The sequence below is a fragment of the Quercus robur genome, chromosome 3 (assembly GCF_932294415.1).
Source record: "Quercus robur chromosome 3, dhQueRobu3.1, whole genome shotgun sequence".
Classification (NCBI taxonomy): Eukaryota; Viridiplantae; Streptophyta; class Magnoliopsida; order Fagales; family Fagaceae; genus Quercus; species Quercus robur.
The window spans coordinates 27,306,452-27,378,540 of record NC_065536.1 but is presented as its reverse complement, the minus strand read 5'-3'; the positions used below and the strand labels follow the sequence as shown (position 1 = coordinate 27,378,540).

The 72,089-nt window shown below is 35.4% G+C and overlaps 4 protein-coding genes and 1 long non-coding RNA gene across 5 annotated transcripts; 3 read left to right on the top strand and 2 right to left on the bottom strand.

Moving 5' to 3' along the window:
- The first annotated feature begins 4,868 nt into the window (after positions 1-4,868).
- On the top strand, positions 4,869-5,734 carry LOC126717665 (21 kDa protein-like). Its single transcript, XM_050419503.1, has one exon. The coding sequence runs from the start codon at positions 4,922-4,924 to the stop codon at positions 5,552-5,554; it is 633 nt and encodes a 210-aa protein (XP_050275460.1). The 5' UTR covers positions 4,869-4,921; the 3' UTR covers positions 5,555-5,734.
- Positions 5,735-13,314: 7,580 nt separating this feature from the next.
- Positions 13,315-16,347, top strand: LOC126717666 (uncharacterized). Its single transcript, XR_007652687.1, has 2 exons — positions 13,315-14,744; positions 15,711-16,347. It is a non-coding gene; the product is annotated as an uncharacterized LOC126717666 (long non-coding RNA).
- Positions 16,348-27,867: 11,520 nt separating this feature from the next.
- Positions 27,868-28,821, bottom strand: LOC126719467 (uncharacterized). Its single transcript, XM_050422014.1, has 2 exons — positions 28,517-28,821; positions 27,868-28,309 (listed from the first exon to the last, which is right to left on the bottom strand). The coding sequence occupies exons 1-2, from the start codon at positions 28,819-28,821 to the stop codon at positions 27,868-27,870; spliced, it is 747 nt and encodes a 248-aa protein (XP_050277971.1).
- Positions 28,822-46,743: 17,922 nt separating this feature from the next.
- Positions 46,744-49,543, top strand: LOC126717664 (pectinesterase). Its single transcript, XM_050419502.1, has 2 exons — positions 46,744-47,669; positions 48,464-49,543. The coding sequence occupies exons 1-2, from the start codon at positions 46,784-46,786 to the stop codon at positions 49,141-49,143; spliced, it is 1,566 nt and encodes a 521-aa protein (XP_050275459.1). The 5' UTR covers positions 46,744-46,783; the 3' UTR covers positions 49,144-49,543.
- An 8,476-nt stretch (positions 49,544-58,019) lies between these two features.
- On the bottom strand, positions 58,020-68,804 carry LOC126717663 (phosphoglucomutase, cytoplasmic). Its single transcript, XM_050419500.1, has 18 exons — positions 68,553-68,804; positions 67,357-67,438; positions 66,859-66,914; positions 65,598-65,711; positions 65,412-65,474; positions 63,391-63,510; positions 63,162-63,262; positions 62,798-62,857; positions 62,544-62,643; positions 62,289-62,446; positions 62,070-62,165; positions 60,570-60,633; positions 60,402-60,483; positions 60,121-60,296; positions 59,972-60,048; positions 58,992-59,124; positions 58,354-58,470; positions 58,020-58,273 (listed from the first exon to the last, which is right to left on the bottom strand). Exons 1-18 carry the CDS (start codon positions 68,628-68,630, stop codon positions 58,202-58,204), a joined length of 1,749 nt encoding a protein of 582 aa, XP_050275457.1. The 5' UTR covers positions 68,631-68,804; the 3' UTR covers positions 58,020-58,201.
- Between the last annotated feature and the right edge of the window lie 3,285 nt (positions 68,805-72,089).

The following is a 72,089-nucleotide window of genomic DNA, read 5'->3' as shown; positions in this document are numbered from 1 at the left end:
AGACGAGAGAGAGCTTTAGTAAGTTGAATGTAGTGGATGAGCAATGACCAAAATGTTTTTTATTTGGATTTCAAATAAAGGAAAATGTCGTTGTTGGGTTTGCTCTTTGATTCTAGGTTTGATGTCGTTGCTTGGTTTTTATGTTCTTAGATCTGTAATTTTTTGTTTTTAATTTCTTTATTTAATTTAAATTAATTTAGATGCTGACGTGGCATTTTTTAATGTCAAAATCAATTTTTTAATTATTGTTTTAATGTGCCATTAGCCACGTCAGCTATTTCGTTTGTTGTCTGACGGAAAGAACTAAAATAGCACGCGTTAATTGGTTTAGGGACTAAAAGTGGTAAAATAGAAATGTAGGGACCAAAATAGAAATGACTCTAAAATGTAAGGACGAAAAGAGCATTTTCGCCTATAATATATGATATACTTTATTCATAAATTGCAACGTTTGTTGTCTGTTAGCTTTGAAATTTTGGTGAAAGCCCAAAACTAAGACTAGTAAAAATCGTACCAGGCCCGTCTATTTTTAGAAAGAACGGTGAAGAATTTCAAAATCACGTGTACAATCACTTTGAACATTGTCGTTTACACTTTGCATTTGGTTCAAAGTTAGAAAACAGAATATATATATATATATATATATATATATATAAGAGACGAAATTGTTCATAGACAAGAAAAAGGAAAAAAGCAAAGACAATATAGATCTAGAGTTTCCCTTCATGACTATCCTAAGTTCACATGTGCTTATGATCATTATCAAAAGTACCGGTTTCAAAATTGTCTAAATTTGACCCTGTCTCGTGGTTCATTAGTACACAAAGCACCCAAAGGATCAAAGCCTTAAGCTTAGTGTTCACACTTCACACGTATATTTTGCATCAAAGAAAATAAAGTAAAAAAATATATATATGATGACAAAATGAGAGCAACGGTTTTTGGCCAAACACACTTAAGTAAAAGTTGCACGCTTCACAATAGTGGGCAAGTGCAAAAAGAGAAATAGCTAACGAATTCGTAAAAAACACCAGAAACAGCATAGAGAAAAAGTGGGCGCCTGAGGCTGAGAGGGCAAGTGGCATGGTGCCCCATTATGGCATTAGTTAATGACATCCACAGTTCACATCACACACACACACACACACACACACACACGACACACTAGCTTAGCTCTTTAAAATGCTGACCGACTTGTTTATCTATCTGGACTGACAAATTACAGTCGACATTGGAGTGGGAGCAAGCAACAGAAAAACCGTGATACCTCGAGTTCATGCACTAGCTACTGGCTAGCCGCAATTCAAAGGGGCTTGGGCCTGCTTTAATTTGTTTTTTCATCACACTTTCACATGCACTTTACCACAAATATTCTTAACGGAACGGAGAAAAAATAATGGTCCGTGATAGTAACAGTCATTCAAATACAATTTGTCTTATTAAGATAGTAGCTGTCATTATTGGGTCCGTTTGGATTGAGTTTATTGTTACTGAAACTGAAAACTGAAAACACTGTAGCAAAATAATTTTTAAATGTGTGAATAGTGTCGTGAGATCCATGAACAGTACATAAACAGTGCATGAACAGTGTGCAAATAGTATTTTTTGTTCCCTGTACAGTGATTTTACTATTCATGTGCAGAGCAAAAAAAAAAAAGGCATGAAAACGCAGGGCTGAAACGCAACTTTCAGCCCTGCCCAAATGCTCACATTATCTCACTTTATACCTTGATTAAAATCAAATGGACAAAACTTAGATACAGTTATTTATATATAGTTCTTTAGGTTTTTTTCTTAAAAATCTGTCTTGTCTAAATGAATAACTAAACAAACACCGTTCAAGTACCATAGCTTTTAGTTGTTGTATTTTTTTTTCAGTGTCTGGGAGAAAAGAAAGCTCATTCGCTTCAGATCTGATTTCTCACACACAATCGCTTGGGTCTAACCTAGGGAGAAAGATTACACGAAGGAGATTGTAGAGGTGGTTGCAGCATGTAGAGGATTGGGTTTAGGTAGAGTTGTAGCAGAGTAGGTTTTGATGGGAAGGGTAGTTTCCCCATCCCCCTCTCCCCCCCCCCCCCCCTTTTTTCTCTCTAATTTGTGTTTAGAGCATCTCCAACGGTGAAGCTAAACCCAAAATTCTCTCTATAATAGAGAATGAAACCCAAAAAAAGCTCTCTAGTGGATTCTCTAAATCCTGATTTTTTTTTTTGGCTTATGAACAATAGCGAGTTGATGAGCTACTATACATTAGCAATTAAATTTTTTTGATTAAAAATTCATACAAGCTACTATTATATCAATTCTTTCTCTCTCCTTTGGATTTCTTTTTTTCTCTCATACTCTCTCTCCGTTGCTTCTCAGTGTTCTCACATCACAAAACAAGCAAATATGAAAAAAGAAAAAAAAGAAAAAAAGAAAAAAAGAAAAAAAAAAGAAAAGAACAAGCTGATTTGACCCAGCTTGGTGGTGAGGAGGAGGACGAGCAGCGGTGGGGCGGCGGACGTGGTAGTGCTGCACTGGCTTTGTCCTTTCGACGACCTTGATCTCCACCGGCTTTGTCCTTTGTCCTCTCTCTCTCTCTCTCTTCTCTAATGTCTGGAATGTTCTTGAGGAGAAAAAGAAAATAAAAGAAGGGGGTAGAGATAGGACACTCGACAGTGGACATGTGGAGGAGAAAAACAAGAAAAAAAAAAAAGAAAAAAAGAAGAAGAAGAAATGAACGTATGGATGAAAATGAAATGAAAGAAAGAAAAATAATATAAAGAATAAAAAATCCTAATTGAGAAATATTACCACAATATTTTCATAATAAATTTTAAGTAACAGATTGTTATTAGTTAATATTGGCGAGTAAAAAAATAATTTCAGTGGTGGGTTCAAATTAGAACTAGTAACAACTTTCCACATAAATTTTGTTGTGAAAGTATTGCATGAAATATTGTGGACATAACACTTCTCATTGAAAAATATAGTTATTAAAAAAAGAATAAACGATAATAAAAAAAGAATAAAGAATGAATGAAAAAATAATATTTAAATGAGATGGAGAAAATGATAGAGAATCTGTTGGAAAATGTATTTGGAAAAGTAGGTAGGTAAAAACTAAATGTCACTGCTCATTCTTCAAACAGTACAAAAATTTGGTGAATCTGTTGGAAATGCTCTTACTGGGAATGAATGGATGGATCTACGATTACTGTTCTAATGGCTATTTGTTCCAAACTTATGAGAATTAGATTTATCTAAGTAGTGCGTTGCTATGGCGGTCTTCATCTTCTTTTTTTTTCTTTTTCATTATTTAAAAAGCCATCTGTCTAGCATACAAAGTATGAACAAATCAATAATCTTCTAATGAAAATTATGGGATTAATGGAGAAGATCATTCCAGGCTTGTCCTTCTGAAGCCAGATTTTATTTTCTGATATTGTTTGGGAGAAGTTCGAGAGATTTGCAGTTGGGTTTTCTCACACGCGCAAGTGAAAAAAAAAAAAATTTGAGAGAGAGAACGGTGTTAAAACTGTGTTAGTTTAGTTATTCAATTAGACAAGTGGCAGATTTTTAAGAGGAGAACCTAAGGAACACTATATAAGGAACTGTATATAAATTTTATCCTAAATAAATATCGGGTTCAGTTAATGAGTAATAAATGCATTAACTGAAAATTGAAGTGAGATAATAAATGCATTTAATAAATAAATACATGTAATATCTTAATATATTACTCAAAATATCGGGTCAAGTATCATGCATTTAATAAATAAATGCATGTAATATCTTAAGATACTACTCAAAATATCAGGTTAAAGTAGCAAGCATTTAATAAATAAATGCATGTAATATCTTAAGATACTACTCAAAATATCGGGTCAAAGTAGCATGCATTTTATATTGAGTAAAGCAGCCATTAAGATTTTGATTTTAGGGTCAAACCTCAAGTTGTAGATTTGTGTGTTTTGTAAAGGATGTAATTAATTGTGGGTGTTTAGAATGCGTATTTTATTTTAAAATTAAGGAGTAAGAAAAAGACACATTTTATATAAACTTTTATTCTACAATATTCCTCCAAAGTTGTTTTTATATTTCTTATTATTTGAACTGAATAATTATAATAGATGTGTGCAATTTATAATTCATTCCTAACAAAATTCAATAACAATTATACTATAATATATATATATATATATACACAATATTCTCTAAAATCATTTTACATAAAATATTATAACATTATCCGTGCATCGCACGAACAACTTACTAGTATTGATAATAATTGAGGAATCAAACAAAATAAAACACAAAACGAGATGGTTAAAGTAGATATTAAATTCTCTATAGTATTATTTGACATCTTTCGTTTTCCTTTCTATAGTTTCAAATTTTTTTTTTTTTTTTTTTTTTTTTCCATCCGAGTCTTGTAGCTTATATTTATGTTTCCAATGGAGACTTTTTTTTTGGTTGATAATTCGGTAGTTTGGGGAGAGGGGACCGAATATTTCATTTGAAAATACAAAAAAAAAAAAAAAATTCTAATTAAGTTACAAAATTTTTGACATGTTTTCAATATAACCCTTCCATTTATCTCATTCTAAACTATATCCTTATAACTCCATAAAAATAACAGAGTTTTACTATTTTTTAAAATTCATACATTAAAAAAAATCATACAATTATTTTCAAATATAAAAAGAAAAAAAATACCATATCATCGTATTTCAGGAAATTCTTAAGCTCCATATAAGATAAATAGAAATAATATTGGAGATAAAACCAGCAGTGGCAATCTTGCTATTATATGTTTAAAGAATGGGTAGAAATGTAATTGAGATAGAATACTAGAGTCTACTTAAACCCCTATGTGGCAAAACAGTCCATAACGCCCACACCAAAATACGGAAGAAAAAAAAAAGTGAAAAAAGCCATGAACACCCAACACCTCGTCTCTCTCGTCTTACCAATATTACTCTTCCAACTCCAACCAACCCCAACCTTCGGAGACCCAACTCCAGCTCCCACTCCCACACCCAAAACCAACGGCACAGAATTCATCCGCACGAGCTGCGGCACAACGTTGTACCCCGACCTCTGCTACCACTCCCTGTCCCGTTACGCCAGCGCCGTACAACAAAGCCCCGGTCAGCTCGCCAAAGTCGCCATAGGCGTGACTCTCTCCAAGGCTCGCCGCATGGCTACCTACGTCTCTACTTTGATTCGCCAGGCCGAGTATGGAACGGACCGCAGAGCCGCCGCGGCTCTGCACGACTGCTTCACCAATTTCGGCGACGCGGTCGACGAGATCCGCGGCTCGCTGAAGCAGATGGGTCAGCTTGGAGCCGCGGGTTTGGGAGTGGACTCGTTTAGGTTCCAAATGAGCAACGTGCAGACGTGGATGAGCGCCGCCTTGACCGACGAGGACACCTGTACGGATGGGTTTGAAGATGTGGCCGATGGGTCGTTGAAGAGTGACGTGTGTGATCGGGTGACGAAGGTACATAAAATCACGAGTAATGCGCTTGCTTTGGTGAACAGCTATGTTGCCAAGGGGACACCTTGATGTATAGTCATATAGATGATTAGTGTAAGATTAAGATATAACATGATTAATGTAAGAGTGAGAGTAAGTTTTGTGTATATTTTGGGCCTTTTGCTTTTATGTTTTTTTGTATTAATTTGGAGTGTGTTTGTTTGTTCCTCTCTCGGGAATGAAAGAAAGAGAAGAAATGTTGTTTTTTTTTTTTTTGGGATGAAACTCACAGCTCGAAGGGGGCGACAAATTACCTCTCTCTATGTGTTTCTCGTGAATGACTGTGACTAAAGTCACTAAAGTTTCTCAAAAAAAAAAAAAAAGTCACTAAATGGAATTTTCTTCCTCAAGCAAACAACAACCAACAAACCTTTTGTCAGTGTTCAATTATTCAAATAATATAAAATGTTTACTGACTTAATCGCCGTACGTTAAAGAGGAGTTAGGATATGTTTGGAAGGACAAAGGAAAATCTTATAGTGCATCTGTTATTGTATGATCTATATGCATTCATTTTTTTTTCTTTTTCTTTTTTTTTTTTTATTGTATTTTTAAAACACAGATTTTATTATTTCCGTCAATGTGACAACGCATATGCGGTGAGTGTTAACAATAAATGTGTGACTATCATTAATCATAGCATAATATCATGTATTTCTTATGTTTAGATGAGTACTATGTTCGATCACAATATTTTCACAAAATTTTTATACTAAATGACAAATTGTTATTAGTTTTAATTTAAACCCTTACTGGAATTACTTTTTTTATGATAGTTGGAGGATTTGAAATTTCCTTTGAAAATATTAGTATGGGTCAAATGAATTACAAGCTATACATTTAAATCCAAGTAAAATGAAGAGACACGGTTTTACTTAACCTTGTCGTATTCAAGATTTCAAGTATTGAAGACTTTGAAGATCCAAGTTTCAACTTCTAAGTCCTTCATCCTGTCTCTGTTTTTACATAATCTTTTATATGAGAGATTTGAACACAGTTGTCTTATCAGTGTAATAATAATAGTCTAAAATCAACGGTTGTTATAGCTACCACATTGCTTTTCTAAATTTTAAATTGCTTCATATGAAAAATCTGCCATCTAATAGCAATATACCATTATTTTGTATACAGCGTAGAATGATAATTAATTGTCGACATCTTTCTCAAAAAATAAAAAATTTAAGAAAAAAAATTGTCAACAACCTTAAGAAAACCACCTGATATTTAGAGGGCCCATAACGATCTTTATCAACCACGATTTAGGCCCATAGTAAGGCCAAGATTTTGCATGATTTTATTCCGTAATCATGGATATGTTTCCCATGTCCTTCAATTATGATGTTTCTGCTTTTATACTTTTCTCATTTTTAAAGAAATAGAAATTGCATGAAGAGATAATTGCCTTGGTACGTGCTTGCTTTAGACAGGCTTTCTAATAAAATGATCCATTTTAATGTCTTATCATCGAGACATATAGCTCAATCACATTGAGTCCATTCATAAATCATAATAACCAAACATCATGGTCACCCACTTCTTGTCCTAATGGTCTCTATGACTAAGGTATTTGCCACAATTTATTAAACTAGTCGATTGTGAGTAATGAACAATTAAATCATGATATAAAGATTTTATTTCTCAAATTTCTTGATAACAAATTAAAAGAAAGATTACAAAAAAAAAAAAAAAGAGGAAAAAAATTTAAACTAAATGGCTCAATATTAGCCATTATCTATTTGATAAATACATCTTGTGCTGTTTCTCTAAATTTTTGAAAAGAAAGATACCTCTAGACAGAAAAAAATCAAAGAGAAAGTTATTACTATTAAACTAATCCAATTTGCATTTTAATCAATATATAGATGAATTTCAACCGTTGCTAATCAGAAAGCATACAAATATTTGTTTTTACAACCACTAAACAATTCGCAAGATTAGTTTTGTCATGTAGTAGCAGTAGAGTTCGTCATTTACATTTTATATGCCATAATCTTGGAGGCAAACTTATAAAAGTCTTAAACTCACATCCTAACGATTATTAAATTTAATGTGCGACAGCATACCTAACCTGTAATTCATTTGCTATCCAATTTTAAAATTACAATGACATAGCACTTTTCCCTTTGGTAATTAAAATTATGGTAGGATTCATGATTCATCTGCAAGAAAACTGTGATATTTTTCTGTTGTATAGTTAATTCAAGTTCATTATATAGTTAATTGAAACCCACCTCCCCAGTTACCAAAACTCTATCTACTTCGTATATGTTAAAAGTAAACGGACGCAAAGAAAAAAAGCTAGTTATGAACAAAATCTCTTTATTTCCTATATTTTCTGTATATCAAAGATTAACTACTTACAGTTCGAATGTATGTAGAAGTTTGAACATATATAGAAATAGAAGATGACCATTGGATAAATAATGTTTCTTGATTTTTGTCATAGTAAAGGGTTTACCAAGATATATAATATGTGCTAAATGTGTGTAGTATACAACATGTGCTAAATACGTGTAGTATACTAGAGCATTCTCATTAGCTCTCTCATAAAAAAATGTCATTTTGACACGCCAAAAACCTACTTTATTATTTTAGCACACCATTTTATAATTCACCATTTATCACATCTTCTATTCTTCAATTCTATACATTAAAATAATATATCCAACACATTAAATAATATATTAACCCAAAACAACCATAAACTAACCACCAACGGCAACGGCAAATCACCACCAATGGCAAATCAACCTCCACAAACTACAATCACAATCACTGGATCTCCAACAAATTCCAAATCCAAAAACCTCAACAAAAGAGAAAAGAAAAAGAAACTCAAAATCTTCAACAAACACTGCCGACTCACTACAGCCACAAACACCGCCGCCCACTACAGCCACAAACATCGCTGGTCCAAAACTCAACCAACCATCGCCACAACCACGACACCACCACCGGCCCAAAATCCCAACCCAACTGATCAATCCATGACCCAAAACCCACACATCGAAATCCATCCCAAATCTCACACCCACGACCCGATTAAGAGATCTGAAGGTCAGCGGCAAGGGCCATAGTTTTCAGAACCGAATCGGACCGGGAGGTCGGACCGTGAAAACCGTGAACGTGATGAAAATCGGTTTTTTAAGCATAAAGAACCGATTTTTTGTTAATTCCGTGAATCGTTAAAACCGGGGTTGGACCGTACGAACCGGTGAGAACCGTACGGTCCAACCCCTTAGCAATTTAAATAAAAAAAAAAAAAAAAAAAAAAAAAAAAAAAAAAAAACTTAACATAATTTTATTCTACTTAATTAAATTATCTATCTCTTACAAGGAATAAATAAAAAATTATAATTAAAATCCTTCAAAAATATTCAACTTCAAAAATTAATCATAAATTTTAATGTTTTCATGGTTATTATTTTATTTTATTAACTTTCTTATTTAATTATTAAATATATGCTTGAAAATCATTAAATTTCCCTTACATATATAGATATATTGTCAAATTTGCTAGTTTTATAAATTTAATATCTATATTTAGGCTTTAATTAATTATTAAATTAATTATGACGTCATCACGGTTCGACCCCGGTTCGACCTCGATTCGACTTCAAAAACCTTGAACCTCTCCCTTTTACGGTTCAATGAACGGTCCGAGTCTGAAAACCTTGGCAAGGGCTGTGGAGGTTGACGGCGAGGTGAGGTGGTTAGAGATCTTGAGCAAAGATGAGAGAGATCTTGAGCAGGGAGGACTGAGAGGGAAGAGATAGAGAGTGACGGAGAGAGAAGAAATGAGAGAGAAGAGAAAAGAATAAAGTGATGAGAGAGGAGAGAGAAAAGAGAATAAAAAAATATTAAACCAATATAACATTTATGTTCGTACGCTCTCATTTTTTAGAGCGTACTGTAGCATGTCTCAAAATTTTGAGACATTTAGCACACCTCATGATGCTTTGTTTTTGGTGTTTAGTGTGCCAAATGCCAAATATTTGGCGTACCTGATGAGAATGCTCTAAGAGTATATATGAGATCAAGAACAAGACAAAAATAAAAAAAGAAAAATAATAATAATTGGCAACAATAATTCGCAATAACCTAATCATGGCAGCTCATTACAATACGGATTGTTGGCGCATTGTGCTACGATCGATCTTGTACTAAATAAATGGAGCCTAGTTTATAATAGGGAATAATTGCATGGACTTTTGGTACCTTCTTCTCAATCTGTGACAGATGACACAATTTTCCCAGATAAAAAAAAATATTATAATTAACAGAAGAATTTATTTCATTCCTAAAAAAGAAAAAAAAAAAAAATTCTTATTACACATATGGTGTAAAAGCACAAGGCACGTAACGAGGTTATATTATGATTAACAGGCTAAATTTTGACTTTAGGGATTTAAGAGAATAAATTAATAGTGATGTAAGCTGGTTAAAGGAATTAAGAATTAAGATCCAATAATCAGTTGAGCTGTCACCAAAAAATTACATTTTTCCCCAAAAACATACAAATTTTCTGTTTATTTTGATGGGGAAAGTAGTTGTCTCGCGAAACATCGCTCAATCAACACTGAAAGGAAGCAAATACACCGTATCTTGAAATAACAGTCGTTTATAGGATACTTTTTATCGTTTGTCTATTCATCAATATGCACGTTTTACGTATAATAAAGTTCTGCATATATATAGAATAGAAAATGGCATGCAAGTCCCAAAGAATTACCATTTGATCTGAGTGGCATCTCTTTTAGCTAGGAGGAAAATGACAGAGCCTAGTCCTACACATCATGATTTGCATGTATTAGATTTAAGACTTTTTGTTTTTGGTCTTTTGAAGTAAGATTTAACATGTTGAGTGACATCTTCTAAGTTCTATATAGAAGCTCAATAATTCATCTTCTGTGCGAGCATGAGAGAGAGAGAAAGAGAATGATTGGCAAGCCTATCAATTTAAAATGAGGTGTCAATGTTTTCACCATGATTATAGAACAGTACATTATATAAATTTTTTCACAAAGAGACCATGAGAGCGATTGGAGCAATAGTATCGGGAGCAGTGTTTAGCTACTTCTGTCTTAAGTTTTGGATTTTTTCGGGGGACAGAAGCTGCATGTGAAATGAAATGACTAGAAGATGAAGGAGTTGGAACTATTAGCATATGTGAAGGAGACATATGGGATTCTATCTATGCCCAAAAAAACGTCTCGCTTTGAGTTCACGGGATGCAAATTTATTGGCTTCTCCTAACGATCAATTTAAACCCATTGGTCCACACAAGAAACTCCTCCTCCCCTACAAATATAGAAAAGGATGGTTTTGCTTCTGTTTCTTACCATAATTGAACTCATAATGTAGAGATGGCAATAATTTCTCCTCCTTAATTACGCTGTCTTGTCTCGCTGAATGCGAATACATATATATATTTTATATAATATGAATTTAAATTATTTGAATATATATAATATAATTTTTTTATACATACTTTATTTATATAATTTTTACCATCCCTAAAACACTTTTTTTTTCTTTCTAACTACTCTCACAACTATCTCTCTACTTTCTCTTTCATTTCTATCTTATTAATATTATCTCTCTACTTTCTCTTTCATTTCTATCTTATTAATATCAAAACTATCTTATTTAAGATTGTAGAATACCTCTAATTTTTTCTCCCGCCCCACGTAGGTTTCCCTATCCCAAAAAGAGGAGGAGACAAACGCACCCATAATCAAACCCACCTACCATGCATGTTACCAACCCTTTAATTATGGGTGGGTAGAAAATGACAACCTCACCAATATGACCGTTCAACTTTGTTAAAGATTCCCCTAAAAAAAACCTTTGTTAAAGATGATGGCTCATATTCTATCTAAGAAAGTAATATTAATCTTGTAGCTTAAAAACATTTCTAGGTTGATTTTCCTAATGAGTAAAACATGAGTTCAAGTCCTTTTTTCCCACTTATTGAAAGACCAAAAATAAAAAAATAAAAAAAGAGTAAAGTATGATCTCATGCATAAAAGCCTCATCTGCATAATGGCATAATGTAGCAGAACAAGTAAAGTAAAACCCATGAGATCTATGTGGTTTAGTTTAAGTTTATTATAATGGGTAATTGGGTATAATAAGGGGCTAGGAGTGCCCCTAGCATTAAGGGTATATTGAGAATTTAATATATCCTATTAGGATTTGAATTGGGGTAGTATATTATGTGTATGAGATGGGTTCAAGTTACACCTGGTGTAACTCCTTAAAAGTTACACTTTTTTTGTACCGTAGATTTCTAATAGATCCAACGGTTGAAAAAATAGCATTAAATAATTGAGGATTTCCACCTTATTTACCTAATTAATAATAGATTTTCTCTATCCTCATTTATTACTTTCCATAGACCTTATTGGGTATTGTTTAACTATGTCCCTTTCTTCCTTAAAAAAAAACCAAAAAAAAAAAAAAATTGCAAGCTTAGTAACGAAAATTATTTTTATTATAGAACACACTTTTGACACTCTAGCACCTTCTTTCATTGATTGTCACTCCACAAGATCTGATGCTTTCTTTACATAAACACTCCTCTTGTCCTACTCCCTTCTTTATTTTAATTTTTGATCTCAAATCCGCCCTATCTTCAACTGTAACAGCTTTAACTGAACCCATAGATATATATAGTGAATGGATTGATGAATGTGAGCGGGGTCAGGTTAAAATTTAATCCACGACAAAATTTTGAAAATGATCAGTACTAATGCCAATACGGCAAGTGGGGTCAGGTTAATTGGAAAAGGTATAATAAAAAAAGGCTGTATCAATTAATGGAAAGTTCACCTTTGCATCTAAGAGAAAATTGGTTTTTGAGGTTATAGACGCATACTTTATGTTATTATTAGAAGTTCTTGTATGAATTTGAATTAAATGTGAACTGGCCACCTTTGATGATATAGAATTGTATTCTCAACGAGCTGGAAAATTTGAATTTGCTATGTGTGCTACTGCTATGCAACCAATTGTTTATTGGGAAGCAATTATATGTTGTGAGGTTTAGTTATCAAAGGTGGGAAAAAGGTGTAAAGTTGCGAGGGTTTAGAAGGAAAAAAGGAAAAAAAAAAAAAAAAAAAAAGGAAGGGTGAAGGTACCAATTTTTTTCATTTCCAACATAAGAATAGAATGTTTTTGATGATCAATGATGACTGGTTGTGGTATTGGCATTAGTACTGATCATCTTCAAAATTTTGTAGTGGATAAAATTTGTTTGTCAATCGTGGTGATCGGAAATCCCATTGTGCAACCAGCGGCTATAGCTTCTTTTTTTTTTTTTTTTTTTTTTTTTTTTCATCTACCGGCAACTTGGCTGTGAAGATGGAAGAGCAGTGGAGGAGAAAGAAAGAGAGAGAAACTTGTAGTTGAGGAGAAGGAGAGAGATGTATACCTTTTTTTTATATAGGTTTAGAGATAAGTATGGAATATAATAAATAAGGGATAATTAATGAGATCCTAATTAAAATATTACCATTAATGAGTGTCTTTTTTGACCATTAGATCTACTTAAATCTAATGGTTTAGAAAAGGTGTAACTCAAAAGAGTTACACCAGGTGTAACTTGAACCCATCTCTATGTGTATATATATATATATATATATATGTTTTAGAACCCTACACTTTTCTGATATTGAAAAATTAGGAATCGTGCTAGTGGATCTAGGCACATTTTATTAAGTCATGATACGAACTTCTAAGACCTTGGCTCCATCAATGGTAAAATTTAAACAATGAATTCGAGAAGTACTTGTACCATCCATGGGAATATGAGATAAATCTAGAACAGACAAAATCTATCACTGCTTAAATGTGCTAATCGTAATCGTGGATGATAATTTGGCACTCCTTTAATGTCATGCATAGTGATTTCCACCATATACCATTGCCTTGTCACTAAATCGTATTCCACCACCCACTTCTTATCTGCTTGAAACCAGAAAATCTTGCTTCAACGACCGGTTGGTTTCTTGGGAAGAGACTAAAACCACTATTATAAGCCTCCTCAAACCTTTGTAGGCTACGTCTTGCTGCCCACATCATAAACTTGCAGATACTAATTAGCACTCGAACTTGAGCCCACCACAACTCCTATGGCGACTGAAAAGATGTGATCTTGTGGACCGGGACGCCGTGGCAAGTCTGGTAAAGAGTCGCACTCATTCAATATCACGTCAAACTCCATGCCCCAAGGTTTATCATGCTTATACCCTTCTAAACAATAGAGCTTGCCACACAAGAAGAGAGCTAGTAGGGAGGCGTTCGTACTTCGGAACACGCTGTATATTGGCACATTTTCAAACCATATAAATTCTTTGTGATGTTTTCACTCCTTTTTCTCCTTAACTTTTTTTTTTTTTGGTTGAGATTTCCTTACTTTTTCACTTAATTGCATGGATCAGCGATCCTCATCATGCCCTTACTGTCATGCGCTAGTATGGATTGATTAGTAAGAACTATTATCTTGCTCTAAGAACATAATTACAGTATTATTTTGAAATAACATCTCATAATTCTACACTACAAAGCTAGATGCCATGGATTCAAAATTTCAAATACATCTACTTGAAAACCGGCGGCTTAAAATTTCATCTAAAACTTGAAGATAAAAAGGTTTATCTAGAATTTGAGTCCATTTGTTTTAAGAAGCAGAGTTTTAACTATGGAGTTTTAAAAGCATTCACAACAAAGGTGTGAAAAATGCTAAAAACCTATTCACTTCAAGGTTGCTATACTTAAAAATTTTGACAACCTTAAACTGTCATCTTTGACAGTTTACTATAGCAACAAACTCATAATTTTTTTATATATTAGATTTCTCTCTCTTCTCTCAATAAATTTCTCTCTCTCTCCGGCTTCTCTCTTTTTTCCTTCTTTCTCTCTTTTTCTCTTTCCTTCTCTCTAGTCTCCACTGCCTCTCTTCCTCTCTTTTTTTTTTTCTTTTTTTTTTTTTTTTTTTAAATTTCTTCTTCTCTCTAGCCTCTCTTCTCCCCTCTGGGTTTGTCGGTTGACTTCACAAGTTGGGGTTGGCGTTCTTGGCGTTTTGGGTTGTTCTTGGCATTTTTGGGTCGGCATTCTTAGTGTTTTTAGGTTGAGATCAGAGAGGCTATGGTAGGTGGTGGTCATTTGTTTGGCTGGGGTTGAGATCAGACTGGTTTGGTTCTGGCAGAGGAGCGTGGTATGATCTCTCTATATTTTTTTCGACTTTATTTTTTAATTTTTTTTTAATTTTTTGGTTTTATTGATGCTTGTGGATTTGTTTGGTTGCTAAGAAAATCAGGAAAAAGGAATGAAAATTTTGGGTTTCGTTGTTGCTTAAAGTTAATCTAAAATAAAGGGTTGTCAATTTGGTGGTTTGTAACAAGGTGTTTGATGGATTGTGGGTGGTGGTTGGTTGTGGGTTTGTGGAGATGGTAACTTTTAATGTTGAATAAATTGTAAAGTAAGTCGTTAAAAATTAAATAGATAAAATAGTTTTTTGAATTGTTAAAAGCCAAAATTTTTAACTTTCTTGGTGCGAATGCACTAATACTAGAACTTTTGTCACATAAAGACTACTAGACACTCCCTTTGTTTTGGATCGCACTCTTATCAAGAGAAGGTCCCAAATCGGATCTTGGACTTGTGGAATATACACGAGTTCATATTAACATGCGGTTATGACATCTAGACGTAAGTTTGATAGAATAATTTCAACTGCAAGAAAAATTACCCTCTAAAAATAAAGAAGAAAATAATAAGATTTCTTGAATGTAAAATATTTTCTCTATATATTCAAAATGTGACTTTTTGTATATAAGAAAAAAGTATATATTCAACATACAAATAGGTTAAGAGTGGAAAGTGTTTAATTATATATTGAATAAGAGAAGTGTTATGTCCACAATATTTTCATAATATTTTCACAACAAATCATATATGGTAAGTTGTTATTGGTTCTAATTTAAATACATAACTTAAATTACTTTTTTGTCTATTCATAACAACCAATAATAACCTACCATTTAGAATTTGTTATAAAAGTATTGTGAAAATATTATGAACATAGCATTTTTCATTGAGTAAATGTTAGTTGATATATCTTGATTTAAGCCATAATCTGGCCTAAAAACATATATGTGCGTCATAATAATAATAATTGTAGGGATGAAGGGCCCAAACAAGGATATTGGGCTGTGGGCCACATTCGAGGACGTCAAAGAGCCCGAAGACAGGTATGTATTAGTGAAGGCAAGTAGATTACTGGGCCAAGGGAGAGGTCTGATCGTAGTAGACAAGTGCCTTTGTCCAAGGAGCAACCCCTCCTCGGCCAACAGAGTGGCAGCCTGAAATCCAACCACCCATCAGGTACTGGGCAAAGGGCAACCATGCTCGGGAGGATAAGTTTCAGAGAGAAGTGAGTCAACAGAGAATTGAGAAATATATGGGAAGAAAGTTGTTACCACCGCATTGAATGCTCTGCACCTAACCAACTGGCCGCATTAATGTGGAGGTAATACCTAAACAGTGACTTCTAGCCTCACAGCTACCCAGAAAGACTTCAGGTAAATGCTTATGGGACAAGTTTCAAGGAGATTAGCAATCTAATCTACATGTGGACGGCTAAGATGAAAGAAGGAAAAGGGGTATAAAAGGCGGAGGACTCCATTATCGGAGGGGGCATCAGAAAACCAGAAAAGAAATTACTATGTAACGAAAAACTTGAATATTTGTATAAGTTTGAGAAAAATATAAAAGAACATACCATCCTCGAACCTGACCAAGGAGTATTTTTCTTTTCATACTCTTTGTCTTATTCATTCTTACATCAACTAGTCTATCGTGATCTATACTTAAACTCGTTAAACGTTCATTAACAAGCCCACTCTCTGACAAATTTATTGTTTTGAGTTTATTGGGCCATTGTCCAAATCTCTTAGGCTGTGGATCAAAACACGCCCTTACAATAATAATAATAATAATAATAATAACAATAATTTCTCATTGAGTAAATGTTAGTTGATATATCTTGATTTAAGCCATAATTTGGCCTAAAAACATTTATGTGTGTCATAATATGTTAAGCAATTTCCTTGTATTGTTATTCCTTCCCCCAATACTTTTAAAATTGTTGAGATAGATGCTTTTGACATAGGTTATGGTGGAATTCTAAAACAGGTAACAAGAAATGATACCAAAGAACAGATTGTTAGATTCCATTCTGGCTCTTGGTCAACTACCCAGCAGAATTACAGTACTATTAAGAAAGAAATTTTATCTATTATATTATGTGTTTCAAAATTTCAAAATGACCTTTTTAATCAAATGATATTTTTGGATGTTCACGCGGCCCCATGGAAAAAAAAAATGATATTTTTGGATTTTTGGAGTCCAGCATGCAAATCAAGGGTGGACAAAATACGGTATCAACATTAAGTGTAATATTATTATAACGTTGTTGATATGAAAGTGGGAAAAAATTGCATCATTTTGATAGGTGCGGAAATTGGTGGCATGGTGTAGGTGGAGTAGATAGTTTTAAATGGATAATTATGGCCAATTAAGGAAGCTCTCACAAAAGAAAAGGATGATTCCAACGATTATCTGCATCACAATGATCATGGCAGTCCTTGAGGGACACTTAATAAGCCCTCCAAAGATTAAGTTAAGACTCTTGGAAATGGAGGGTTGGAATATCAAGTGTTTTGGGTAGAGTGCCTACTTGTGTGAGAAGAGGGGTATTTATACTTACTTTCATCAACTGTGATTTTGGTGGATGTGACTCGATTTTGCCCCATTTTTTGGATTGAAATGTGTGGGCGATTGGAATTCCTGCTTGGGAGATAGACCACATCCAATTTAATGCAAGATTGGATCGTTGAGGCATAATTAATGCAATTGTAACTTTATTTGATTACCTAGTCCGTGAGAAATTATAAGGTCCTCATGGTGAACAAGTGATGTGGTTCACTATTTCAATAAAATACTCCCACTTATTTAAAATTGTGAAATTTTAAATAAAAACTGAATACTGACTCAACAATTTTAAATAAGTGAGAGTCTTTTACTGGAATGGTGAACAAATAACATGGTCCACCATAAGGACGGTGATGATGCTCGGATCGTCAGTCAAGTATGATCGTCCAGATTGAAGTCGTCCTCAACCAACCCAATCCTCAAGAACGAGTGAAGGGAAGAATGGATGTAATGAGCCGGCGTGGTGCTTGCCAAAAAGTCTCCGATGCCAAAGTCAGAAAGATTGACAAAAGAGAGCTATGAAAATAATATGCTAGAGTTTTTGCCTTACCTCCTCCCCTTTTGGGGTTATGTATTTATATGCATGCACTCACAGGTGGTTTCTTCTAGCCATTGGTGGAGCCTTGATGGAGGCTTTATTCTTGCCTGGTAACGCCCCTGCGGGGTGTTAATGGTGAGCTGCCCCTCCCAACGATCTGAAAGCTGATTAATGTTTTATAACGGTTCCTCAAGGAGTGGAGGTGGATTTACTCGTCCTTGAACGACGGCCATTTCTTCCAGGACGAGCTTGGTTAGGTCGTCCGTCACTAGTCGTGAACATATGGACAATGATGATTTGATCGAGCCTATCAGCTGCCCCCCTATTCCTTGGTCGTCCATATCTTGGACGGTCGTAGGAATATGAAAGGGTTTTACAGGTTCATTTGAGTAAATATATATATATATATATATTCTCCCTTTTTTTTTATTTTTTTTTTACGGTTATGGCGTTTGGGGTTCTGCTCCGCATTGATTGCTTAATGGCGGTTGTGACTCACTTCGCGGCCACGTGGTTGATTTTCTTTGGCTAGGGCATCTTGTTTCCGGTGAAAATCTTTTCAGTTTTCCCGCACTTTCCAAGGTAGAACCTTTTGATTTCTTTGGCCTTTCCTTTTCTCGTTTCCCCATCTTCTGTGCGATTGGTTTCTCTGACTCCCCCACTTGCGTGTTTTGCTCTTAGTCTTCTCAGTTTTCTCCCTAATTTTCAGGTACGCCCCCCATTTATGCTTTCTTTCCTTTCTGAATTTTGCTTGTATCTGTGTCTTTTAAGTTCTTTCTTCTTTCTGCACTATCCCTTCTTCTTATTGAGTGGTATTGTTCCTCTTTAATGGTGGATAACTTCGAAGTTAGGCGTAACTCTCCCTCTGTAGCATTTCTCTTCGCCCGTTTAGGAGCCTTAGTGGAACTTTTCGGCGACCCATTGGGTGCGCTTTCGCCTAGCGGTTCATACCCACAAGTTGAGGAGTTTGTCTGTAAGGGTAGTGGGTTAGGTTTGGCGTTGGGTGTCTTATACCCTTTACTGTTCAAATCTTAGGTCTGGTTTCAGTCCGTTCGAGGGACCCTAAGAGGGGAAAATATGGGTTTTGAGGAAGGGTCAGGTGACTTAGAGAGGGGCTCGTCCTCTAACGTAGGTGAGGAAGGGGCTGGGGTAGATACAGCGACCACCGTGCCCTCTCGCGCTCCCTCGTCCTCCCATTCTCCCGCTCCGGCCGTCGTCTGTCCTTTCCATGCCCTCAAGGAAAATTGTTCCTTGAAAATAGAGGTTTTTAGCAAATTTAAAGATAGGTTCCAGTTTCCTGAAGGGACCAGAGCTCGTCTTCCCAGAAAGGGTGAAAAGGCTTGCGCCTTTGCCCACGAGGAAGTTTGCTTTTATGAGGCTGTTTTTTCGTGCGGCCTCAGGTTTCCCGTCCATCCGTTCATCATGGAGCTTCTTCATCATTTAAACCTTGCACCAAGGCAACTTATGCCTAATTCTTGGAGAATAGTTGTTAGCTGTATGGTGATTTGGACAACCATCGCCGACGGAGACATGATCACGGTCAATGAGTTCGTCCATTTGTATCATTTGAAAGAGTCCAAGGAATTTGGATATTATGAGTTTGTACCCTGGAATAGGAGGTTGCGTCTAGTAGTTGATCTTCCGTCATCCTTTCGCTACTGGAAGTCTAGATACTTCTTTGTATCGGGTGACGGTTGGGAAATATTGCCTGATGACTTATGGGGGAACGTTCCTAGGCTGCTGCGCCGGTGGGAGACCCCTTTGATTGGTGCGTTTGCTCCTTATGAGATGCCCCCTCACCCCTTTTCTATCTCTTTTTTTTTTTTTTTTTTTTTTTTTTTTTTTTTTTTTTTTTAATTTCCCCTTTGTTGTTGTCTTTGTAGTGAAAGATCGTCCAGAACTCAAGAGCAAATTCGAAGAGCGGGTTCAGGCGGCAATCAGGTACGCAAGGACGATCGCAGATTTTGGTGACTTGATCGATCCGCGCACTTTAGCTCGTCACTGCTTGGGGCCGGAGCCTTCCCTCTACATCCTTAGTACCCTTGATGGAAAAGAGAAAAAGCGTAAGCTGTCTTTGCAAACAGATTTGTCTTGTTCTCTTTTTCTTCATCTTTAACCTCTTGTTCTCTTTTTCTTCGTCCTTAACTTCTTACTCTCTTTTTATTCATCCTTAACTTCTTGCTCTCTTTTGCGTAGAGATTACGTCCAAGTTTAACAAAGAGATGTACAAGAAAATTAAGGACAAGAAGAATGAGCCTCTTTCCAACATAGGTCAGAGGAGGCTGAGAATTACAAATAAGGAGAGGGAGAAAGAGAAAGAGGCGGTGGAGAGGGGTTCGTCCACACCTGCCCTTGACCTAGATGAGGGTTTGGCTGCCTCTCCTGGCATTTCGGTTGAGGAGGTGGCCCGTCCTTCCAAGAGGCAGAAAGTGGCGAGCAAGGGGAAGGAGAAAGTTGGTGCCAGTGTTTGGTCGGACGCCGAGGCGGCCATGGACCATGCCAATGAGTTCCTTACTCCTGGGGAGATGAAGGAAATTACGAGCGTTCCTTCCCATGAGATGGTGAGCCGTCACGTTCATAAGCTCGTGCAGGTAATCCACCACATTTTTGTCTTTTTCTTCGTCTTTAACTGTGAAAGTTCAAAAACGTGTACAAAAACACATTTGAACGTTTAGACCCCCAAAAACCAATTTAATCAACACATGCAATATGTTAAACAACTAGTGTGCGGAAACTTAACATATGCTATAACATGGAATTGATTAAACAACTATCTAAGCCACATCAAAATAAACCACAGCAGATTAATGTAAAGGCAGAGATAGAGAGGAAGGAAGATGCAAACACAGCGATAACACCAGATATGTTATCGAAGAGGAAACCGAAGACCTCGGCAAAAAACCTCTCCGCCGCCCTCCAAGCGGTAATCAATCCACTAGAAAATACAGTTGGGATACAAGGACAGCAATAGACCCTCCAAGCCTAATCTACCCAATGCACCTAAGCCCTCCAAGCTTCTTGCTCCAACGAGGTTGCGCCGAACCTTTTTCTTTTCTAGCTTTCCGGATTCCGCTACTACACCGTAGCATCCACCAATAAAGATTGGCTCCTTCCTAACTGCTTCCCAGAACTCCAAACGACTGTCTCACAGGGATGATAATGGTGAGAACCAGGTTTGGTATAAAGGCCTCTCAAGGATTTGACAATGGAGAGGAAGAGAGTGAGGGAATTTGATGAGACTCTAAGGTAGAGATTGTGGGTGAAACAATCTGGTTTTTCTTTAGGGTTTCTCTCTCAAAATTCTCTCTGGAAGCTCTCTTTCAATCGTGGGTTAAAAGGGTATTTATACTGAAGAGGAGTGGAATGCGAAACGTCAGGTTTTTCCAAAACAGGGGTGGCTCGCGGCTTGACTGAGTCGCGAGTTCCAGTCGCGAGTTAACCGTATGGCCAGTTGTCCTGTTTTGTCCTGTAGTGCTCCAGCTAGCATGACTGTTCATCTTCCAGCATGCTTGGCACGTGTGCATCTTCTGGCGGGTTGAAGCCGCGAGTCCAGCCGCGAGTACCAGCCGCGACTCTCTGTTTTCTTGCACACTCTTGAGCAATCTTCACACTATCTCACTCACTACCCTTACAACAATCCCACCTAAATACAGGGTTACTAAATGCTGAATTACAAGCAAATTTGGCACGGAATAAAGCCAATTAGATGGTTGAATAAATTCAACCTTACAATCTCCCCCTTTGGCTATTCCGTGACAAAACCCTAAAACAGACTCTAGACTTAACATGTGAGTTGGGAACAGTTGACCAAAACTCACTCACACCTAATTCTAGAAGCTGTGAAGCACTTGAATCATATGAACATAAACTCCTGAAACACAACAATACACCATGATCATTGTAAGCAGAAAATTATAAATGCATATGAAACAGGCAATATGTGATCAAGCAAAGATGGAGTTAATAAACAAACCATGGCTTGATCAACCAAGTGAACACCACAAAGTAGTGATCACAGTGTTCATTCACACTTGGAATGAACACAAGGACATACAAGTTAACAAGCACAAGGCAAGACACTTGTATGTACAACACTCAACCAATGCATAGCACACAAGGCATATGCATCTAGGAACAATCCTACAAGGGCACAAGAGTGACAGTACAACAATCACAATGCAGAACATTTAGATTAAAGTACTGATTTCAACATAGCATAAAGGCTGCACTTAAGCATGGTACATACCACAAGGCCTACAAACTATGCATAAAGCCATAACCCTAAAAGCTTACATAAGCATATGGGTACAAACCACAAAATACTGAATATAAACTTAAACAATATAAATTAAAAGTGCTTAAAATTTCTCCCCTTTAAAGTGATGAGAAGCTGTGATGCACTTGGAACATATATACTTGTAACCTGAAACACTTGCACAAAACACATTAGACCCTCAAGGTAAAGCAAGTAATAAATGACAAGTATAACAAGTAGCAAATGATCATCTGAACATGCATTCAATGAAGCATAATAACATAGGGATATATGCTTGTCCAAAGCACAAACATGATGCAATGAGAACACCAAAGCATAACACAAAGCACCATAAAGCCAACAAGAAAACAAACAGAACAAGGTTTTCTAGTTAACACAATGTCTTCTCCCCCTTGGTATATGCATCTCCCCTATGAAATATCTCTCCCCCTACAAATGTGCATGAGAAATAGAATTTCTCCCCCTAAGGATGTGCACAAGAGTCATATAGAAATGACAAAACACTCCGACATACTCTTTAGAGTATACTCTCCCCCTTTTTGTCAGGAATAGACAAAGGGTCAAGGAGAAACGAGGGAAAGAGATGAAGGTAAGAACAAAGAGAATGATGCAGGAGGGAAAAATGAAAAAATTTTGGAAAACAACTTTGAAAATAACCCTCAATATGCAAAACACGCGATTTTCGCGACTGAGTTAAGTCGCCAGGGCAAGCCGCCAAAACACTCAAAGACAAAATTTTGAAAAATTTTCTAAGTGTTTTTCGCGACTGGAGGGTCTACCCGCGAGAGAGTCGCGAGCTGAGCCGCCAAAATCTCTGAGTAACCCTCGCGACTAGACCTTCCACTCGCGAACAAGTTGCCAAAAATGACCCGCGAAGACGCGACTGAGTCTCGCAACTTGACTTACCCGCGACTGAGTCGCCAAAACAGGGCAAAACTGGGATTCTTGAAAAATATCAGATTTTTTAACAAAAACTTTCCAAAAACACCTAAAACACTCAAAAATCTTTTTGCGCTTGAATTAACAAAGATTGAGCATGTGAAAACACATTTCATCAAGTACAATCACACAAATGAATATGGCATTTATTGAACATAAACTTGTGTGTTGTGTGTGGATATCAACAATGAGATAGTCCTTAGTCTAATGTGAAGCTTCAATGATCAATTCAATCAAGGCATACACAATTAGCACTAGATCAAGTGATCCATCTCAATTATAGAAATATGTATATATGACCTCCCACAAAACTTGATAACATATTTTGGAGCTTTACATTTGACTCCATAACATTTGATCATTTTGATCTCTTGAGACAATCACCTCTCATTGTGAGAGTGATATTTGATATTTCACTTTAATGAACAAGCCTTTGGCTTTTTGAATAAACATTCTCTTTAATATAAGGTCGCTTACCCTTTTTCCTAGTCGAATACTAGAATGTGCGACAGGCTTTTGCAGCTCAATATCTCTTTTCATTTGGAGATTTACATTTGGTGAGCTCTTCTTAGCAAAAACAAAAATAAAGAGTGGGAAGATATATAGACACAAGTCTATGCAAGTTTCAAGATCAACATAACCATTCACTAATCATTCATGACAAGTTTGAAGATCTACTTACAACAATCACATAGATTTCAAGATTTCTCCCACAGTGATATGAGTGCAAAGAAACAAGCAATGCTCGAAAATGCACAAAGCCATTAGCACAAAGGTACAAGGCAAAACAAGTCTTGAGACAAAACTCAACAACGTCGATCAAACTTTTTGATTTTCTACTTTTTATGTGGTTTTGGATTTTTTACACACACAAACCAAAGATATAAAAGTAAGATCAAAACAAAAACAAAACAATGCATATAAAGATATGCATGATGCACAAATGCATGACAATGAAGCATCTAATGCATGAAGGGTCCTACAAAGATCGAAAGAATTAGATCAAGGACCAAAGGAACAAAAGCTCAACCATAGGAACCCTTCCTCATCCAAACAGAACAATTGTTTGGAATGAGTGTCTCATGAGAAGTGAGACGAGGGTTGGAAGAATGAGAACCGGAGATGCACATAGACAAGGAGTTAAGAGCATTAAACACTTTCTTTAACAACATGCTATTATCACTCAAATCCGGTTTATCCTTTTTAGCACAACTTCCAAGAAACTCAAGTTTTTCTTTTCTTTTGATTCTTTTAAAAGCATGAAACTTAGAGCATTGAGGTCTTAGATGACCAAAGGCACCACAATGGTGACACACAATGTGTTTAGGTCCACTAGGCCTTTTGGGAAGGGATCTAGCAATATGGTTTTGTTCCCTCTTCAACTTATGACATTGAGGTCTTATATGACCAATCACACCACAATGGTGGCAAGTTGGAACAAACTTAGATCCATCCAGAGCCTTAGGTTGAGACCTAAACAGAGGCTTTGACTTAACAGTCTTTCTCTCCACCTTTTGATTTCTTTTATGTGGAGGAATGTACACCGATTTGTCCTTTAAGGTAGAACACACACTAGGCACAAAATCGGGTATCACAACATGATTGCAACAAATATTTTCATCCTTTTTAACAATAGGTTCAGCAATCAAACACTTGGCATGCATCTTAAGAGATTCATTTTCACATTTAAGATCATCAACAAGTTTGTTAGACAAAACAAGTTTAGCATCCAAGTCCATATTCAAACATTCAAACTCTTTCAACTTTTCAAGAGAAATTTCAGCAAGTTTTTTATATTTCTCAACCAATTTGTTGGATTCATTGAGCTTAACAATCAAATCATCCTTTTCACAAAATAACTTGCTCAAATTTTTTTGAAACTTCTTAGCATTTTTCTTCAAGAGTTTGTCAACAACACCCATGGATTCAATTAACATGTCATCACAATTATGAGGATTAGCACTCATAGAGACATTTTCACAAACACGTGGCATGTTACATTCATCACCAACCAAATCATGCAAAGAGGCATACAAAGCACAATCCATGGCAAATAAATAAAAGGGGTCAAGGATCACACTTAGGTATTTAAACCACAATAAGTGTACCCGCTCTGATACCAATTGAAAGTTCAAAAACGTGTACAAAAACACTTTTGAACGTTTAGACCCCCAAAAACCAATTTAATCAACACATGCAATATGTTAAACAACTAGTGTGCGGAAACTTAACATATGCTATAACATGGAATTGATTAAACAACTATCTAAGCCACATCAAAATAAACCACAGCAGATTAATGTAAAGGCAGAGATAGAGAGGAAGGAAGATGCAAACACAGCGATAACACCAGATATGTTATCGAAGAGGAAACCGAAGACCTCGGCGAAAAACCTCTCCGCCGCCCTCCAAGCGGTAATCAATCCACTAGAAAATACAGTTGGGATACAAGGACAGCAATAGACCCTCCAAGCCTAATCTACCCAATGCACCTAAGCCCTCCAAGCTTCTTGCTCCAACGAGGTTGCGCCGAACCTTTTTCTTTTCTAGCTTTCCGGATTCCGCTACTACACCGTAGCATCCACCAATAAAGATTGGCTCCTTCCTAACTGCTTCCCAGAACTCCAAACGACTGTCTCACAGGGATGATAATGGTGAGAACCAGGTTTGGTATAAAGGCCTCTCAAGGATTTGACAATGGAGAGGAAGAGAGTGAGGGAATTTGATGAGACTCTAAGGTAGAGATTGTGGGTGAAACAATCTGGTTTTTCTTTAGGGTTTCTCTCTCAAAATTCTCTCTGGAAGCTCTCTTTCAATCGTGGGTTAAAAGGGTATTTATACTGAAGAGGAGTGGAATGCGAAACGTCAGGTTTTTCCAAAACAGGGGTGGCTCGCGGCTTGACCTCGCGGCTTGACTGAGTCGCGAGTTCCAGTCGCGAGTTAATCGTATGGCCAGTTGTCCTGTTTTGTCCTGTAGTGCTCCAGCTAGCATGACTGTTCATCTTCCAGCATGCTTGGCACGTGTGCATCTTCTGGCGGGTTGAAGCCGCGAGTCCAGCCGCGAGTCCCAGCCGCGACTCTCTGTTTTCTTGCACACTTTTGAGCAATCTTCACACTATCTCACTCACTACCCTTACAACAATCCCACCTAAATACAGGGTTACTAAATGCTGAATTACAAGCAAATTTGGCACGGAATAAAGCCAATTAGATGGTTGAATAAATTCAACCTTACAAACTGCTTGACCATTTTTGTTGATTTTGATACAACTTTTTGTCATCAGGTGTTGGGGGAGACCATGCATATTACCACGCAGTATCTGGCAAATGAGGAGAAGGCCATCGTGGCCAACTCGAAGGTGGAAGCACTGGAGGCTGAAGCTTCGGGCTTGCGGAAGGACTTGATCGCAGCCATGGACTCCCTCAACACTTCCAAGGGGCAGATTCAAGTCCTGACGGAGCAGCTAGATGCTGAAAAGCAGTCAGTGAAGCAGAAGGATGAACTCCTTGCAACGGCTGCCCAGAAGATGAAAGCTGATGTGGCCAAGGCCGTCACCGCATTCCAAACCACGGACGAATATAACACCATCCTGTTCTAATGGTACTTCAAGAGGTTCGAGTTGCTTCGGAGATATTTGATCAAGCATGGACCTGGTACAGACCTCGAAGACTTAGATTTTGAGGCTGTTGACAAGGAGATTGAGGAGGACGAAGTAGCTCAGACAACAGTGTCTACTGGTGCGGAACCTTCCCAGGCAAACAAGGACGATGATGTTGCCCCTCCAGCTTGATTCTGTCTTTCCTTATTGAATTTTTTTTTTATTTTTTGTTTTGTTTGTATGTATTAAGTTTCACAGACAGCTAATGTTTGGATGCCCTATTTGTTTTTTGGGGCCCCCTTTTTGCCTTTGAACAATTTAGCATTATATAGTATGTCTATTTAACAGTTTGACTTTATATAAACGTCTGTGTATTTACCTTTGCCTTTCATGATTGTATGTGTTGCATCAAGATTTTCTTTTGGATGTTCATCTCTCCCTGTTAGGGGACTTAGAAAAAGTTTGCCGGCATACTGAATTTATCCTCGTCATCCTGTGCATCTTGGGGGATTTTTGTCCCGTGCACCTTTTTGGGGATTTTGCTTCTTTGTTTTAGACGATGCCAATCTCTTCGTCTCTGGACGACGTTCATTCATATTATCATCTTTTTAACTCTGGATGATGTGCGTCTATTAAAGGAATCTAATCGTCTTACTTTGTTGGACGATGTATATCCATTTAAGAAACCTTATCGTCTTTCTTCTTTTTAGGACGATGTACATCCATTTAAGGAATCTTATCGTCTCTCTCTGTTTAGGATGATGTACATCCATTTAAGGAATCTTATCGTCTTTCTTTGTTTAGGACGATCGTTTGCATTTTTGGGAAAAATTGTAGCGCATGGCTTGCTGAATAACACTTAAGAAATGCTGGATAATACTTATGAATTGAATAATACGTAATGGATTCTAAATAATCGCTTACATAAGACAGGAAGTATTAAATTGGGTTTTACAATCAGGCTATGGTTCCTTTCGTAATACCTCTTTAGATGTTCGACATTCCATGGACAAGGTAGTTTCTTTCCTTCTGAGCCTTCCAGATGGTAACTTCCCTGACGTGAATAATGGACGACTCTGTAGGGCCCTTCCCAGGTCAGTCCCAATTTGCCTTGTGCTGGATCTTTCGTTGCGAGGGTAACTTTTCTAAGGACGAGATCTCCAACGTTGAATTTTCTTAGCTTCACTCTCTGATTATAATACTCGGCTATCTTCTACTGGTATTTGGTCATTCTTTGGGATGCCTGGTCTCTAACTTCGTCTAGACAGTCCAGGTTCTGCTTCAACTGGTCGTCATTGGTTTGCTCGTCAAAGAATTCTCTCCTAAGGCTAGTGAGCCCTACTTCAACTGGGATGAATGCTTTTGTGCCGTATGTCAGACTGAATGGTGTTTCTCCTGTTGGTGTCCCCGCTGTCGTCCTATATGCCCACAAGACACTTGGTAACTCTTCAGGCCACGTTCCCTTTGCTCCCACTAACCGGGACTTGATAATCTTGAGCAGGGTCCGGTTGGTTACTTCCGTTTGTCCGTTGGCATGAGGATGACTTGGCGATGAGTACCTGTTTTTGATGCCCAAGCCCGAGCAAAATGATCTGAACTTTTGGCTGTTGAACTGACGATCGTTATCTGATATGATCGTCCTAGGTATCCCGAACCTGCAAACAATATTTTGTGAAGTAGTTGTCGCTAGGGCTTCAGCTTCCACCTATTTTGTGAAGTAGTTGATCGCGACGAGCAGGAACTTTACTTGTCTCTTTCTTTGGGGTGAGGGACCCATGATGTCGATCCCCCACTGTGCGAAGGGCCAGGGCGAAGAGATTGTGGTCATCTTTTCTCCAGGGATTCTTTGAACATTCCCATACCTTTGGCAACTATCACACTTCTTCACGAAATCAGCTGCGTCTTGCTGCATTATTAGCCAAAAGTAGCCCGTTCTCATGATCTTCCTGACGAGGGACTTTGCCCCTATGTGGTCTCTGCAGATTCCTCCGTGCACTTCCTCCAGGACGTATTTGTCTTCTTCCCCTTCTACACATCTCAAATATGGCTGGGAGTAACCCCTTTTGTAGAGTTCATCATTAAGTATCGTAAATCTGGCTGCGCGTTTCTGGACCTTTTTAGCTTCTTCTGGATTTGACGGTAGAACGACAAAATCGGGCTCGTCCATCCAGGCTCGGTGTGCACCGAGAGAGCTTGAAGTCCCTGGATGCTAGGAGAGTTTTGTTCTTCCATCTTCCAATCGACCATTTTATTTTGGTTGTCTGTTGATGCGCTTCGTGATACCTCGTCAGCTTCAGCGTTCTGATCCCTGGGATCTGGATGAACTCTACGTGATTAAAGGTACTTACCAGCTGGTTCGTCAGTTTGAGATACTTCTGCATCCTTGCTTCTTTTGCTACGTATTCCCCTCTCATTTACCCTATGACGAGCTGTGAGTCGCTCTTGAGCACAATATTTTCACCTCCGACTGCCCGAGCTATTCTCAATCCCGTCAATAAGGCCTCATATTCTGCCTCGTTATTGGTTACAGGGAATTTGAGTTGGACCTTATACTTGAGGACATCTTTTTCAGGGGAAGTGATAACGATGCCTGCTCCGCCTCCTTTCTGAGTGGACGACCCATCAGTGTTTACCGTCCAGTGATTTTCTATGCTCTCGGGGGTGGTGAATTCTGCTATGAAATCAGCCAATGCCTGACCTTTTATTGCTGTCCGTGGATGGTACTTTATGTCAAATTGGCTAAGCTCAATTGCCCATTGTACCATTCGTCTTGCCGCTTCGGGCTTGTTCATTACTTTTTTGATGGGTTGGTCCGTCATTACAATGATGGGATTGGCTTGAAAGTATGGACGAAGTTTTCTCGAAGCCACAATCAGGGCGAAGGTGATCTTCTCTATGCGAGGATACCGCACCTCGGCACCCTGGAAAGCCTGGCTGACGTAATACACAGGAAGTTGCAACCTGTCTTCTTCTCTGATCAACGCTGCACTGACGGCCGTAACAGACACAGCTAAGTACAGGAATAAGTCCTCGCTCTCTTTCAACGGGCTTAAGAGCAAAGGGTTGCTAAGATAGCGCTTCAACTCTTGGAACGCCGTTTCGCATTCCTCCGTCCAGGAAAACACTTTCTTCAAAGTCTTGAAGAATGGAAGGCATTTGTCTGTAGCCTTCAAGACGAACCTGTTGAGGGCTACTATTCTTCCTGTGAGGGATTGCACTTCTTTAACCGTCCTGGATAAGGACATTTCAAGGATGGCCTTGACCTTCTCGGGGTTTGCTTCTATCCCTCTCTATGAAACCATAAACTTGAGGAATTTTCCTGAGGAAACTCCAAAAGCACACTTGTACAGGTTCAGCTTCATGCTGTACTCCCTGAGCGTATTGGACGTCTCCCTAAGGTCGTCCAGATGATCCTCTTCCTCTTTGCTCTTGTCGAGCATATAGTCAACGTATACCTCCACGTTTCTCCCGATTTGTTTCTCGAACATCTGGTTCACCAACTTTTGATAGGTGGCACCTGCATTCTTGAGATCGAAAGGCATGACCCGGTAACAGTATAGCCCCTGGCTGGTGATAAAAGCAGTCTTTTCTTGGTCTTCTTCAGCCATTTATATCTGGTTGTATCCGGAGAACGCGTCCATAAACGTGAGAAGTTTGTGCCCTACTGTGGAGTCCACTAGCTGGTCGATTCTGGGTAGTGGGAAACTGTCTTTTGGGCAGGCTTGATTTAGGTCTGTAAAGTCGACACACATTCTCCACTTCCCGTTTTCTTTTTTGACCATGACTACGTTGGCCAACCACTCGGGGTAGTGGACTTCTCGAATAAATTTGGCTGCAAGTAACTTATTTACTTCGTCCATCACTGCCTTGTTTCGCTCGGGGGCAAAGACTCTCCTTTTCTGCTAGACGGGCTTCTTTCCCAGGTCAACATTTAGGTGATGCTGGATGAGGCTTGCTGGGATTCCCGGCATATCTTCGTGGCTCCACGCGAATATATCGAGGTTATTTTTCAGGAAGCTGATGATCCCTTCCTTCGTCCTGGACTCAAGTTCTTCCCTATTTGGGTCGTCTTTGGTGGACTCCTTTCAGCCAGCTCTACCGTTTCAAGCTTCTCTACGATCTCTGGCGATTTCTCTTCGATCGTCCACGTATGGTTCTCTTTTGAAGCCAGGACGGCCTGATAGCATTCTCTTGCCAACACCTGGTCTCCTTTAATTTCTCCGATCCCCTGTTCTGTTGGAAACTTCAACCTTTAAGCAGTATGTGGAAATAGCAGCCTTCCAGCGATTAAGCATTGGTTGTCCTATGATCACATTGTAGGACGAGGGTGAGTCCATTATCAGGAAATCGTGCTGGTTGGTTACCTAGAAGGGGTATGATCCGGTTGTCATTGTCACCGTCACTATTCCCCTGGGGTATACCTTGTCTCTGCTGAAACTGATGAAGGGAGACTCAAAAGGACAGAGCCTTTTTGGGTCTAGTTTTAGTTGCTGAAAGGCTGGAAGATAAATTATATCGGCTGAGCTCCCACTGTCGACCAGGACTCTTCGCGTATTGAACCCCTCGATCATGATCATAATGACGAGTGGGTTATCATGAGGTTGCTTTACACTTCTGGCATCTTCTTCAAAGAAATACATGTCTCCGTTGGTTCGTCTTTGCTTCAAGGAGGGTATACTGTGGACACTGTTTACCTGCCTTTGGTATGATTTCCTGAGGGATTTGAATGATCCCCCCGTGGTTGGTCCCCCGGCGATGGTTTTTATCTCCCCCAATGCGCTTTGTGGACTAGGTTAGGGGCGGTCTTCGTCTCTCCTTGAATTGACTTGCTGGCTTTTCTGTCCGTACCTGCCGAAATCTCCCCTTTTTACATACTGTTGTAGTTTCCCATTACGAATGAGCTCTTCAATCTGCTCTTTTAGGTCCCTGCAATCCTCTGTGTAATGCCCATGGTCTTAGTGGAAACGGCAGTATTTCCTCTTGTCACGCAAACTAAGTGCTGAATGGAGTGGTCTTGGCCACTTGAGAGACGGTTCGTCCTTTATCTCAGTTAGAATCTGGTCAATGGGCATCATTAACGGTGTGAATTTCGTTGGACGAAGGTTCTTGTCCTCCCTCCGCCTATTTCCATTGTCATTCCGTTGATCAGCCCGATCCCTTTTTTGTCCTCGTCAATCGTCCTCATTTTCTTTGTTCTTTTCCTTGTTCTTTTCTACTCCGTCAATGGCTGCTAGAGCCTCTTCCGCGTTTATATACTTCTGTGCTTTCAACAATGCTTCGGCCATTGTCTTAGGAGGTTTCTTTGCCAAGGACGCCACAAAATCTCTGAACTTCAACCCTGCTCTGAAGGTCGTGAGATGTACTTTGTCATCCACCTCGTCTACTTCCAGCATTCCTTGGGTGAAATGCGTCACATAAGACCTCAATGGTTCCTTCTCTCCTTGTCTGATGGTAAGCAAATGGTCGGCAGTCCTTTTTGGACGCTGCCCGCCTACGAAATGACGAACAAAGGAACTGCTTAACTGTTCGAAGTTATCAATGGACAATGTTGGCAACTTGTTAAACCACTCCCTAGCTACCCCTTTGAGAGTTGTAGGAAAGGAGCGACACAAAATCTCATCAGGTGGCTGTTGAAGGCCTAGGGTCGTCCTGAAGGTATTCAGGTGATCCAAGAGATCTTTCAACCCGTCGAAGGGTTCTAGCTGTGGTAGGCAGAACTTGGAGGGTACTGGGCACTCCTGGACGACCATGGTAAAAGATGAGTCCATCTTCCGGACGATCCTCTCCAAGCTTTGGTCCGTTTTTCCTTTGATGGCATTCCTCAATTCGTCCATCGCTTTCCTCATCTCTCTTAAGAGATCCGAGCTTGCCTCTTCCGGAGTGCTGTTTCGTCTTCTGTTGCTGTCTTCGTCGTCATCCCTGTCTGCACGATTACTTTCCTGTAGCAACCATTGCTTCATCTCTTGGTTCTGCCTGGTGAGTTCTTCCACAGTGGCCGACAGCGACTAGATTTGTAGGGCCAATGCAGCGGGATCTGGGTTTGTACTAGATTCCATCTGAACTTGCGAGTTAACTGGGACAGATCACGTGTTGAATCGTCCCCACAGACGGTGCCAAACTGATGATGCTCGGATCGTCAGGCAAGTATGATCGTCCAGATTGAAGTCGTCCTTAACCAACCCAATCCTCAAGAACGAGTGAAGGGAAGAATGGATGTAATGCGCCGGCGTGGTGCCTGCCAAAAAGTCTCTGATGCCAAAGTCAGAAAGATTGACAAAAGAGAGCTGTGAAAATAATATACTAAAGTTTTTGCCTTACCTCCTCCCCTTTTGGGGTTATGTATTTATATGCATGCACTCATAGGTGGTTTCTTCTAGCCGTTGGTGGAGCCTTGATGGAGGCTTTATTCTTGCCTGGTAACGCCCCTACGGGGTGTTAATGGTGAGTTGCCCCTCCCAACGGTCTGAAAACTGATTAATGTTTTATAACGGTTCCTCGAGGAGTGGAGGTGGATTTACTCGTCCTTGAACGACGGCCATTTCTTCCAGGACGAGCTTGGTTAGGTTGTCTGTCACTAGTCATGAACATATGGACGATGATGATTTGATTGAGCCTATCAGACGGTATAATTTCTTCCAGTTCGCCATTAATGAGGATCACAAGGATCAAATCTCCCAATGGAGAACATAAGATCAGTAATCAAATATAGTATTGTCAATCTATACATGGACTTAATATATTTCTGGTATGTCATTTCATTCACTTCTTTCATTTCGTTCCGTTCTCAACATTTGATATGACAAAAACCTTGTTATGCGATGAGAGTCGAGAGATAATATTATGTCCTTAAAATAGATAGTAAAAATTAAAGAGCAAAAATTACCCACACGTTTATATGCATGAATAGGGCTTAGAAATAAAATAGCTATCCCTAATTTATTAAGGTGGACGGGCAATGAAATACCCACATTTTCTTTAATATTATGTATTATTAATCAATGTTTTGTATGGGACTCCAAGGGTCTAGGGACTACCCGCTTTTGTTTGGCTCCAGCTTAAAGTTGCAACCTTTTTTAAATTAATATATATATATATATATATATATATATATATATATAGCCTGTTTGGTTTTAAAATAAAACAAAATAGAAAAAATATTAGTAAGGCTATTTTTTTTTTTTTTTTGGTAATAATAAGTTGATAGAAGTCACAGAACATTAGTTTGTTCCTGCTTCAACGACGACAATAACCATGACAAAAAATGGAGAAAATAGTTTCTTTTAGCTGGTTTCTCTTCGTAATTCATATATATTGTGGAATTATAAGGGCAGAAAAGGGAAGACAATAAGAAAATGGAAACTATTTTAGACGATTGGAAAGATGCAAGAAGAAATATGTAGATAACTGTAGTGACCTTAACGTCACAAGTAACAATGTCATCTCTTCCAAAGAGCCCGAAGAGTGTGTCATAGTAGTCAATCTCGTTCAAGACCACTTAGATACCTTTCTCTCATTCCGGGGTGTGAATGATTATAACTCTTTTTCTTTTGGAGAGAAGTGAATGATTAGAACTTGAGTGAGTCAGACCACAAAAACAAGAAAAATGACAAGAAGGAAAAATGTTTTAATTTTGTGGGTATCAGAAATAGAAATGGTACGTGTTAAAATATGTGAGTTTGTAACAACTAATCAATAGAATGAGTATAGCATCTTCCATGCCTTAAGTTGAGCTTGGGCTTACTTTTACTCTTTCTTTTTCTTTTCTTTTCGGCTTATTTTACTTAAAAATAAATTGGGATAAACATACAGTGCTGTATTTAGAAAAATAATAATAATAATAAAACTGGAGTAGCCCAACAACATAGATTGGATGAGTTTGAGTAGCCCAACATTATATATCTTGCATTCATGTTTCTAGATGTTGATATAATTATGGATCGTTCAAAGATCGGCCCTATGCTAATTTAGTATGCTCGGCTTGAGCTTGAAGTATGAGAATGGACTGATAGCTTGGATAGGGGGGCTGGTATATATATCTGGTTTCATTATTTGGATTGACGTGCTTGGCTATTGCACCTTATCCTGGTCCTCCTCACCACAAAACTTTTTATTTATTTTGTATTTTTGTTTGAAAAGAACTGGTCTGATCATGTAGAATATTATCCTACATCAGACCAGTTCTTTTCAAACAAAAAATACAAAATAATGTAGCATCTTATTATCCTGTTCATCAACAAAAAAAAATAAAAAAATGTAGCATATTATCCCCTGAATAATTGAATGAATTGGCTTCGGTGGGACATGATTTAAAAGTATCTCCAATTCTTTTCATTTTTTTCTTCTTTTTTTTTTTTTTTGTGAGATGAAAAGTCTCTCCAATTCTCTTCTCTTTTTCCCTGGCCTGTTTTTGTTAATTTTGGTGTTATTCCTACTTCTTCCACTTTTGTTGATTTTTTTTTTTTTTTTTTTTTTTTGCAAAAGATGTGTGAAATAATCGTATTTCTTGTGTATGTATTTCATATATTTTACTTGTGGATTGAAAAAAAAGAAAAATCCTTATGGGTTCAAGTATTTATTCTTGATACACACATGGTCAGTTGCTCGTGATAATTCGTTGCATCTGTCCCAATTCGTGTAATTTCCTAATTTTTCCTGTAATATTAGAATAGGGCAAATGTAGGACTAAACTCCTATTTGTAGATTAGGGCAAACCTCCAAGACTCCAAATCCAACAACATTAATTATGAAGATTAGAATTTTTTTTTTTTTTTTTTTTTGGGATCTACATGAAGGTAATAGACGGGAGAACTGGTTGTATATAAATACCATATGAGTTCTATTTTTCATGGATTTACGGAAATAGGGTACTCTACTGTGTAAAACTGTAGGATTCATTATTTATTTATCATGGATCTACCAAAATAAGGCCTACACGGCTACACTTCTTTTATTTTGTCATGTACCGCACAAGATCCATTATCGGAGCAATTTGAGTTTGAGTTGTTGAGTGATTATAAATCTTGTTTAGATAAGAGAGAAAGACTGATTGATATAATATTGTTGACTCATATTTAACGACTATATCAATAGGTCCATATGGAAGAACTAGTTCCCATCCCATGCAATAAAGGATATGTAAATCTTGAAACCTAAATCAAAAATAAAAGGAAAAGTATTGTTACCATGTAACAGTAAGGACCTCTTTGGTATTATTGTTTAAACAACAATTTTCGTTTTTTAAACAACAGTACACATATTTTCACAATATTTTTTCATTCATACGTATTTTTACAATAGTTAAACAACGTTACTAAAAATTTCTTACCAAATGGGCCCTAATACACTTAAAAAATAAGGATTCGAACAAATAGTGGTTTTTTTTTTTTTTTTTTAATTTCGATATTCCTCGATCAAAGGGCCCTCCATGGCTCCATAGAAACCTCTTGAGTCTCGATCATGTTAATATATCATGAAACAATAAAAGTTATGAAACATCATTTTGGTGAGCACAATAAGTCCGATAGTGATCAATTACAAGCCCACTTTTTTGTATCCCAGATGAGTAAATATGATTTGTACCCATCAACTATATATAATTATGGTTCATGTTAACAGGTATCTTTAGGGCAATTGTCAATTAACTATATTAAAAAAGTTTTGACATCACTTTTATCAGAAATTTAAAAAGCTGTCAACAAAATTAATTGCTTTATCATTTTCCCATAAAATATTTCTAAAAATAGTTTCTAAACCAATACCTTTAGGGCATTCACATTTCTCTATAATTATATATAGTTGTCCACCATATAGTTAGATTATTAAACGTCTACATCTTCAATTGAATTAGACTAAAATATAACAACTTAGCACATATTTACACATGGTATAACTCTAAATAATGTTACACTACTCAATACCTTGTTATAGAATTCATAATTTGAAAATTCTATCGTTGAATTACATGTTCTATATATTCTTAACATTCATGCTAATTTTCATGTTAATTGGATGTTATTTACCATTCAATCCATAAACTCATCTTTTATGCATTATTTTAAACTACAAAAAATTGAATTTAAACAATTGATTGATGACACGACTATCAATCTTTGATCACCTTAAAAGTTTGCGAGTATGGAGAATATACGAAAATAATGTAATCTAATGAAGGATTTGTCAAAATTCACATTCAATTAAAAAATATTAAGTGGTGTAATATTGTTTAAAACTACACCAGATATGTGTGTGTATGTATTACAACGTTGAATATCTTTTTATTGAAAGCGAATGTTGACAAATCTTTTGTTGGATAACATTATTTTTGTATATTTTCTTTGCATGCAAAATTTCAAGAAAATCAAAGAGAAGTAACTATGTCATTAATCAAATGTTTAAAGTTCAAGTTTTTATAGTTTAAAATTATATATCAAAAATGGATTTATGGATTAAATAACAAATATAAGTCTGATTGAATATCTTTTTATTGAAGACGAATCTTGACAAATTCACCATTGGATTATATTATCTTCGTATATTTTTTAAGCTTGAAAATTTTTAAGAAAATCAAAGGTCAATAACTATGTTATCAATCAAATGTTTGAAGTTTAAGTTTTATAGTTTAAGATTATGTATCAAAGATGGGTTTATGGATTAAATAGCAAATATAAGTCTGATTGACACAAAATTTGGCATACGTGTTAATAACATAAAGAACATGTAATCTTAACAGTAAGATTTTCAATTTATTAATTCAATAGAAAGTTATTAGATGGTATAATATTGTTTAAAGTTATACCAGGTGTAACTTTAACGAAACTTTAACGAAACCCATAAATAGTCCAAACAAAGAATTTATATCGTATAGTTAAACTGATGTAACCCCAATTGTCTTTCTGGTGCATGGCCATAATGTGATTAAGTCTATCATTTTCTTACGGTCCCAAGCTTTAATATGAGGGCTATATGTGCTCTCTACAATGTCTATTGTCATTGTAAGAACAAAGAAGTTTACAGTGGAGAAAGGGTTGCTTTCTCTTATCATCGAGCTCAGTTGGAAATGGAAAGTATTATTGGAAGTAGTCTGTACTATAGAAAAAGAAAGACAAAGACACGCAAGTTGGTGGGCTCCAAAATGCCTTACAATTCAAGTCCACAGCCCTACGATATCCGAATATGAAGCTATAGAATTGAAGGCAAACAATGTGTGATTTTCCTTTGAGATTGACTTTGATCCATGACTAGAGCATTTGCATCTGGTATTTTCAAATTATTATATTTTATCATCTTAAAAACTACTTTATCTATTATACCACACAATTTTATAATACACTCAACATTCTAACTTTTATTTTACCATATTACACATTAAAATAATATAATATAATATAAATATATTTTTCACTTCTCTCTAATCTCTGTTTCTCTTACTCTCTCTCAACCACCCGCCACCACCACCAGAATCAGAATCCAGCCTAAACCCCATTAGAACCCACCCAAACCCACCTCGCCGATCTCCACCTCAACCATGCCACCATGCCGATCTCCACCTCACCATGCCACCACGCCGATCAGCAAACCCACTACACCAATCAACAAACCCATTACCCACGGCAGCAACTAAAGAGAGATAGCGACAAAGAAGAGAGACAAACGGCCACCACGGCAACAAGTAGAGAGAGATAGCGACAGAGAAAAAGGAGAAACGAAGAGCAGATAGATAGAGAAGAGGGAGAAGAGAGGTGAGTGAGTGAGAATGTGAAAGACTGAAGAGAGAGAGTGATTAATAAAAAAATGAAATTTAAATTTACAATTGGTGAATAGTAACTTGTATATGTAGAAGTCTACTGTAGCAGTATTGTAAAAGTTTTAGCAAATACACGTCTGGGTAATGCATGTATTTTGTGTCACAATGCTAAAAAATATGATATCCAGAGTTTTACAACTCCATATACTAATGCTCTAATAAAATTCCCCATCGCTAATATATTCCAAGACAATACCGTATCATTTTTCGAGCTTGACATGTCCTATTTATATGTGGTCAATTCATGTCTCAATTATCTTTCATTAGCACTTCAATTTGAGTGATTTAGCCTATAATGGAGCTTTCGACATCACTTTGAAGTTACTGAAACAGAATATATAGGCAGTGGGTCAGCTAGAAATTTCATTTTATGGGACCTGTTATGAAGAAATAATGAAACTTTGAGGTGGCCAAGCTCATAAGATTCTGGAGAGCATCAATTAGGCCTTGCTCCACTTGCTCCACTTGCTCCAGCCCTTACAGTAACCATCCTTAATAATTAATGGTGTGAAAGCTGGGATAGAGAGATGCAAATGATAAAGGAAATAGTATATAATGCCTGAAAATCCGTTGGTTTCTCTCCAAAGTTCAAACTAACCCTTTACGGTAACCATCCTTAATAATTAATGGTGTAAAAGCTGGGATGGAGATGGAAATGATAAAGGAAATAGTACAAAATGCTTGAAGATACATTTGTATCTTTCTAAACTAGTTTAGAGAAAAACACTTTAAACTTCTCTTATATTTTTTTATTGAATGTAAATTTTGAAAATCTAACTGTTGAATTATATGTTCTTATTATATCCTCTATGCTTGCAAAATTTCAAAAATATCAAAAATTAATATCTATGTCATCAATCAAATATTTAAATTTCAAATTTTTGTAGTCAACAATTATATATAAAAAATAAGTTTATTAGTCGAATAGTAAATAATATCTTATTTGAATGAAGTTTGACATATATATTAAGAACATAAAGAACATGCAATTCAACAGTTAGATTTTCAAAATTCACATCCAATAAAAAGATATAAGAAAAATTTGAAAGATTTCTCCATAAATTAGTTTAGAGAAAAATCTTGTTCATATTTCGAATTGATTCTTACAGTTGTTGCGCATCACATCACTCAAATTGAAAGAGACCATTAAGTATATACTAGAATACAATGTAATGCCTTTAGAAAAACAATTTATCCATAGAATTTTTTTTTGTAAATACACTAGAGGCAATAATCATCCTTTAAAAGTTGTAATGAAAGAACGTACTAAACATAAAATCATTCCCTCGATTGTAATGACCTTCTCTAAGGTTGTTTGATATATACAATATTACTTATCGTAATAAAGTAGTGAATGACATTTATAAGACTATAGAGGATGTTATTACTGTACTCTTCTGTGTAAAACTAAAATATGCTCTTCTGAATATTACTTAAATAATCAAAAGATTATATCAGAGTAGTTATATATGGCTAGTTCCATTTTATATAAAAAGAATGATGTATTTGTAGAGTAATGCTACACAATATTTTTCACAATAATTTAGTTGGAAAGTTTTTGCTAGTTATTTTTTGAATTTACTATTCACATCACTTTTTTACCTACTAATAAAAATTTGCTAGCTTTGCAATTGTGAAAGTGTTTTTGTTTCTAGACTTATTGGTGTTTGCTAATTGATAGACTAATCAGAGAAATTAAGGGCATATTTGTAAAAAAAGAAATGTCAACATGAAAGTAGACGTCAGTGTCAAACATAGTTACAAATTGGGCTTTCTTATAGCTTGATAAAGCTGGCAAAAAGTAGTTATCTATGTTTGGATGGAGTGAGAAAAAGAAAGAATAGAAAAGAGTAAGGGAATTTTTTTTTTTTTTTTTTTCCTGTTAATATAAAGAGATGCCATTTGGTATCATCAAAAGCAATGGAGATCAAAATGTCCATAATTTGGAAGCTACCTATGTAACTAAAGTGACAAGCTCTTAGGCAAGAATGGTTCAAAACTTAATTCCGATGATTCCTAGTTACGAAATCCAAACTCAGCAGGTGGTGGTGTGGTTATCCAAATTCGCATCGGGAATTGGAAGCTATGAGTGTTGTGATGAAACCTTGAGAGTTTGGGCCAAGTTAGTCAATACCGTACCAGTACTGGCCGTACCGACCGGTATGTATACCGGTATTGAAACATCAACATTTCATACCGGTTTAAATACCGGCCGTACCGGCCATATACTAGGCATACTGGCCAATTTCGAGCAATACCAACCGGTACAGAAAAATGTTTTTTTTTTTTTTTAAGTTTTGTAATTTTTGAATTTTTGTTAGGGCAAAACGGTAACTTATTTACATTAACTTAGTAGTATTATTTGTTTTCTTAGTATGCAATGGTAACTTTTAAGCTTTCTATTTTTTATATTGGTTTTTTTTTTAATTGATACTAAAGTCTAAAACCATAAATAATTAGTTCTGAATTTAGAAAATATTTTATGGTAAAATTTTATATTTATTATAATATATACACACACATACATACATATATATATATATATATATATTTATAAATATAAAAAATAGCGGTAAACTCGAAACGGTACACCGATATTGACAGGTATCCGAAATATATCGTACCGCTAGCCAAACCGGTACAGCCTCCGGTACGATATTGACTCCATTGGTTTGGGCCCTCCAAGATGGGAACTATGGGGTTATTTGTTTTAATTGAATTGGATGAGCTTATTTTGGTTTATTTTATATCAATATTTGTAAAGTTTAACCTAGTTTGAGTCCTAATGTGTATGACTACAAGTGTCTATTAAGGAGAATCCCCCTAAACCGAGGTTAAGCATGTTTTTAGGGAAGTAAATAAATGTGCTAATGCATTAGCATGGTTGGGGGGAACAAATGCTACTAATTTAGTTTTGTTTTCATAATTATCCCCCCTCCCGTATTAAGTCTTTTGTAGACTTGGATATTTCTATGGATTTTAGTATTTTTCATGTTTCTTTCTGCTTAGCTAATATATTTCCCCTTTTACCAAAGAAAAAAAAAAGTAGTGAAGATGGTATAAAACTAAAAAAATTAAAAAAGTAAAGGTCTTTACAATTATAATTAGGAGGAGGGCCATGCATGCCCCCCTATCTTTTGAAAATACACTTCTTCCTCCTATAATTCAAAAATTAAAAAAAAAAAAAAAAAAAAAAAAAAAAAAAAAAAGAAGAAGAAGAAGAGGAAGTTATTTACAGAATTTAACTAGCCTTTTATTTTTTTATTTTTTATTTTTTTTTAATGTTTGGAGCTTTGGGCTTCAACCACAAATAAATAAATAAAAAGTAACACGTGTTGCGTCATGTGCTTTGCACATAAGAAGATCAAATATCATATTTTTATTGGTCATTGGAGTCCAAGACTCAAAACGTGTTTGAAGCCAAACTTTGGCGCTTTAAAAAAAAATAAAAAATTAAAAAAAAAAAAAAAAAAAAAAAACACTTTTGAACCAAAACATGGTTTGAGATAGATGCTTTTCAATTGCTGCTACATCAATCAATCGGGCATATTTGTCCAAATGTGCATAATTCAAAGAGATTCTTTAACTTTTCTTTACATATGAAATGGGATTCCAGCTACGATGTTTAACTTAACCCTAAAGACTCAATCATAAATTGGACTAGTTTTGGCACATTCAATTGCAGAAGATTGGTTTTGGCCAAATCTTTCTTTTTGCTGCCACACAATAAGAAGGAAGCGATATGTGTAGTCATCAAGCAGCCGTCGTGAACCCCTTTTTTTTGGCAGGAGTGTGGCTTTTATAGTTTTATGCCGAATAATAGACAAATCCTAGACCCCAATAATAATAATAATGATAATGATAATAAGAAAAAGAAGAATAAAAATAATAGACCAATGATCAGTCAAGAATGGAACTAGTCAATTTTAAACCCCACTATTACAAAGCAATGACGAACGTAATTGACATTTGGGAAAGAAAGGTACGTGTGTGGTCCATTTGCATAAGACAAAAAATTGAAAATGTCAAAAAGGACGAAAAAGGTGAGAAAGAGAGGAGGGGGAAGAGGTGAGGAAGCCCTACCAGTAGAAGGGCACTTACGCTGAAGGTCCTACTAGAAATCCGAATAATTAACGAAGTTCATGAAAAAATGGGATTTATATAGGAAGGACCACCTCACTTACTTATAGTCTTTCATAACCACCCTAATAAAAATAGAAGGGGGTGATGGCCGGTGGGTGGTTAAGCACCTCTCAGAGAGAGAGAGCTCAAATAAGCAAGCTTAAAGATTTGTATAGGTAGTTGATCAATTGATTATGTAATGATTAAAGGCCTTCCTAAAAAATAATATTCATCACTGTATAGGTAGCTGGTCAATAAGATCAGGATTCTTTTAACAATTGCTAAAAAAATTATAATTAGGTTGAGTTTGAATGTTCTATACTGGATTTATCATGTTACCAACTTTATTAATATCAATACGAATGTAAATGAAATGATACTTTTACAACTATTGAGTTAGAAAAATTAATGATAATTCAAGAGATGTACATGCATGCATGTGTATATATGATTGATTTTCCTTTTCTCCTTCTCTATCCCCCCACCTCTATTAGTAATTTTCTTCGATATTCACCGTGGCAAGTTGTAGTCAAACTGTCGTGAACATAAATTTGTGTTATTGCTCTGTTTTAAGTTCTTAATTATCAAGTTCCGATTCTTCTGATAACACTTCATGTAGGGAACTAATAATATTTTTTTCCTGATTCTATGCATGATGAATCCAATGTTTGGTTATTTTTTTCTGATTCTATGCATGATGAATCCAATGTTTGGTCTACCACTTATCCTGTTGGGTTGGCTTCCATGGCAAGTCCGACATACTCATGAACACAATGAAATGGACTTAGAAGAAAAGTCTGTCTTATTGACAAGAAGATTCCACGCCTTTAGGAAAAATGTCACATCCATAGATTACGCTTATTTGGTATAGCAAACATAGGCGGACCACATTGTTAGTTAGCAGCTAGAATTGGTCTGGGATTGTATTTAAGCATCTTCAAATCTCTCATCTCTTATTGTGATCATTGAATTACATATACACACACTCAAAAAAAAAAAAGACATAAAAATGTTTCACAACTTTCTTTATAATAATTTAACATGATTTATTGTGATTATTGACTATTAAATTTGGTATGTCTATGATAAGATGATATTATTCTAATCATAAATTATCATCTTGATGAATTGTAAAAAAAGGTTATTTTAAAAAAATCCCTAAAATTACTCTTGTTATCCATACTTTTTAATGGACTTCAAGAATCCAAATTGCAAAAAAAAAAAAAAAAAAAAAAAAAAAAAAGAGTTTTATGCAAAAGTTTTTCTTTTTAATTTCAAAAGCATCCTTGAGCCTAGCCACTTAGCCTTTGTGAGTTGTGACCAAAAAAATTCTTATAAAAATATCATAAGAAGCACATTTTTCAAAGTGAAAAGCCAATAAATATTAGAGAGGGATGTTATTGTTATTAAAAATTCGAGTTTATATATAGGCTTTATAAATAGATGTGTCAAACTTTTAAAACACACAACAACAAAAAAAAAAAAATTAATTAATTTTTTTATTAAATTATTAATACTACACCAATTACAATTATTGGCTTGTCAATTTATAAGTCTTTTCCATTCAAATTTTTATGATAATTTTAGTATTTTCCTATATATCACATTCCCCTCAAACCATCGGCAAAAAAGTTTTTAAAAGATTTAGAAATAAAAAGAGGGGAAAAGAATATAGGATCACCCTTTTGTGCCATAATAATTCTAATGTGACAGGTTAAGTGGTGGAAAAAAGTTAGTGAGTCTATGTGAAAAAAATGGACAATTAATTATAATCTAACACAGAATAATAGTGAAAAAAAAATGTGTAATATTAAAATGTGTGGTCTTAGAATTATTTGTTGATTATTGAAAATATTGAGCCTCTCCGAAGTTGAAGGCCAGACACTTGTACAATTTGGAGTTTTGGACTGTCCCCGCCAACCTAGCAAGAAGTATTATATTTCAAAGTTGAATTAACAACTCGTAGAACTGGATAAGACAGAACTCTCCAACAACCTCATCCAGAGCATTGCATTAAAGCATGGATGTGGCTATTCACCTAAGAGCTAAAGTAAAAGAAAACCACATGCTAATGAAAGGCTCAAACTTCCCGAGTCGTCCCGTGTGAATTTAGAAAGTATGATAGGAGAAGCAATGTAAGAAGAAAGTTTTATCTACCCCCAATTAATGCAACTATAGGTAATCTATGATTAAGATTGTTCACTCACTCATACTGAGTTATTGTAGATATTTTAGATTTAAGTTAGAGAGAGTTTTTAAAGAAACTATAAATTATAATTCTTACCAGATTGGATTTGGATCCGGTACTAGGTGCAATTACACTCACTCACTCTCACATCAATTTTTACCATTTTATTTTTTAACTTTAATTTTTTGACACTTTTTTTTAATTCAATGGTTAAGATTAAAAGTTTTTTTTTTCAACTTTCAATCTTAGCCATCTAATGCTATATATTGCACCTAATCTTAATCCAGCAAGATTTTTCTTTTCTTCCATAAACAAGGTCACCTTAACACAATGAGTGATTTAAGTTTCATCTACTTCAATTAATGCAACCTGCTACGTGTGATTTAGCTTGATCGCTACCCAATTATTGCAACCAGCTATGAGAGATTTAAGATTGATCGCTTATTCTTATTGTAGACATCTTAGTCAAATAGAGTTTTTTTTTTTTTTTTTTTCCTTTTTTTTCCTTTTTTTTAAGAATTGAAGTTAAAAAAAAATATATATATATATATATATATATATTAATTTAGTTCTTAAAGTCTTAAAAACGACCAAACGTTACACATACCTTAATCATTACTATATTTAGGAAAAGCAAGCAATATATAAATGATAAAATAATAGGGAAAATACCTCCGCTACTTATGTTTAATTAAATAAAGGACAAAATTTCGCAAAATAATGTCATATTTTGATAAGGAAAATGTTATGTCCATTATATTTTTACAACAAATCTTATATGATAGGTTGTTACGGGTTGTTAATCGTGGGATAGAAAAGTAATTTCAGTAATAAGTTCAAATTTGAACTAATAATCTCTAATTTGTTGTAAAAATGTTATGAAAATATTGTGGACATAGCACCTCTCATTTTGATAATGTCCTATTGTTTCTACAAAAATAATAATAAATAATGTCCTATTTATTGTAGGATGTCTCCTAATGATAATAGGATTTAATTTCATAATTATCTCAATTTTGCCCCTTTTTTTTTGTAAATTAGGGTTTTAGGGTGTTTTTCTAGCTACACAAGAACTACTTTAGGATTTTTTGAGCGTCTCCTAGCCATTCTAGGACTTCTTTTCTATTTAAATACATTATAACCTTCAAAGTAGTTCGGTATTCACTTTAATAAAAATTCAAACTTTTTTCTCTTTATTTTTAGTTAGATTCCAGTAATTTTTCTTGTGAATTCAAGGTTATGTTTTCTTGAAGCAAATGTGTTTGCTTCTTATGACTTTCCATCTATCTCAAATTAATGTGTTATTAATCACAAAAATAATTCTGACATTCATATATTTTTTGAAATCCACTACTCCCAATTATTACCACATCAGCTTGTAAGGATTAGATTTTTTTTTTTTTTTTTTAATACGCACTAAAACCCACCAATATCCTTAAATGCTCAGTTGTTACAACGAAAACAACAAGTGCATTACTTAATTCCTTCGAGAGAACGTTACTTGCATATAAGAATAATGAACCAAACTGCAGGGAAAATTCATCACTTGTCTGTTCTACAAATAGCTCGCTTGACCAAACTTTAAACGCAAAGCAACAAAGACTCATCGTCTTCCCATCGAGACTTATGTTATTTTCATCAATTATTAGTAAAAATAAATAAATAAATAACAAATCCTCCCGTAGATGCCCTCTTGTAGTGCCGTAAATTTTCCGCTATTCATGAAAATCCTACGTGGCATTCGAAACCACCACAAGAAATTTCTAATACCAAATGAAGTCAAACCAAATAAACAAATAAAAGCCACAAGATTCTTGTTTCACGTGAGAATCATGCATGGCCCCAAATAATTCATTTGACAAAAAACAAGCCCTAGCTAACGCGTTTCAAATTGCTGACACTAACTAATACACGTACCGACGTACGTACTTGCCTACCATTCCAAGTTATGGCCTATATATAGAACCAATTGCATTGCCATCTTTAACACATTCAAAATACTACAGAAAATCCCTCATGGATAAGCTTGTGTTAGCCTTGTCAATTGCATATCTTCTATGTCTAAATCTTAGGTTTGTGCATGGTGCTACTACTATAACATCATGCAGCCAAACCCCATATCCAAAAGTATGCAATCAATTCATGAACACCAATCTTCCATCAACCGTGGAAGAATCAAAGTCCGAATTTCATGTAATAGCTCATAAGGTGACTATGGACCAAGCTATCGAAGCCCACCGGCTTATCTCATCCATGGACACGAATTTATTCAATGAACGAGCCAAGTTGGCTTGGAATGATTGTTTGGAGCTCTATGAGGATACGATTAACCAGCTCAATCGTTCCATTAGCTCCAACAATCCAACAGATGCATTAACATGGTTAAGTGCATCAATCGCCAACCAGCAAACATGTGAAAATGGTTTTAAAGACTTCAACTTGTATTCCACTTTACAATACTTTCCTAATATGCTAAGCAGCTTCTCGAAATTGCTTAGCAATACACTCGCAATCAATAAGGCCCTAGCTTCATCATCAACTTATTCAACTATGTTACATAGCAAACAGATTGGTGGGCGGCGCTTGCTTAAATCTGATGGCTTCCCGACATGGGTTTCGGCTGCTGATCGACGAAAGCTTCTCCAATCATCAGAATCTGGACCAAAAGCTGATGCTGTTGTAGCCCAAGATGGGTCTGGAAATTACAAGACAATCTCTGAGGCCGTGGCATCAGCTAGTGGTTCTGGCAGATATGTTATATACGTGAAACAAGGAGTCTACAAAGAGAATGTTATGATTAAGAAGTCAAACATTATGCTTATTGGGGACGGTATTGACAAAACCATTGTTACCGGTGACAAGAACGCTCAAGCCTACACAACTTTTAAAACCGCGACTGTTGGTAAGTACTTTTTTTTTTTGAGAGGTGTTGGTAAGTACTTTGAATATGTCCTTTCTTGTCTAGGAGATATTATTAATGATCGATGTTTAGTTTCAATAATAACCATGTCCACTTTTTTTTTTTTTTGCTAAACAATAATAACCATGTCACAATTGATAAAAGACTAGTGATTTTAATTAATCATAGTTTTGAAAATTTTTAGACTTTGTCGCTGAGTGAATGCTTAGCTAGACAATTATTCCAAATACAAGCTTAAGAATCATTTTTATTTGAAATTAATCTATTTATAGTTCAGTTAAATATTATAAATTAAAATGTATATCAAATGTTTCTTCATTTAAAATCTTAAATGAATTGACAATCTATACACTATTAAATCAAAAATAAATAAAATTTGAATTGTGAAATGGATTCTCTCTATTACACTTATGGAGAGAAGATATGTCACAATTATATATGTATATATATTTATAAAAGTATATGTAAATACTAATATTATACACATATACGGATATTTTTATTGATCTTTTTCTTCTACAAAGAGACAACCGACATATTTAGCAAAAAAAAAAAAAAGAGACAATCGACATAAGCTCAACAACAAAGGAATGAAAACAACAGGACCCAACCATGTCAGAGGTTACCTGAATATTGAGTTGAACCAAATAGCGACAAAGGAAAGAACAACGACCTAAAAAGTAACAGTGGAAGTACGTACGGAAATAGTTACTATTCATAAATTTTGCATATTACTATTAATTTCTCATGTAAAATTTTCTTTCTCAATGTCACAGCAATTTCTGGAGGCAGCTTCATCGCTCGGGACATAACCTTTGAAAACACAGCCGGACCAGAAAACCACCAAGCCGTCGCACTCCTCTCGGCCTCGGACTTGTCCATCTTCTACCGATGTAGCTTCAAAGGGTACCAAGACACCTTGTACGTGTTTTCTCAGCGCCAATTCTACCGCGACTGTGACATATACGGCACCGAAGACTTCATATTCGGGGACGCCGTGGCCGTCTTTCAAAACTGTAACATTTACGTGAGGAAACCCATGAGTGGTCAGAAAAACACCATCACTGCACAATCAAGACAGGACCCCAATGAAAATACAGGTATAATTATCCATAATTCGCGTGTCACGGCCGCGGAAGATTTGAGCTCCGTTGAGACTTATTTGGGGAGGCCATGGAAAGAGTACTCGAGGACAGTGTTCATGAAGTGTGATTTGGGTAGTTTGATAAACCCAGCAGGTTGGTATCCATGGGATGGAGACTTTGCACTGGATACGCTTTATTATGCTGAATATATGAACACTGGGAGTGGTTCTGATACTTCAGGGAGGGTCAAATGGAAGGGCTATCATGTAATATCGAGTCCTGCAGAGGCTGGAAAATTTACTGTGAGGAATTTTTTGGCCGGAGATGAATGGATTTCAGGGACTGGGGTGCCATATATGGAAGATCTTTGACGTGAATAATTAAGGGTTTAATTTCCCAGCTTTTTCTTAGAAGGGTGTCTATCGTGAATTTGTAAATGGGATAGGGACTTAAAGTGGTGAAATTGTCATGTACTCTGTGTTGGGTTCCGTTTTGTAGATGAAACACAAGAAGATGCTAATGCTGGTCTATTATTGTTCACATGTGTACAATTTGTGGTATTTGTATCATTTAAACTTGATTAACAAGGCTAATAGTGACTTAAAGTGGTGAAATTGTCACGTACTCTGTGTTGGGTTCCGTTTTGTAGATGAAACACAAGAAGATGCTAATGCTGGTCTATTATTGTTCACATGTGTACAATTTGTGGTATTTGTATCATTTAAACTTGATTAACAAGGCTAATAGTGACTTAAAGTGGTGAAATTGTCACGTACTCTGTGTTGGGTTCCGTTTTGTAGATGAAACACAAGAAGATGCTAATGCTGGTCTATTGTTGTTCACATGTGTACAATTTGTGGTATTTGTATCATTTAAACTTGATTAACAAGGCTACTCTCTCTCTCTCTCTCTCTCTCTCTCTTTCTCTCTCTCCATTTTATAATTTATTGTAAAAATTGTGGGAAATGAGAGGTAAGATCCTTTGATTTAAAAAGACCGTGGAAGTTGGGGTGTTTCTCCAGCTTTAGTATGCACAACACTAATAAAAATCATTTTGGAGTTCACCGATGACACTCGAATTATAAAGTCAAACTAGGTTTAAGAATAACAATTCTGTTTTTTGGTTTTGAAATTCATACCTTCTTCTAACGTTTGGAGGCTTTTATACTTACTATTCGCTCTTTTCCTTGCTCCAAAGCATGCCCTAGAGCTTGGTTTTTTCTAATTGATTTATGCATGTTGTACCACAGAAATTGTTGGGAATTTTCATGAGTCCTTAGTAAGGTTTTCAGACTCAGACCGTTCATTGAACAGTAAAAATGAGAGATTCAAGATTTTTGAGATCGAATCGAGGTTGAACCGTGATGACGTCATAATTAATTTAATAATTATTTAATAAGTAAATAAATATTTTAAATTATAAATAATAGAAAATTTGACTAAAATAAGAAAATATTTAGGTACCAAAAATGTAATTTTATAAAAATAAATTATATATATATATATATATATGTTTTTATGAAACCTACGTCTAAATTAAGCCCATGCCTTAGGTACAAATTAAACCAAGCCCATTTGAACAGTCAATTTTTCAGTGAAATTTAAAAGTGGAAAACAAAAAGGATAAAGGACTTAAAAAGAAAAAGCTAGAAGTCTACTCATTAAATAATAGCCTTAATACAAAACAGAGCCCAAGAATAAAGTGGTTGCTCAGTGAGTAGATGACAGCCAAGCATTATTACTTCACCATCTCCATCGTCGGCAAAGCAACTCCAAAGTTCTCAGTCCAAACACAGAAACTGAAACAGCAAAAAGGCAAAAAAAAACGCAGAAAAATTAGAGTGAAAGTGCAAGTGAGACAGAAAAGAAGAAGAAAGGTGATGCGATCTAAAGGTCTAACAGCATCACATGGCGGTTTGAAGCATCAACAATGGTGTTAAGTTCCAAAAATGAAATTTAGATCTGAACCGCAAGAACCGTCAACGGTTTTTAAACCAGGGAGGTTTGACCGCAGTTTGCATGGTTCACTGCTTTTCTTGTATAGGCCAGTTCTTGAGAGTTAAAAACCCGTATTGATGAATGGTTTCTGATTAATCCGGTCGAACCGTACGGTCCGGTCTGGATTTCACAACCTTGGTCCTTAGATATGTGAGAGTCAAAACATAGAAAAAAAAAAAATAACAAACAAAGGCAATCACACAACATAAGATATTTACATGATTCGACAATTTGTCTTCCTTACAAAGCTACTACATTTTTACTATGTTAGACAAAAATTACAAAGACAATAATTACAATACATTAATACATAAAAACCATAATTCAAAGCGACAAACAAATACCTAAAAAGCAAGTCCAAATGGACTAAAATCAAGCCAAAAAATTTTCAATCTAATAAATTTCATGTCCATAGACCAAGTCTCATAAAATCTCTCATTTAAAATCGTCATGCTTCCATGTCGAGTTGGGTCACAAACCAAATGAATCACAAATTAAGCCTCACATAGCCATCATAGACATATAACATTGCATGAGATGCGATGGGAGTTCCTTGAACGCAGTTAATGTAGAAATAACAATTTTTCTAAACGACCGACACTCTTTTCTAGGCAAATGATCAAATGATACGGATGATAAGACCGATGATAACCACCTTTTTAGTTATGTCCATTCCTACTAATGATATATAGTTTGCCATTGTTGATGACTTCAATGCGAGTCGTCTTCCCTATTGTTGACTTTTGGTTTAAACCCCTATAATAATAAATAATAAGAAAAAAAAATAGACTAACTAAGCTAATAATAAGGTATCAAACCATTTCAAGTGTTCTTAATTTTGTGAGTGTACAAACGAATGGGAAAGCTAACATCCCTCTAGATTATAAAAAAGGTAAGTATTAAAATTATTATAAATTTTATTACAAAAACACTTAGAAATTGATAGAACAATAATATGATTAGTGCTACTTAAACAGTATAATAAATGAATATTTTAATTACTTTTATGAAATTTGTAACAATCAATTTGTAAGATTTATATATAATTAAATTTGTAATATTCTCAACAATAATCTTATATATTAATTATAATATTCTTAGTATCACTCTTATATATATAAATGGAAAAAATAGAAAGAGCTACATAAAAATTTACGTTCTTGTAGCACGAAATCATCATGTGTGTCTTTAGTTACTAGACAGTATAGTTGCGTTGACATTTGATGTAATGTGTAGGTGAACAATTTGGTGACCCAATCCTTGTCGCTCAAGTCTTGGTCCAAAAGGTCCCACACAATGAATTTTGGTAGAATATAGGCTAAAGAACTCGGTTTCGGTTAGTTTGAACGGTTTGATGCATAGGTTAAGGGAATACACAAATAAGAACGAAAATGCCACTGTGTAGAAAGGTCTCCAGAGATGATCAGGCTAAAAACTTGATTAATAGATACATATCAATGCAGTAAGACTCCTCTACAGTGTTCTCTTCTTTTCTCCCGTCCCCTCTCTTGGGGGACCTTTACATATTATATAGGTCATTTCCAATCATCTGGGCTTTATACTTGTTAATCATTCAAACCCCCACTTGAGCACCTGTCCCATCAAACACCCCTCTCAATTCTTTGTGAGTTGCGGTAGCCAAGGTAGCACTGTTCTTGGGTCTTCTCCTCATTAATGCAGTCAGGAGAGTAGTTGTAATGCATTTAATGTGGTGGTGGCAGCTTTTGCCGAGATATTTCGAGTTTCCTTCCTTTTTACGTATTTGGAAGATGGACTATAGTGGCTTGGATGTACCTTTGCTCCGGATTTTACAGTATCCGAGGAGAAATTACTCCTCAGACATGTTCTCTTTGCTCCAGTGGACCTGAATAAGGATTGCTTGGGCCACGCTGACTCCTCAGAAGGGCCGCGCCCTCGAATGGGCCTAGGGCCCAGCCAGCCTGTTATTTTGGGCCGGTCCCCACATAATGTAATGCTACAAACATATAATTACATTAAATGAATTCTCAAAATATATATATTAATTAAATGAAAGTTTTTTCTTTTTATAACCGATTTTAGATTAAAAGTTTTACTTCACACTTATTTACAGAACTCACAAAGATAATAGAGTTTTATTGTATACAAGTAAGAGGTTCTGATACCAATTACACTCTAGGCAGAGAATAAAGGAAGTTATCAAAGAAAAAGTATCATATTAATTAAAGCCTTAATTGTTTGAAAATGATATTGAGAGTGAGACTTATCATCAGTGGCAGAGCCACATGCATCCTTGGGGGCCTTGGCCCCTCCAAAATTCTTAATTTTTTTTACAATATAGGTTTTTTTAAAAAAAATATTTAAAGATTATATGAAAAAATAGAATTTGACCCCCCCCCCAAAGAAAAAGAAAGCATTGATCAACAAAAGGTACTTTAGAGTTGATATACAATTGCAATAGAATGAAATAATTAGGTAGTAAGTTTTGTGAGCAAATAGTTGGACCCCTAATTTTTAGCTCAATTTCAAATCCTATTAATGCATTCAAATTATTCAACATTGATAATATATGCAATTTGGTTGAAATTTTCTATTTTCAAGAATTTATCAAGAAAAAAAAAAAAAAACTCATATGAGACTTTAGTTATATCGTTATGATTTTGATTTGTCAAACATGGATGAAGTTTTGCAAACAATTTATATATTAAAAAGGAAATTATGTATAATTTTGTTATAATGATAATAATTGATGAAGTTTATTACGTGAAATATTATTGTCAAGCATGACTTTGATGGAAGATACCATATTCGTTTTTTTTTTTTTTTTTTTTTTTTTTTTTGGTTCTTTATATTTGTATGTTATATACCCAATTATACAATGTTTGTATACTTATTAGAGTTTAAGAAGATTATAAGTTTCTTTTATAAAGAAGATCTTGTGTCTAGGTGTATATATATACATATTAAAGTTGATAATTTTGTGTATATGTATATAACTTACTTTAGAATAAGAAAATTAAAATTTATATTTTCATACACACACATATATTGTGTGGATTTTTTTAGGGTAGTGTCTATTTGTAATTTGAGTTTATCTTGACACAATAGTTTAGCCCCCAACTCAAAATTCATGGTTCCACCCCTGCACATCATGCTTTGTTTGCACAAAGTCTTGTGTACGCTTATATTTGTGTTGTTCAAGTATTGGAATATCAATCAACTCTTTTATTTTTTTTGTGTTAGTGTTAATGCAACATCCACCCCTAGCCCCAATGTAATATCAAGGAAAACGTCAATAACCCTAGTCATCTTAACGTAGAGAGGTGCACAGGCTGCCATATAGACTTTATTATTTTAGTGGAAAAAGACAATCGCCAAAAACGTAGCCAACAACAAAAATAAAAATGCACACAAAAATTCTTGTGAATATGTATGAGCCAGAGTGGGTACGATTGTTTATCTATACTATTAATAAGAGGATTCTCTATTTGAGTTTCATTATTTTGTGTACTAAAATATCCTTACACAAATTCTTAAACTCTCTAAAATATCACTATCTTTTAGTTAAATCATTTTAAATTTAAAAACACGAATAGGTTAAAAGAGTAATTTACTATTTTTTTTAAAGTTCCTGAGTTTTATACTTTTTCTTTTCTCTTTTTCAATTTGAATTATCACTTTTTATTTTAAATTCAAATTTTGAAACTTTTATCAACTAAAGATCCTAAAAATTATGACATTATATCTATCTTACTTTTAAATATTATGCTACTAGACTTAAAATAAATAAATAAAAAGAGTAATGTAAGGACCAGCTTTGAAATCCTAGCCCAAAGTATGAATGGACTTAAGCCCAAAAAGTCCAAAACAATGAATTTATAGAGAATGGATTAGAAAAACTGGGTTTTAGTTAACCAAACAAAAAGTTAGGTAGGCTTGATGACAAAGGAGTAAAAAAAATACAAGTTTAAACTAAAGGAAGAATGTCCTCAGCAATATCCAAGGAGACTGATTCTTATATAATGTTCTTAAATATGGTTACAGGTCTAGTTCTAGATTGCTACAGTATTTCTTTCTTTATTTCTCCGATCCCCTTGTCTCATTGCCTCCTTCTTCCTTTATACTATCTCCCCATCTCATCTCCACCTTCCACGTGCATGCCTGATGGTTGGTGTTAATACTTGTCCCATCAACCCCTCCCAAAAGTCTTCATGTAGCAGCTGTAAGGTTGATAATCACTGTTCAGGTATCACCTCTACATTAATGCGGCCAGAGAGTTAGCTGTAGTGTATTTAATGTGGTGGCAGCAACTTTCTCCTTAAATATTTTAGGATTTCTCAATCTCCTATGTCTCTACCGTGCCTATCTATACCGATCGAACTTCCTGGAATGTTCCCCTGAACAAAGGATCACTCCTCTTGACCTCGGCCTTTATCAGCCGAGGAGGCATTCATCCTCGGACAATCCTCCTGGGCCATTATGACCAAAACCAATTTCTTCATTTACTAACACAATCTTTTCTGTCAAAGATTTTTCCTCCTCGAACAACTCTTAGTCCTCGGCTTGGGCCACAGGTCCAATATACAAATAAATAATGGACCCTTGGACCCAATGTCCCTACAAGTAACATCGTACGTGCAAAGCTAGTATTACATAATGTTAATTATGCCCGCCATATCTATCCAAAAATAATTATTTTCATCTTTTTGTTTTTCTAAATCAGAATTACTTATACAAACTAATAATATCGGAATATTTTAATATTTTAATATTTTTGGGAATCTATCTATTTGGTAGAGTTGTTAAACAATTCATTTTTAGTTTTTAAACAATATTACACATTTTTTCACACATTTTTTCACCCACACGTATTTCAAAAAACTACAAACAACATTATTCAAACTCCTCTATCAAACGGGCCCAAAAACCCCTATTAGATTTTGGGATTTGATGAATGTCCTCAACAACATCCGAGACGTATATCCAGTACTACTGCTGGATCAGATCCTTTGGTCTTCACAGTTTTATACCCACAATATTACACACATTCTATAGCATTTTATAAAGTGAAGAGTTAGGAGAGTGATTTCATAGCTCAAAACAGCACTAAGTTATGAACCATATAAAAATTTCTTAAGCATTGAGCTTCAAATTTTCCTTTAATTTTTTTATTTCTCTTAGAATCGTACAAGGTGTATTGTTTTTCTTTTTTCGGAATAATTGGTATCTTGTCTTTACTTATTATTATTTTACGTTGTTGTTGCGAGCTATAACCTATCTATGTTCTACAACATTTTAGGATAATCTTCACGATGTGTGGCTCCTACTCCTAGTCCTAGTGACCAAATATTAGCCAAAAACTTATATTAAGATGTGCCCACATAAATTAGCTTGTATTTTTGTCAAATCTCATGCTAGACTGAACGCCGTGTATTAATTATTGCATACTGATTCGAGTGATACATGTAATTGTCCTTGACTATCTTTCAAAAAAATATAATTGTCCTTGACTATATGGTACCTTACTAAATAGTGCTTGAAGATTACAGCTAATGGACATGTACACATGGATTAACTAAAATCCAATTAAACGTGTGGCAGCCACTGATGAAATCATTCAACCAGTAGGTTGGTAGGTTATGAAATCATAGTCCCATGTGTTGATAGACAAGTTCATTGATGATCACCACCTTTTTCTTTTATTTTTGCTTCTTATTCTTCTGCACATTCATGATCATCTCGAATGTTGTGAAAATGAAAAGTTCATGGATATGATTATAAAACAATGACAATGGTGAAATATAAAACTAAAGATATATCACAACAATTTCACAATATTTCACAATATTTTCACAACAATTGTTGTGAAAAACACTATAAAAATTCACAACAATTTCACAATATTTCTAAATTAATCTAGTCTCTTGCATGACTCAAAACATAGGGCCTACAGTTAGAATGGAGCCTAAGAACCTGGAGAAATGCTATATCCATAATATTTTCACAACAAATCCTAAGTGGTAGGATGTTATTGGTTGGTATGAGTGGGTAAAAAAGTAATTTAATTAAGTTGTAAATTCAAATTAGAACTAATAACAACTTTTTACTTATAATTTATTGTGAAAGTATTATAAAAATATTGTGAACAGATCACTTCTCAAGGACCCAAATACCCGATGCTCAAACAATTAAAAAATGGGCATAATCTTTTCACAACATTTTCACACTTCGACCTCACACACTAACCCTACCTCCAGTGAAATTTCGGCATCCCTGCACAATCACTTCTTAACACCAATGGTGAGCCCACGGCTCTTGAAATCTTGAGCCCTCGACTTTATTTCTCTCTGCCCTCAAGCCCACCTTGCCCATCACTCCACTCTATCTTCGCTGTCGGTAAGACCCACAACTCAGTATTTCTCAAAGTCAGTATTGATTGTTTTGTACAATAACATTTAACTTATTTTTGTTATTATCTTGGTATCATGGTTTACAACATGATACTTGGGCAAATTTCTTTCAAAATCAACATTTGAACTACCGCGTACTCTTGGCATGATAATCACTCCACAATTATAAGTATTTGTAGAGTGGAGAAGCAAAAACCGAGGCTCAAATTTTCAAGAATGAGCTTCACACACATACATTTAGATTACATTAAAATAAGATTTATATCAAATAAAAAAAATTAAAAAAAAAAACATTTTGAAGAATAAAAGAAAAAAAATTTAGCAATAAGAATTGAGAGTTGGTGGGGGGTTTTAACTGTTTGATTTTTATGTTTTTTTATGAGCTTTTGAATCTGTTTTTTTTTTTTTTTTTTTTTAAGTGATCATATTCAGTTTTTTATTATTTCAATTAGTTTCTTTACATTGTTAAGAATGGAAAAAATAAAAGTGTTGGTTTTTTGGGTAAATTTTATCTATAAATTTGAAAAAACTGATGTGAGTGCTCTAAGACTGCTTTCACGAACAGAAATAATTGGTACTAATTGATGTTTAACGTAGAGAAATCCAAGCATAATTTTTCAGAAAGTCATACGATTGTGTAGGAAAAAAAAGGAGAAATATTATCAAACGAGCTGCCTCAACCTTTTTTTCTCTTACCGGCAGAAATTAAAGAAAAATAAAAGCACGCAAAAAGAGTTGGCCAAATTCTGCAGAAAATCTAATCCTTGTCAACTGGGACATTCAGCAAAGTAATAGAACATTCATATAGTTTTAAAGATTAAAAAAAAAAAAAAAAAAAAAAAAAAAAAAAAAAAGATTGGTTGATCAAAAAAAAAGATTGGTAAGTATCTTATTAGTCGACATACTCTCATATCCGTCATCCGAAAGACTGCAAAATGATACAGATATATGTAGGGTATCAAACTTAAAAGGAAGTTTTCCATTGTAAATGGAGCAGCATTAAAACAAACAACATACAATGGCACTATCACCCTGTGTGCCTCTATGTGATAACAGTAGGGGCAGTTCGGCCAGTGAATTCCTGCATCTTAGAAAGTTTCAAAGCAACCTCAACCTGAAATTGGGTGCATTATGGTTAGCCCAAATAATTGAATAAAATGTAGGATAATCAGATACAAGTTAGGGATATCTCACAAGAGGAGCGAGTGCATCTTGAGAATCTCGGCCAGTTTTTGATGGATCTTTCTCATACTGCTCAATGTATAGACGGATGGTTGCACCTTCCGAGCCAGTTCCTGAAAGACGGAAAACCTGCAAGTGTGTTCAGGAAGGGAAAAGTAGAATAAGTCTACTCAGCTCCAACATAATTACTTAGTAATAGAAACTTCATCATGACAATTCTGTTGAATGACCACAAAAGTTTGATCTCGGTAATTTTTTCAAAGTCTAGTAAAGGGTGTCTACAAAAAACAACAAATCAACTCTTATTTGCAAGAAGAAATGACCAAATAAATTTTCTATTTCAGAAAACAATCTTTCTTTGTATTCTTTATGGCTGGTTTGGATTGAGGGGGAGGGAGAGGGGAGTAGACAGTAGAGTAGAGTTAAATGCACTCCTAAAGATAGCCCTTAAAGCCAATAGTGTACAGCAATTAAATGCACTCCTAAAAATACTGGGGAAAAAAAACTAAAAAACTAAACAATTACAACCAATCAAGTTCAGTTAAATAAATCCTATTGTGTTTGTGTTGCACACCCATAAATTAGATCCTAATAATAAAGGCTTCCCCTGATGAATTATCAACAACGAAAGGTATAAAAAGTCAACTTACCAATCGTGACCCATCCTCAAACAAATATCGAATACCCTGGTGCTTTGAGATGGAGCCATCAACGGGATCTTTGTATTCGAATTCATCAGCATTGACAACTTTTGACACATCTGAGCGTGTTCCTTTCACAATTCTGTATAAATAAATAGCAAAATTCTTTAAAAGGAAATGTGAACCCTTTATTGTGAAAATATATATATATATATATATATTAGGCATGTGGCTCCAAACATAACACCTTATTCAAGGTCAAGGACATAATGAATGTACACACATTAACTGTAGATAATTGCTGCAGATTCACTATTTACAAGAGTTCAGCAGCTCATTTTTAACTGAAATCTTGAACGGTTAACTGAGAAATATTTAGCTGAGCCTAACCAACTGAGCTCGAGATAAGATCTCTTATAAGAGGAGAGCTCGAGAATTAAAATTTCAAAATATCTCATATATGACTCTGAACTACAATTTCATCCTCGATAGAGACCATTATCAAGAAAGTCCTCTAACATTAAGTCACCTGAACCTAATTAATTAAGCAGGTAAATAGGAGATTCTGAGAACAAGTCAGTTCACCCAACAAGCAACTACAACCTTCTCTAACAGATTAATGGAGTTGACTGAGTATCTAGAGGTAGACACCAATTTAGAGTAAACAAAGATCTTGATATGCAGCAACAATATAAATTAAGGAGTTTGAGTTCATGATTTGGAAGATGATAACAGCACTGAGACCGCAACAACATTCCCCTTTTTCAGCAAAATAATGTTTGTCACTACTTAATGAAACCACTGAAGAAACATGTCTAATCTCAGAAATAAAGTAGTCTTCTAAAGTGTCAAGAGTCTTATAGCTCACCTGGCCCCTCCTGGTGTTTCCATTAGAAACATCTAAGATTCACATTCCCCCTCTCCTTCCTAACTACTGATTATCAACAACAACAACAAAAAAAAGTGGTCTTTAGTAGTCAAGAACATACTCATTAACTTCAGGAAGGGAGGATTGCAGTTTGACCAAATATGCCATTAGTTCCTTGGCTGCACCAGCATCCACATTCTTCAAGAAACAATTTCAACAAGTTAGATAACAATCCAAGATTTCCTATTGCTAAACATGGGTAAAACCCACCTCATAATCATATCGAGTATAATAGTGGCGACCATAAGTGGTCCAATGCTGGCGCACTATGTCTTCAACAGACACAAGCTTTTCCTCTCCAAGATTTTCCTTATTCTTATGAGCGAGGATAGAGAGCCAAGCCAAAACTGCCCAGATTCCATCTTTTTCACGTATATGGTCTGAGCCTGTCAACAAATAAAACAAATGATAATACAACAGCAATATGCAAGTTTCTGACCGTTCCAAATGTTAAATGATTTGCTTTGTAAAGGGAAATACCAATTACTAACCAGTTCCAAAACTTTCTTCACCACAAACTGAACATAATCCAGCATCCATTAAATTACCAAAGAATTTCCAGCCAGTGGGTACCTGAAATAAATGCCTCCAAAATCAGTAGCCAGAAGCACAGGGATGACAATAATCCTTTTTTTTTTTAAGCTGTGCCCAGAGAATACCTCAAAAAACTTTAAATTTAAATGTTTAGCTACAACATCAAGGGCAGCTGAGGTCGGCATGCTCCTACAAGGGGCAAAGTCAAAGGATGGTATTATTTAAATATTTTATTACAACAACTAAGCATAAAGGATTTCTTCAATTAACATTGGAGTACAATGCATGAATCAATGAAATACACCAAGAGTGGAAGTCTCAAGTCGTTAGAAGGAGCCTTAAAAGTATTTTGTAGCTCTAAAATGAGTCAGAATGCAGGCACTCATATGGGTTCATTTCATGTATATTACAAAAAGAAGTAGCTCAAACCCATACACTAATGTGAAATTTGTTTCAAGTATAGTAGACCTTTCCATATCTTATATTATATGGTGTTCCAATAGTTATAAAGAGATTTTAAGCAACTGCCACCTATTCTAGTGGCCTGTACCACCATCTTTGCTTTATGGCAATGAAGGCTGCACCAACTCAGGGCATTCAAAGCAACATTGTAGACACAAATAAATAGGGGGAGCAACAAGAAATCATTTGTCAGTTCTCATCAAATGAGATCAGGGCATAAGCGACCCATCTACGACTTCCATTACATAATAGATAATTACTAATATCAACAATAACTGGCCAATACTTATTTGATAAGTAACTATTTGTTCTATACTACTAGATATCAATCTACTATGTAAGTTACATGGATAAATAGATTTAGTAGCTAAATCATTGCATCATTAATTTATAGACACCCTCACAGTAGTATACCTAGTAAACAGCAATCCTCGTGAAAAGTTCTTATAACGTGTATTTTCTTTTGCCCTCAGAACCCCCCATGGGCCACCCACACACCCCCCCCCCCCCCCCTCTCCCCACCACCCTAAAAGTAAACAATAAAAATAAAAATAAAATCTTTTTTTTTTCTTTTGCCCTCCAATTGTGTCAAATCATCTGAAAACTATTTTCTCCATCTTCAGATATGTGTAACAAAAACCAATTTATATGCACGGTCATTGTTGCAATTTTAGTTTCAAAATGTATCTACAGAAGTATAATTCATTTGGCAGGTGTATTTTTTACTATATTGTTTTGAAGATTTGGAATTCAGTATGGAGTTCAAAAGAAATATTGAAGTAGAAGTAATAAATGGCCACAACATGAGCAGTGTTTTTTGCAGAATTTAGCCATAAAGAGTTATCAACCTTAATTCATACAAAATAATTGCCTGACCCTAATCATTAAAAACATCTCCATCATCCAATAGAATTTCACAAATACTCTTCAGCTTTTAAGACAATCAACACACAAATTTGTACTAAGATGTTATGCTAAATGATCTCCACTTAGCATTTAAATATATTCATTTTATGTTCATCCAACATAACCGTAACTAATTAAGTTCCCCATGGTACCAACCAATTTGAATGTACTGCTCAAACAAGAAACAAGGTAAAAACAGCACCCCTAATTGCATTTACACTGAGAAACAGTAGAAGTTAAACAGAAAAATATGGAACCTGGCAACTCCCTTTAGACCAGCACAGAAGTAGGGTATAGATTCGACTGCATTTGCAGCAATGATGGCCACAGAATCCGATGGGGTAACAAAGAACCTGAGAGAGAGAGAGAGAGAGAGAGAGAGAGAGATGAGTTGTAAATGCAAATTATAAGTAAGATAAAAATTTTATAAAAAAAAAAAAAATTGACTTCAAAAAAAGGTCCAAGGAAAATGCTACCTTTTACCAAGGATCATATTACGGTCCGCATCACCATCAGCAGCCGCACCAAATTCTGGGGGTTCACCTTGAGAGCTTGATTTTCCTAGTCCCATGCAAGCAACCAACTCTTTTGCATAAGTGAGATTGGGATCTGGATGGCCCCCACCAAAATCTTCCTGTTCGCATGAATTCGTCCATGAACCAGCAATATTAGGATATCACATGAGGGTGGAAGAAATAAAGAAAGAAAATTCTTCACAAACTTAGCAGGACCTTGGGAGTGCAGTTCAGCAATGAGCTTTCTTGCGCACCAAGTTCTTCAACAAAAATACGTTTTGCATAAGCTCCAGCAACCCCATGTAGCGCATCATAACTTCAAAATGACAGCATATATAAGTCATAGCATTTACAAAAACTTTACACACACACACATACATATAATATGTGTGTATATGTAGGTATATTCACACACAAAAGAAAATATAATATTCTGCACAAAATATGAAAATAAGAAGCGTTATACATACCAAAATGTGAATTTTGGAGATGAGATTAGCTTCCTGATAGACTCAAAATCAAAAATAGACCTGGAAAATTGAGAAAGAAGGATTGGATAATGTCTAATAGGGGGAGAGAGAGAGAGAGGGGAAGGAAACTGTGCAGATATCATGGATAATGCCCCTAACATTTCCAGAAAAATTAACAATAAAAGTAACAGCATATATCAAATCCCTGCAACATTCAAGCAAATTTCCTTAGGAATAGTTCCGTTTAGGAATCACTTGTTTGTGGAGAAAGAAGCATCAGATATTGAGGCTGCAGTGAACTTAGCCCTTTTGCCATTTAATACTAAAACAGGAGAGATATGAAGATCCTGTAGGGAAAGCTTACTTCATTAATTTCACATAATCACTCGCTGAATCAAAAACTTCAACATCAAATTGTCCCTCAGGCCCTGCAAAGCTGGTTACACCTACTGCTGAGATATCCACCTGTATGCAGATTTTGAATTGTGAGGAGCAATATGATAAATGAAACCACACACAAAAGTTTAACAACATTAAATAGAGAGAGAGAGAGAGAGGGGGGGGGGGGGGGGGGGGAATTTATGGTGTAATACATCAGGCAGATCTTCTGAAATGAAGTACTCCTTTATTGTTTTTGTGTTCTCATATATCTTATCAGTGATTCCCTCTGGAGCAGGTCCACCATTTTCCATGTTATATTTAATCCCAAAATCCTGCAATCATCAAACAAGGGGAAGAACAGACTTTATTAAATTTTCCTAAGCAATAATATCTAACAAAAAACGGCATTTCAATTGCTCAATTGCCATATTAGAAAATAATTTCTTATTCTAATTTGACATTCTATACTTCACAAGTTGCCCTTCCGATAGATATGTTTGATGCATCTAAGTTTTTTAAATACATATTATTTGGTACCTAGCCCAGTTCCACAAATCATAAGCAATTCTCTTCTAGAGTGTCTAGGAATAAGCAATTCCAGAAGCAGATAATACCATAACTTACCGAAATCTTTTTGATAAAGTTTTTTTTTGTTTGTTTGTTTTCAATTAGTAACTTACCCCATGAAATCTTAGGATTATGATGGTTGGTCACACAGCCTACATAGGGGTAAGAATAACATGAGTGACAATGAACTGTATCCAATAATGGAGACACATTCTAACGGTTGGGAACATCATATATAACAGGTGGAGAAATTGAGACTCTCAGGGATGATAGTAAGCAAAAACAATGATTTCACATAAAATTATAGCCCAGAGATAATTCAGGCTTTTAATCCATAAGTCTGATTTCAGCTATATGGTGCATAATCTAAAAAGAACAATGATGATAATTGTAATGTGCAAAGTCCAATATGGCACAAATGCTGACAGTACATGATTAAGTGAAATTGGAGTAGGGGAGCAAGAGAGGATGGAAATTAACAGAGAACGTGAAAAGATCAAACTGACGCCAGTAGGAAAGTAACAGAGAACTTGTTCTCAATGCAGATTCACAACCAAGAAATTGATTCATTAACAGTGGAAGTGCACTCACCAATTTGAAAATAGTCAAGCTAAAGGTTACGCTTTTATATAAAAAGTGTCTCTCTGACAGGCAAGGGGAACTAGATGTTAGAAAGAAAGAGAATGCTATCCTTCTAGAGACAGCTGAGGCAACAGCGGTAATCAGAGCTAGTCGTATCACCTGCAGAGGATGTGGGCTAGGTTACCCCGTCTCTATCCACTTTGAAGCATCAAGTTAAGAGTGTTGATCATGTATCTTTTTTGTCTTATGAAGCGTGTCAGATCAGCAAACATCATTGTGTGTCTTTCCTATCTAGGTTGGTTGGTCGATGCTCTAACCCATTTGAATTAGTACTCTGATGTATGGGATCCCTTTCATGTTGCATCCACTAAATTTCAGTATATTGTTACCTTTGTTGTTGACTACTCCTGAATAATGAAAAATTGTTCTAATTTCATGTCCATTTCTCAACTTTTTCACAAAGAGATCAAAATTCAATTTCGCCAAAAAATCCAAGTGTTGCAATTCGGCAATGCCAAAAAGAGTAAGCTCTAAGTCATCCTTTGCTTCTTATTTATCCAACAAAGGCATTGTACATCAAATCACTTGTCCTCGCATGCCACAACAGAATGGTGACACTAGGAGCAAAAATAGACACCTCTGTGATGTTGCTTGCACCATCTTGTTTCATATGAACCCAAAAATTTCTAGAGTGATGCAATACTGACTGCATGCTACCTCATAAAGAGAATGGCTTCCACTATTCTTAATGAAGCATCTCCTTACTCTATATTATTTCCTTCTTCGCCAGCCTTCCATTTACCTCCCAAAGTATTCACATTGGGAGAGGGCTCACTGTAAAAACAGCCCATTTCTTTCATAATTTTATTCTTATTTGTATCTTCTTTTCCACTCACACTTGAAAACTAAGATTTCCTCTACCCCAATAGGAAAGAGAGCCTATGCTAATTATTATATGATAATTTCAAGCAGTCAGATTCACAGCACTTTTTCTTAATGCAAAACAAAAAGACAGACAGCAAGGTAATAATCATCAATCTTAGCCATAAACCAAAATATTCAGGATATGAACAATTGGGCCTACCTCATTAGGACCACCTGGATTGTGACTTGCTGTCAATATAAAAGCTCCTGATGCCCTGGATCCCTGTTATCAAAGGTTACAACTATAAATTTACAATTATTATTTTCAAAATATTATTAAGCAGTTTCCCAAATAATTTTGAGATGAGAAAAAGGAAGATGTCAGCATTAAAGCAGTACAACTTACATCTACTCCAACTCTTTCACGTATAACTGCCGATACAGCAGGAGTTGAAAGCAATCCATTTTGACCAACCCAAACACGTCTGACTCCATTTGCTGCAGACATCTTAGTGATGATCTGCCCATTTAACGAAACAGATTAGAAGTAGATACTTAAATCTGACCTTCCCCCAGAATCCAAAAAAAAAAAATAGAGACAGTATCATTAAGCAACATACACAAGATGTCAGCAAATCATATCATAACTAGAAAAAAATGATGACCCTGAAAGAAAATAACGGGGGTCCAACAATCATGTAATTTGGGACTGTTCAGAGGCATTGACACAAGCTGCAGACCCCACCAAGCCCAATCCCAGGAGCAAACATTCAACCCCTAGTGAAGGACAACACAAGCAATACATTCAACCTCTTGGTCATGGTTTAGCCAATCTAGATCATGGGGCTTCATTTAGGTTGCAGCAAAGCAATGTAATGGTTAAATCCTATATGATTGAATCAACAACAATAGCCATATCCTCCTAAAAAGAGAGAATATATGACATAAATACAAACATATAATGCCATATCTGAACAATTTTTTTTTTTAAATTGTTGACACATGTATCTAGTGGGTTCTAAACCCATAACCTCACCCTCCATCCCATTATTATGGAAGGAGAAAGGGCCATTTGAGCTAGAGCTCATAGGCATAATGCCGTATCTGAACAAATTGTTTTCAATCTGCAACAAACTAATGCAGTAGATGCCTCAACTAAGCTAAGTCTACCACTGACCTAACAAATTCCAATTCAGTGCATAATAAAAGATGAACTAGATTCAGAGAAGCAAGTAACCAGAATAATTTACTAGAAAACACAAACAAAGAAGCATAGTCATAAGTAAGAAATTTTTTCCATGATTGTTAACCTACTATAAATAATTCAACATTAGTAAAAATCTTTTGTGGACAGAAGAGCATATAAGATTTTGAACCTTTATACCACTAAATGATAAGCTGACCACAAATTCAAATCTAAACAACTTTTAGTTCCATAGAAGAATGATTCTTAGTTTTTTCATCAAACCATGCTATATAACCTTGTTTGCTCTTTAGGATCAAAGAACCAAAGAAAGTTCTCATTTCCTTCTATAATAAATTCTCATCCTCTAATTAGTAGAATATTTGAACATTGGACATCTTCTGTCTTCCATATTTGTGCATCTGTGAATGAAACTTTTCATATATACAAAGTTCATTTAGAATAAAAATGGATTAGAATGTACCTGAATAGCATCTTTTGAGTAGTAGCGGCCATCACCAGATACAACAAGTGTAGCACCTACATGATTGATAGTAGAACATAAGTAGATTTTAACCAAATGAAAGAACCATATCTTAGTCGTAGAATTGTGTTGTATGAGGTACGTGGAAACTTCTAATATCAGGTTGCACTCATTGTGCAGGGTGCATGTCCTGTGAGAGTCTAATACCAAAGGGGTTGCTTAAGTCTCAAGGTGTGCTTTAAAATACTTTTCACTCATTTATTTATTTATTTATTTATTATGTTCTTGACGCCTTGGCTTAAGGCTAACCGCAAAAATAGGCCTTAAAAGTTAAAAGCCTCTCATTGCCGGTATATTTTCAAACTGTTAATGCAAAAGGAGGTATAAAGGTCCCATTGCAACTGAAGAAAAAAAAAATCTTTTAATAATTCCCGCTTGCAACAGAACCGTTTCACTAATCATACACATAATCCAATCCATAGCAGAACAAACCCTTACCTCTGACTTTTTCTGGAGTGAGGGCATTGAATGTTGATTGAACGAAATTGTGCAAGTAATGAGGTTGTATGAAAACTTTCACCTGAAAAGGTACGACATTAGTAATACTTTCAGTTAAATAAACAAAATAAAATCATGGTGAACTCTTGCAAAATAAACAAACATTTTCCAACATACAATCTCTCATCACAGGGTGTTCATAAAAACGATATTGCTTAAAAAAACATATATCAATTTGGTTTTCTTTAAAAATTCACAACGGGTTTTGAATTGATGCAATGATTCCATACACATCCTGTATTTTAAATTTATCAAAGTTTTTTTTATTTTTCAATGACAGCTGAGCTCAATATTAATTTAAGAGAAGTACTACGTCCACAACATTTTCACAACAAATCATAGGTAGAAAGTTGTTATTGGTACTAATTTGAATCCACAACTTAAATTACGTTTTTGCCCACCTGTAACAACCAATAAAAACCTGCACATAAAATTTGTTGTGGAAATGTCGTCGACATAGCATTTCTCTTAATTTAAAAGGGAAAAAATGGGATCTACAAATCAAAGATCAGCAATTGGACAATGTTAATAATACACAATCACAGTTACCAGAGCTACTCAAGACAACGTGTTTCATCATTACTCAATATTCAAACCACTGGTAATTAAAAATTAAAAAGCTAGATCTGAAGCAAATTAAATTATTAAACTAATAGATCCAAATACTACAAACAAAGACAAAAAGAGTGCCCAAGCATTTTCCACACAGTAAAACAACAAACAATATAAGTTAACACAAATATCAACAATCGCGTAGTAACTCAGCAAATTGATAAACTAATAGTTCTTGAATCCAAAGCGAAATAGAGATTAATATTCATTCATCAACACAGTCAATATACGAAAAGGCAGAGAATTCAAATTGATTTTCACAAGCCTCACTGATCCAAACAAGTAGTGCAGTTTTACTAAGATCTGATTCGAGGAGAATCTGAATGAAAAAAAAAAAAAAAAAAAAAAAACGTTTTCGAATAATCTGATTCTGCATCAAAATTGATCAACTCGATCAAGTAGAGATCGATTTTTTATGGTTTAATTTCGATAAACTGATTGATTCGGTGAAACGCAATAGATGAAATTAAAAGCGCAACAGTGAAGAATTGAATTGAATTTGAATAGAAAGGGAAATTTTGAACCTTCTTGCGGAGACCAGAGGTACCAGGCTTTTGGCCATCGATTGGCTTGGTCTCGACACGAGAAACCTTGAACACCATTGCTGAGAGAATATGAGAGAGAGAGAGAGAGACGCTTAGTGGTGAGGATTGGAGATGGTGATAGAAGTGAAGTCTCTATATATATAAAGAGGAAAAGAAAAGTTTGCCAAAAATAAACTAGAAGGGGTGACGAGTGTCAAGAGATGAGTATATGAGTATATTCTTTAGTGAGTGTGAGAAACAGAGTTACGAACTTAAGAAGCGAATATTGAGGATTACGTTTTTTAGATGAGGAACGAGCAATTGATTGGACCCTTTTCTTTTCTTTTTTCTTTTTTTTTTATAATTTTGGACAATTATATAACGGCGGGTAATATGGAACTGTATCAGAGCGCTTCTTACGGGAAATTGCTTGAAGCTGCCTCCTAATTTATTATCAATTTTATTTATTACAATATATTTTATAAATTGGCATGATAAATGGTAATGAATAATGTTAAGTATTTTTTTTTTTTTTTAAAATGCAATGTAATTAAGCATTTTATTTTTTGTGATTAAATTAATTTATAGTGTTTATTAAAAAAAATGTAATAAAATTTATAGTTGGTATTTGCTTGCTGGTACTACTTCATTCTCATGGGGACTTGCGGGTGGCTAGTGGTTACTTAACATTAATCTTAAAATATTAATGGCCTCTATTTAAGTTGATACCAAAAAAAAAAAAAAATGACACATTATTTTTTTTTTTTTTTGAGATACCAATTGATGATACACTTAACTGTTTTCTACTCCATAAAAATTTACTTGAGCCAGATCTGCAATTGTGAATTACATCATTTTTCCTTCTAAAAAGAGTTGAATCATTTTTACGATGAAACTAATTGATGTGTTTAGGCCTATCCACGGGTCAGGCCGGTTTGGTTTTGGACCCGACTCGCTGGCATCAGGTGGAAGGTGAAGGGACTCAAAACCGACCGCTGACATCAATTGGTCAAGTCAATTTCGGGTTCAAGTGGTGGTTGATCGGTTCAGTAGGTGGTGAAGTTCGTCAGAATTTGCAAAACGTTGCTAGAAACTACAAAAAGTCGCAAAGATATGCAAATTTTCGTTGAAATTTGCTAGGATTAGGCCAAATCTGACTAAGTGCCACCAAATCTAGTCTCGCTGGATCGGGTTGAGATCTCACCAAATCTGGCTTGATCTTGCCTGTTTGGCCGAATTTTTTATATAGCATCAATCGAGTCAGGTGGCTTAGGTTTTGGAAAAGGAAACCTACCACTCGACCTGTCGGCGTAGGTTCTTGGAATTGGATACCTGTCGCCGACCGACTAGAGCTTTAGTTTGAGTTGGAATCGGGTCAATGTCGGGTAGTTTGGTCAGGTTTTCGAGCTCTGGTCAGGTATGGACACCCCAAGATGTGTTAATGCTTTTGCAAAACCAAGGCAAAATAAGACTATAATTAAGTTCCTCATTTCATGATACATGAGCATCACTCAATCATGTTATCCATTTTATTATCTTTTGATTGGCAAACATTGTAATTTTTTGTGCAAATTTTTCATACTCTTGTACAAGAAATCCTCATTTACCCAAATACTTTTTTTTAAAGCTTACCAATTGACCATGGGTAGTATTGTAAATGAACCAAGCCATTTATAAATAGCACTGCTAGAGAATTTTATTTTTAAAAAATTGTTTATGTTCGCTTATTTAACAGACGAGTCAAGTTCAAAATACTTTTCCTATTTTAACTAACCATTTTTTATTTTCACCCACATTAGATTTATGTTATAAAGCCTACTTCGTTTAAATATTATTTACTCATTCATTTTTTATTTCTCTCCCACTTTTCAAATCACTCATTTTCCTTTATTGCAAATTTGCAATTACTAAGACACATAAAACAATATTGAAAAAAAAATTAAATAGGAAATGAATAATGTTCCCTAAATATATTGAACAACCGTAGCAAAACCCCAAAATAGGGAAGAGATAGGTCATCTAATGCGAGCTGTTTTTAGATTTGGTTCCCTATTTTGTCCTCATATCCTATTTTTATGGAATTTTCTACCAACGCTTAGCGGCTTAGGCAGAATTGTTTATTCCCCATTGTAGACACCTTATTTTATACTGGTTAAGAACCTTTATTCTCCAGCCCCAATGATTAGCTTGATATGTCAACAAAAGTTAATCAAAGTTATCTTGATAGTTCAGAAGTAATCACAACTCAAAAGTACTCCAAACCAATTTGAAAACAATGCTGAAAAATTACTTTTGCTCACTATTTTGATCATAGCTTTTGAGCCACAAAGAATGTTTGAGTGGATTTGTTTCATTGGAAATTAGACATCTTGAGCTTCAATTTGAACATAAATAATTTGGATTTAAAATGAGTGAGTTATAGCCGTTTGAAGTTAGACCAACAGTGCAGTCAAAATTAGAGTTTTTGGGAAGCATGGGTTAAAAATGCATACATAGTCTCAAGGCTGCATACGCAGGCATGTTCCCAAGCCTTCAAAACTTCAGTTTTAACTTTTAAAGGCCCAAAACATCATTCTTTGATAAGGGTTGGCTCCTAGACCCCTTGGAACATCCAAAAACCTTGAAAACCTTAGTTTGAGCATATAAATACAACTCTATGCCTCTAACTCCAAACCCTAGCAAGAGAGAGAGACTCTTTTTCACCAAAACTCATTCAAGAACACTTTTTCACCTTGAATCTTCTACACACACAGAACTAACACATTTTTCTAAGTTCTTAAAACCTCTTTCTATTAGATTAGGCTGAAACTACTTTCAATCATCAAATCCAAGTCTCTTTCAAAACCTTTATGAGATTGTTTTGAAGAAAGAAAATATTTTGTAGTGTTCTTGATGAAAATCTATTTTCTTAAGAAAAGATATTTGCACAACTATGTTTATAATTTGTAACATCTCTCTCTAGGAGTTATTTTCATATAGGAATTTTTTTCCCAAATCGTTTTCAATAAGCTTCATAAGAATATCTTGTTATTTGAGTTGTGACTATCAAAAGATTTGTTGGGTTCTTTAATCCCTTTGAAATCTCATTTGATCTTATTGTGTAAGCACTGAGGGGGCAATTGAATACTAAAATCTATGATCTTCAAGCAAGGCTTTCTCCATGGCACCTCCTTAGTTTGAACTTTTTTTTACTTCTCTTGTTGTTTTTGAGAATATTTAGCATGTGTAGGTTTTGTCGTTGATCGATTTGTTTAATCACATGTTTTGTTTTGGATGAATAGTTGAATGATTAGATATATAAATTGATGAATATTGATGAACCAGAAAAATACATCATCCAAACAACAATCATTGTGCATTATATTCGTAGTAAGTGCACTAGTAATAGCAAAACGTTACACAAACAGGTCTAAATAGCCGTTGGCCATTAAAGCCAAGTAGACTAAGCAGCTAGATACGTTACAAAGGCAATAAAACCTAGTTAATAGCGTCATAACAAGGAAAACGTATGCAAAACACAAACCTAAAAGAAAAGAC

Bases quoted from the DNA above. Each gene is read 5' to 3' on its own strand.
- LOC126717664 (XM_050419502.1), top strand. From the start codon at position 46,784: ATGGATAAGCTTGTGTTAGCCTTGTCAATTGCATATCTTCTATGTCTA. The intron at 47,670-48,463 runs GTAAGTACTTTT...TCAATGTCACAG, and splicing joins TTTTAAAACCGCGACTGTTG to CAATTTCTGGAGGCAGCTTC.
- LOC126717665 (XM_050419503.1), top strand. From the start codon at position 4,922: ATGAACACCCAACACCTCGTCTCTCTCGTCTTACCAATATTACTCTTC.
- LOC126717663 (XM_050419500.1), bottom strand. From the start codon at position 68,630: ATGGTGTTCAAGGTTTCTCGTGTCGAGACCAAGCCAATCGATGGCCAA. The intron at 62,166-62,288 runs GTAGCATTTTCC...TCTCTCTCTCAG, and splicing joins AATATGATCCTTGGTAAAAG to GTTCTTTGTTACCCCATCGG. The intron at 59,125-59,971 runs GTATGTTCTTGA...TTATTTATACAG, and splicing joins TCCCTTCCTGAAGTTAATGA to AATTGTGAAAGGAACACGCT.
- LOC126719467 (XM_050422014.1), bottom strand. From the start codon at position 28,821: ATGGACGAGCCCGATTTTGTCGTTCTACCGTCAAATCCAGAAGAAGCT. The intron at 28,310-28,516 runs GTATGGGAATGT...TATTGTTTGCAG, and splicing joins AAGTGTGATAGTTGCCAAAG to GTTCGGGATACCTAGGACGA.